A 72,089-nucleotide genomic window follows, 5' to 3' on the forward strand; every position below is an offset into this window, starting at 1 on the left:
CCACTTGCTAACCTTGTATTAGGAAAGCAACACGTCCAGTATACTTGTTCCGTATATTACCTTTCGGTAAACTACCATCCGGTTGTAAAGGAAAGCGTTGAACAAGCAACTGTTAAGGCAATGTCTAATGACATGCATTTGATTATGGTCCAAAAACGTGTCGGATGCAATTACTATCCTTTGTAGGAGAAATAGCAAAGATCACCCTATAATTTTTCGGTCTGGCACAAGGTCCTGTCTTCGACCACGCTATGCAACCACCGTTCTTACGGTTGACACCCTATTTAGTTCAGGTGACCTAGTGAATTTTGATGAATTCTCAGGATTTAACGTTCAATGGTAATGAATGCATTGAAAATAGGTTTTCAGAAAACAAATCGGTTTTAATTTGATCAAAATATTTTCTCGTTCAAGCTCGAGTTTAGATATCATTGAATTCCATGAGTTTTATAATTCTCAATCTTTAAGGTCAATCTCAAGGATTGAGTAATATCAGGCTTAAAAGCTGATTTTTAATCTTTTAGGAGATTATCCTTTCTGGGGGTCTGATTCATTAGTCTTATCAAGCTAATTTGCACGGTGCCCTTCCCATTTTACGAGACAGATCCTGTTTGATGCTGAGGTCCATGGATTTCCAGCTGATTTTCGAGAAAACTTTTCAAAGTTTTTCGTAGACTCTACAACTGGTCTGGATGACAACTTCCTAACCTAAATCAAGAAGTGCATTTTTTTTTCTGAAGACTTTACTTCATTTTAATGATGGAATTGATTCATCGTGTAGATCCATCTTTTCTTTAATTTTTTTTATAAATTAATGGGTAAAACAAATTTATACAGCCCAAAGCAAAAGTACCTGCAATAAACTTCGCACAAACATGTGATAACAGTACATATATATTGACAAATCTCCCCACACTTGGCTATTTTCTTGAATCTTTTTATTCCTGATTTAATCAAATAAATTCATAAATTTAGTAGTTTCTCAGTTTATGTTCTCGTTGAGGTAACAATAATTTTGGTATTAACGCCTAGTTTTATCGTTCATAAACATATTAAACAAGATTTGAATTCATTTAGTTAAAATTTTTTAAATTTTCACAAAATTTAGAAAATAAGCCAAGTGTATAAACCCGAGAGAATTTATAATCCCTCCCCACACTTGAGATCATGCAATGCCCTCATTTGCAATGAAATCAGACAAGCTAAAATTCACGAGGGCAATTAGTATAGAAAGGGAGTTAAAACCTCTTTAATTAAAAAGCTGTAACTTAATACCAGTCTTTGAAAATGCGTCTTTTACCCTTATATAAACTACAAACATATATACATATTTTTGAAGTTTGGTATATTACCCCACATTCATATAATATTTTTGGCATACTTTAGATCAATAATATTAAAATAATGATAATAAAATTTTTCGCCCCGTCTTTGGGTAAAGCAATTTCGGTTCTATGACCTAGTGTTTAACTCACGACGAATTTTAGAAATCATTTTTTTAAACTTAATGAAATAAAGTAAATTTTGTTTTTAAATTCACACAAAACTTAAATTTAAAAAGCATATTAATTTCATACAAAACTTAAAAAAAAATTCAGAATGGAGGGAGAAGACTAGTTCTTTAGTGTCTGCTAGGGAAAGACCAATCGGGCTCCACTCTCGAAATATTTTGAAACGTTTTAAGAAGGCGAGTGGTTAGCTAAAATTACCCTGTATTCATTTGTCCTTAGGGTAGAATGTGATGTCATCTCTTTCAGTGTTGTTGAACCCTTCATAATAGAATTTAAGTCTATGACCATTCACATTAAAAGTACCACCATTCTTATCATATAACTTTACGTATCCAGATGGAAATGCATTTTTTACTTCATACGGTCCCGTCCATCGTGACTTAAGTTTCCCAGGTGAAAACTTAAAACGTGATTGAAAAACTAGAACTTCGTCTCCCGGTTCAAATGCTTTCTTCTCTTTTAAGCGAGCATCGTGCCATTTCTTAGTTTTCTCTTTATAAGATCTCGAGTTTTCATATGCTTGAAGTCTTAGCTCGTCTAATTCATGTAATTGTAAGAATCGATTTTCTCCGGCTTCAACAAGGTCTGTATTACATTCTTTTATTGCCCAATACGCCTTGTGTTCAACCTCGACAGGTAGATGACATGCCTTACCATATATTAATCGGAAAGGAGTAGTACTAATGGGTGTTTTGAATGCGGTTCTAAATGCCCACAGCGCATCATCAAGCTTTCGATGCCAGATTTTTGGATTATTCTTAACCGTTCTTTCTAAAATTCGTTTAAGACCACGATTTGTGTTTTCAACATGGCCACTCGTTTGAGGGTGGTAAGAAGTTGAGAAACGATGATTAACTCCGTACTTTTTCAGCACTTTCTCGAGTAATTGATTTGTAAAATGAGTTCCACGATCACTGATTAATGCTTTTGGAAGCCCAAAACGTGAAAAAAGATTTTTAAGAAAGCTGACAACAACTCGAGCATCGTTAGTGGGTAGGGCTTTTGCTTCAGCCCATTTAGAAACGTAATCGACTGCTACGAGAATGTATTTGCATTTGTTAGAAGCTGGGAATGGACCCATGAAGTCAATACCCTAAATGTCAAATACTTCGCATACTAGGATGCTTTATTGTGGCATTTCATCTCTCTTGGAGATATTTCCAGATCTTTGACAAGCGTCACAGGTTTTTACCATGTTGTAAGAATCTTTGAAAATAGTAGGCCAGTAAAAACCTGAGTCAAAGACCTTCTTAGCTGTATAGCTTGGTCCGAAATGTCCACCAGCCAGTCCTTCATGACAGTGCTCTAGAATTTATTTAGCTTCTTTGCCATATACACATCGACGAATAACTTGATCTGCTCCTATACGAAAGAGATTAGGGCTTTCAAAGAAGTAAAACTTCATATCAGCGAAAAATTTCTTCTTTTGCTGGTAAGTTTGATTTTTAACAAGAATTCCTGTGGCTAGATAGTTGCAAAGTCCGCAAACCATGTAATTTCTTCTTCCGTTTCAATTTTCATTAGGAACTCATCCGGAAAAGTATCGTGAATAACAGATTCGTCGAGTGTTTCTAAGTTAGGATTTTCAAGACGGGACAAGTGATCTGCAGTGAGATTTTCAGCACCCTTTTTATCCTTGATTTCAATGTCGAATTCTTGTAGGAGAAGAATCCAACGAATGAGTCTAGGTTTAGCATCTTGCTTTTTGAATAAGTACTTTAGGGCTGAATGATCGGTATAAACAATTGTTTTAGATAACACTAGGTAAGATCTAAACTTATCGAAAGCAAAAACTACTGCAAGAAGCTCCTTCTCAGTAGTTGTGTAATTCAACTGAGCTCTTGTAAGTGTTTTACTTGCATAGTAGATTGGTTGAAATTTGTTATCTTGACGTTGACCTAAAACATCTCCCAGTGCAAAATCACTAGCATCACACATTAGCTAGAAGGGTTTGGACCAGTTGGGTGATAAAATATTGGGTGCATTCGTAAGTTTCTCTTTCAGAATGGAGAAATCATTTAGACATTTGTCGTTAAAATCGAATGTGTTGGGATTTAACAAGTTTGAGAAGTCTTAAAACCTTTTAAGAATCTTAATAAACGGAAGCATGTAATTATCAAATTTTACTTGTTAAACTTTAAGCTAATTAAAGCTAAATCCCAATAGGATCAAGTTGTGAACATATACTTACAAATAACAAGAGAGGATAAGAAATGTACCTCCTTAAACTAAGTTTAAGGGCTGAAAATGGCTTGAAAAATGATGAGAAAGATGACGAAACAAAGTACCAACACACCCTTGTATTGGCTAGACTTTAATCACCTTGAATCCTATCTTCAAACCCTCTTCTTTCTCACCCTGAAAACTGGACAGCAGCAAGTGAAAGAATGATGATGAATGAAGCTTCAAAACTATGAAACCTCAAGGGATAATACCCCAAACTTATCACCAACACCCTAGCCTTTAGTTAGGATTTCATTAGACACTTGAAATGAACTTGAAAATCAAATTTTGAGCTTCCTTTTGGTGCCCAAAGGGCCACGGGAGCAGGCTGCTGCTAAGGTGGTTTTGTGCAGATTTGTCTTCAAGTTCAAATGTGGAAAAACACTTGAAAAACTCATGGTCAAGTCTTGGTCCAAGTAATGTACCATGCACCTTGAAGTTGTGTATTTTTGGGAGCAACAAAATGAGCATGTGTGCTTGCCTTGAAGACTAAAAAAATTCTGCACACTTCTTCATTTTTATATAATAATGACTTTTACTTATATATATATAAACTTGTTATATATATATATATATAACCATGTAATTGTTATATTACTTCCATATTTTATAAACCTTTTATAAAATATAACACAACATAATTATTTAAACCTATAAATAATTAAATATAAATTATCCAAATAATTTATCTCAAGTGATGATATTTTAGAAAACCAATTTTCTAAAGTTCAAGTGTCATGTATTTATTTAACGACCCAATCGGTAAGATTAAATACTTATAAGGTGTTGGTAAGTTTGTTATTGGGTATGACCCGACTTGGATCAAAACATATTAGCCACATTAATTTAATATGTCTCTCGGGCATACGAAATACCTTCAATCTCCCACTTGCACGAGAAACATAAGAAATTAATGCAAGTGATGGATACCACCTAACTACCGTCCATCACCCCCAATATGTTATGACTTGTGCCATTCAATAACATCATCCCTTTCGAGTCCCATCTCGAATATGAATAGGTGAATCTTTCATAATATCCTTTTGTCCTAGATGTCATGTTAAATCCAAGAGGTATAGAGTGATCACCCTCTTATAGATTTAACTTTATCAGGCCTTAGACATCTGACTCTCAACGAATAAGAGGGACAAATTCCATCTTGACTACATACGTCCTAGACACTACACTTCGTACCATACCTGAAGCCTCCCTTATGAGCTACCTTCTCAGAATAGCGGAGGAAAGAATCAAGGCACGATATTCGGTGAATATCTGAACCCAATATGTATCTCAGGTCAAAGGATACAATGATATTCTCCTTTACTCAAGATTACATGTGATCAACCACAAAGGCTCCATTTAGTAAATCTTGAGAGCGGGTCTTCCAATATTTGTATCCCACAAATATCTATGAACCTTGGTTGCAACCTTGCCCCACATTCATCCCGTGAATGTATACCAATCCAAGTTCATAATAGTCTAAACCTCACACTTGTTCCCACAAATGTGATCGACTACGGAATTTAGAATAATTACTTATTCATTGATAAAATATGCAAAATAGGAACATAACTCAAAATAAATTAAACCATAATTATATTAATGAGTTTGAACCACTTCGTTTCATTACAATACTTAAATAGATCATGACCAATCACTAGAATATCGAAGCCCTAATGCACAAACATGTCCTTCATGTTTTGCTCCATATAAGAGTTTCGTGAGTGGATCCGCTATGTTATGATCTGTGTGAACTTTGCGAATACATATCTTTCCCTTTTCAACTTCATCCCTAATGTAGTTGAATCTCCGCTCAATGTGACGGGTCTTTTGGTGAGCACGAGGTTCCTTGATTTGAGCAATCGCACTTCCTTGTCACAAAAGATCTCAAGAGGGTCTTGAATGGTAGGGACCACTCCTAAGTCGTCGATGAATTTCTTCATCCATGCAGCTTCCTGTGCTGCCAATGATGCGGCAATGTACTCCGATTCTGTAGTGGATAATGCAACAACATCCTGTTTTGAACTCTTCCAAGAGACCGCACCTCCATTTAATGTGAATACATAACCGGATTGTGATCGAGAATCATCTCGATCAGTTTGGAAGCTCGCATCCACGTAACCTTTTACAGCGAGTTCCTCCTCACCAGACCCGTATATAAGAAACATATCCTTAGTCCTTCTAAGGTATTTCAATATACTTTTAACAGCAATCCAATGACTGTTTCCTGGGTTTTTCTGGTATCTACTTGTCAAGCTAAGAGCGCATGACACATCCGGTCTAGTACATATCATTGCATACATGATTGACCCAATAGCAGACGCGTATGGGACATTCTTCATTTTCTCCTGTTCATCTTTTGTGGTGGGGCACTGAGATGAACTGAGAAGTGTTCCTCTTTGAATAGGTACCAAACCTTTCTTAGAGTTCTCCATCTTGAACCTTTTCAAGACCTTTTCAATGTATGCACTTTGATTCAAACCTATCAATTTCTTGGATCTATCCCTGTAGATTCCAATCCCCAAAATGTATTTTGCTTCTCCAATATCCTTAATGGAGAAGCAACTACTTAGCCAAGTCTTAACTCCTTGCATTTGTGGAATATCATTTCCAAATAATAATATATCATCCACATATAGTACAAGGAACATGATAGTGCTCCCACTAGCTTTCTTATATACACAAGCTTCATCACCATTTTTAATGAAGCCAAATTTCTCGGCTTCCTCATTAAAACAATGATTCCACATTCTAGATGCTTGTTTCAATCCGTAGATTGACTTCTTTAACTTGCATACCTTTTTATGATATTTCGGATCGACAAAACCTTCGGGCTGAACCATATAGACATCTTCCTCAAGATATCCGTTTAGGAAAGCAGTTTTGACATCCATTTGCCATATTTCGTAATCATAATGAGCAGCAATGGCAAATAATATCCTGATAGACTTCAGCATTGCCACAGGCGAAAAAGTTTCATCATAATCAACCCCTTGAGTTTGAGTGAAACCTTTTGCAACAAGTCTAGCTTTATATGTATCCAAGTTTTCATGTATGTCGGTTTTCATTTTGAAAAGCCATTTACAATCAACTAGCCTAGAGCCAGGAGGTTGAGCAACAAGTTCCCAAACTTGGTTGTCATACATGGATTGCATCTCAGCGTTCATGGCTTCCTGCCATTTATCTTTATCAATCCTTGATAAAGCATCTTGGTAGTTTGTTGGTTCATCCAAATCAACCGTATAGCAACCATCTATGAGAAACCCATATCTCTCAGGAGGATTGCTAATCCTACCAGATCTACGAATGTCTTGTGTATTTTGATCATCCATTTGATCACTCTCAAAATTTTCATGTTGAGTGCTAGTGTCAACCAATTGTGTATCATCTACTTGATCTTGAACCTCTTCAAGATCTATCTTCCTTTCACTATTTCCTTCCATAAGGAACTTAGTTTCAAGGAATTCCGCCTTCCGAGCAACAAATACATTTTGCTCGGATGGATCATAGAAACAGTATCCCATATCGTCCTTGGGATATCCTATGAAGATACACTTCGTGGATCGAGCATTCAACTTATTAGGGACGTAACGCTTAGGATAAGCTTCACATCCCCACACCTTTAAGTATGATAGAGATGGAGGTTTACCAAACCATATCTCATGAGGTGTTCGTTCCACTTTCTTGGTTGGGGCCATATTTAGAATACGAGCCGCAGAGCATAGATAATAACCCCAAAATGATAGAGGTAACGAGCTTCTTGCCATCATAGATCGAACCATATCCATTAGGGTTCGGTTTCTCCTTTCGGACACTCCATTAAGCTGAGGTGTTCCGGGTGGAGTAAGTTGTGAGATAATCCCACAACTCCTAAGGTGATCTTGGAAAGCATCGCTTAGGTATTCACCTCCTCTATCGGTACGAAGTACCTTGATTGTCTTATTGAGTTAATTTTGTACTTCGTTTTGATATTCTTTGAATGCTTCAAAAGTTTCATCCTTGTGTCTTAATAAGTAGACATATCCGAAACGACTGAAGTCATCAATGAAAGAAACGAAGTATCTTTCACCATTCCTAGTCATGGGCTTAAAAGGTCCACATACATCCGAATGTATTAATCCTAATAAGTCTTTAGCCCTTTCATAGGTCCCTTTGAAAGGTGCTTTAGTCATTTTGCCTTGTAAACAAGATTCACATACATCAAACGAATCCAGCTCACTTGATTTCAAAAGGCCATTCTTTTGAAGTGTATGCATTCGATTCTTGTTTATGTGACCAAGGCGACAATGCCATAAGTAGGAATCACTCAAATCCATTTTGAGTTTCTTGGTGCTTGCTTGGTATATTGAGCTATCGAATGATGTGTTATCATGAACCAATTCATAAATACCATTCAAAGGCGAGGCCTTAAAATAGAATACATCATTCAAAGAAACATGGATATCATCATTAATGAAATTAAGATTAAAACCACATTGTCTTAAACGGGAAACAGAAATAATGTTTCGTGTTAAATCAGGTGCGTACAAAACATTTTTCAATATAAGCTCCAAACCACTTGGCAGCTTTAAAACAAAGTCTCCTTGGGCTTTTACGCGCACCTTTGCACCATTTCCCATGTAGAGACTTGTTGTTCCCGCATTTAGTTTACTTCTTATGAACCCTTGCAATGAATTGCAAATATGAGTTCCACATCCTGTGTCTAATACCCATGTATTAGAAGAAGTAATACTAAGCTCAACGTATATCATGTATACATTACCTGAGGTTTGCCCTGCATCCCTCTTTGCATTCAACTCCTTTAGGTAGACCGGGCAGTTGCGTTTCCAGTGACCTATCACACCGCAACCAAAGCACAGATCTTCCTTGGGGTTTGCTTGTCTGGCAACCTTTTGCCATTTAGTGTTGATGGTTGGGGTAACCATCTTCCCTTTCCCTTTTCCCTTGTAGGTGTGTCCTTTCTTCTTAGCCACCTTTGGTTTAGAAGTGGATTCATCCTTGGATCCACCTTCTTTGATCATTAGCATGGGTGAAGCCCTTTTATCCATGCTTGATTCATCCGTCCTTAGCATGGCATGTAATTCGCCAATGCTCTTATCCCAATCATTCATGCTGTAATTCAACACGCATGTGTCAAACCTTTTTGACAAAGAGTTGAGGATAAGGTCCGTGGTTAATTCATTAGACACGGGACTGTAGAGACGGTGCAATTGATCAATGAGGCTTTTCATCTTTAGTACCTTAGATGACACGGTTTGGGAGTTATATTCCTTTTCGAGGATGGACCTCAATGATAGGTTATTAAAGTTGATTGGTGCGTTTGGAATGTTGTTGTTATTGGCGGCCATCTACAAAATTTAACAAAGTTCGTTTAAGTATTAATTTAATTTAACATTCAATACCCTTTAAATCCAATTGAATTATTAAATTCTAGAATCCAACGGTAAACCAAATTTCGGTTAGGTGACCTTTATCCCGCAATTTGATTTAGCTAGGTAGTCAATAAATGACAATTGCAATCCATTTGCAACTTCTAGAGTATGGGATCATGCAATCCTTTTGCATGGCATATTTATCCCATCAACGCCTATTTGTTCTTCATGCTTCGGTGACCCTAAGTTCATGATTCCCAAATCAAGTCGTCCTACTTGTATAGACTTGTAAATTTAACATACAAGTGGTTAGGTGACCTTTATCCCACAAGCATGCGAAATTTACCTTAATCATATTAGTTTGCTCATAACGGTTAGGTGACCTTTATCCCATCATGAGTTCCCTAATACTTTTAAGTGTCACACAATAGGATGGCGTTAAACTTGTTGCCTTGTTGTAAAAGGGATTTGAGTTTTCATTAATTCTAGTTTGGGAAAACTTTTATGCCATACACTAACATGCATTTAGTGTATGGTTCATTTGAAATCCATTTTCATGTCTATAAACCATTTTATATATATGATCCTAATCATGATCTTAATAACCGTTTATTAATGTCCTTTTAGCCATTTTTAATTTAACCAATTAAATTGCCATTTTGCTTGTTGTTAACTTGTGTGATTAACTTGTAGCATACAAACATACAATCCACAATCATACAATAAACAACCATGCATGCAAAACAAATATGTTCACAATCAAGCCATTTTGGTAGACATTTGTTTAGCCGAAAACAAATGCCACCGGATAAGGGGTAATTACACAAAGTAGGAGATTTCAATTCTCCCACTTAACCTTGCATCCAAATGCTTCTTTATGTGTTCTTCAAGTCTTCATCATTTTACAAAATATATCCTAATACATTTTGTCTAAAAAATGAAATTACAACATAATCTATTTTACATACCAAATATAAAATAAATTACATAACCAAATGAATTATTACATGCCAAATGAATAAATATTATTACAAACCAATTGAATAAATATCAATCAACCATGCATGCAACCAAACACAAGGTCAAGGCTTAGATTGTGAACATCATCAACATAAGTGATAGGCAATACAGAATCACAAGTGATTGGAAACACAGAATCACAAGTGATCTGCAACACAGAATCACAAGTGATTGGCAATACAGAATCACAAGTGATCGGCAACACAGAATCACAAGTGATTGGCAATACAGAATCACAAGTGATCGGCAACACAGAATCACAAGTGATTGGCAGTACAGAATCACAAGTGATTTGCAGTACAGAATCACAAGTGATTGGCAGTACAGAATCACAAGTGATTGGCAGTACAGAATGCAGAATCACAAGTGATTTTGGCCAAAATGACAAACCACCCAAAACCGAAAATTTTACATTCTACTTCATGCATGTTCATAGAATGCAAAATTATAGTGGGTTTAATAACCATCTCGAAGCATATTTCAACAACTTCGGCTCTGATACCATTGTTGGGATTTAACAAGTTTGAGAAGTCTTAAAACCTTTTAAGAATCTTAATAAACGGAAGCATGTAATTATCAAATTTTACTTGTTAAACTTTAAGCCAATTAAAGCTAAATCCCAATAGGATAAAGTTGTGAACATATACTTACAAATAACAAGAGAGGATAAGAAATGTACCTCCTTAAACTAAGTTTAAGGGCTGAAAATGGCTTGAAAAATGATGAGAAAGATGACGAAACAAAGTACCAACACACCCTTGTATTGGCTAGACTTTAATCACCTTGAATCCTAGCTTCAAACCCTCTTCTTTCGTACCCTGAAAACTGGACAGCAGCAAGTGAAAGAATGATGATGAATGAAGCTTCAAAACTATGAAACCTCAAGGGATAATACCCCAAACTTATCACCAACACCCTAGCCTTTAGTTAGGATTTCATTAGACACTTGAAATGAACTTGAAAATCAAATTTTGAGCTTCCTTTTGGTGCCCAAAGGGCCACGGGAGCAGGCTGCTGCTAAGGTGGTTTTGTGCAGATTTTTCTTCAAGTTCAAATGTGGAAAAACACTTGAAAAACTCATGGTCAAGTCTTGGTCCAAGTAATGTACCATGCACCTTGAAGTTGTGTATTTTTGGGAGCAACAAAATGAGCATGTGTGCTTGCCTTGAAGACTAAAAAAATTCTGCACACTTCTTCATTTTTATATAATAATGACTTTTACTTATATATATATAAACTTGTTATATATATATATATATATATATATATATATATATATATATATATATATATATATATATATATATATATAACCATGTAATTGTTATATTACTTCCATATTTTATAAACCTTTTATAAAATATAACACAACATAATTATTTAAACCTATAAATAATTAAATATAAATTATCCAAATAATTTATCTCAAGTGATGATATTTTAGAAAACCAATTTTCTAAAGTTCAAGTGTCATGTATTTATTTAACGACCCAATCGTTAAGATTAAATACTTATAAGGTGTCGGTAAGTTTGTTATTGGGTATGACCCGACTTGGATCAAAACATATTAGCCACATTAATTTAATATGTCTCTCGGGCATACGAAATACCTTCAGAATGTACAGTCTTTCTCAAGAAGTTTAGTCATGGGTCGAGCGATTTTGGAAAAGTCCTTTATGAATCGCCGATAGAATCCCGCATGACCATGGAAACTACGAATTCCCTTAACATTGGTTGGAGGAGGAAGTTTTGAAATAATGTCAATCTTAGCTTTGTCTACTTCCATTCCAGCTCAAGAAATCTTGTGTCCTAAAACAATGCCTTCCTTCACCATGAAGTGACATTTCTCCCAGTTTAAAACATGATTTGATTCTTCACAACGAATTAGCATTCGTTCAAGGTTTGAGAGACATGAGTTGAAGGAGTCTCCAAAAATAGAGAAATCATCCATAAAGACTTCTATACTTTCTTCAATCATGTCATGAAAAATTGCCATCATACACCGTTGGAAGGTACCTGGGGCATTGCATAATCCGAATGGCATTCGTCGGTAGGCAAAAGTACCAAATGGACAAGTAAATGTGGTCTTGTCTTGGTCTTTTGGATCAATTGGAATTTGAAAATAACCGAAGAATCCATCAAGGAAACAATAGTAATCTTTTCCCGCCAAACGTTCTAGCATTTGATCAATAAATGGTAGCGGGAAATGATCTTTCTTTGTAGTGTCGTTTAGACGACGATAGTCTATACAGACTCTCCACCTAGTGACTGTTCTTGTAGGAACGAGTTCATCTTTATCATTTAGAATAACAGTCGTACCTCCTTTCTTAGGTACTACTTGCACATGACTAACCCACGGGCTATCGGATATAAGGTAAATTAACCCAGCATCAAGTAATTTGATGACCTCCTTTTTGAAAACTTCTTTCATGTAGAGGTTTAACCTCCGTTGCCTTTGTACCACGGGTTTAAAATCTTCTTCCATTAGGATTTTTTGAGTACAATAAGCAGGGTTAATCCTAAGAATATCAGTTGTTTTCCAGGCAATTGCTTTCTTGTGGGTTTTTAAAACAGACATTAGCCTACCCTTTTCGTTATCGGAAAGTTTTGATGAAATTATGACGGGTAATTGTGACGTTCCTTGGAGATAAGCATACTCTAAATGTTCCAGGAGTTCTTTAAGCTCCAAGGTGGGTGGTTCTTCCAAGGAAGATTTTATCCGGAACCTATTACCATTGGTAATTTCTTCAAAAGGTTCATCTTCCCTGGGAATTTCTTCTTCTATGTATTCTTCATCAGTGAATACCTTCAACAGCTCATCTAATTCTATATCGACAACAAAATCTTCACCTTCACCAATCGGGGTGAAATTTGAGGTGTCGATATTTAATAGTTCTTGTAGTTCTTCCTCAATACAACAATCAACAATGTCTATTTGGAAACATTCATCATCAGGAGACATAGGGTGTTTCATAGCCTTATCTATGTTCAATATAATTCTATCCTCCCCCACACCTAAGCTGAGATTTTTCTCTTTTACGCGCACAATTGCATCTGCAGTATTTAGAAAGGGACGCCCTAGAATTAGGGGAACCTTACTATCTTCTTCCATTTCAAGAACAACGAAATCAGCAGGAAAGATTAAGTGATTTACTTTAACCGGTAGGTTTTCAGCAATGCCAATAGGATAGTTGTAAGTTCTATCAGCTAATTCTATACACATCCTGGTTGGTTTTAAATCACCTAAATTCAATTTTAAGTAAAAGGAGTGAGGTATAAGGTTAATGCTTGCTCCTAAATCAGCTAATGCATCGTACATTACTGAATCTCCCATCAAACAAGGAATAATGAAAATTCCAGGATCTCTAAGTTTTGGTGGCATATTTCGCTTTTGTAGAATTGCCGAACATTCCTCATTAAGGAATGTGGTTGAAACTTCTGCATATTTTCCTTTGTCAGCTATGAGATCTTTGATAAATCTTCCATAATTCGGCATACCCGCAAGAACATCTACAAGCGGTACATTTATACAAATTTGCTTAATCATGTCAGCAAACTTGTTGTATTGTACTTGTAATTTATCTTTCTTCAAACATTACGGGTATGGAATTGGAGGTTTGTATAACTTCAATGGTGGTTGATTTTGAGTTTTAGGTGCACTTGTGGTTGGCATCGTATTTTCTTCCACCATAGGTTCTTTGTCTTTTGAAACAGGAATAGGAGCATGAGGATTTGGAATATCGGGGTTAATGGTTAACCCACTTTTCGTAGTTATGGAATTAACTTGCGAATAATTACTTGAATTTTGAGTTTCCTTGCCCTTCGGGTTTGGTTGCGTGTTGGATGGTAAAGTTCCCGATTGTCTTTCAGCAAGCAATTGAGATATTCTTCCCATATCTCTTTCAAGGTTTTGAATTGATGCTTGATGATTCCTTTGCACTTGCTCGTTTCCCGTTTGGACTTGATGTAATTGTCTTTTCACTTGCTCATTCGTTTCTGATTGACTTTTGACAAAATTCATCATAACTTCTTCAAAGTTAGATTTCTTCTCTACTGGTTGTGTGTTATGATTTTGTTGTTGATACGGTTGTTGTTGGAAATTTTGTTGAGGTGGAAATGGAGGTTGGTTTCTATTGAAAAAGCTAGGTGGTCCATTTATTTGAAAAACAAAATTCTTCGGGTTTTGATATCCTGGGTTTGTATGTTGATAATTAGAATTCCCTCCTTGAAAATTGCCTTATCTTTGATTGGCCATAAAATTAACTTGTGCTACTGAGTTCATTGGCCAATCATTGATATCACAATCTTTCGTGAAATGTAGCTGTCCACAGATTTCACAGCCTACTTGCAATGCTAAAACTATTGAATTTAGTTTCTCTATTTCTCTTCCAAACTTTTTGAATTGATTCGACAGTGAAGCTATGGTTGTGTTGTTGTCTTCATTTTCTTCAAGGCTTGCCACCGTCCTTCTAGGTTGTTGATCTCTAGACGGTGTCCATTCAAAAGTATGAACTGACATGTCTTCTAACATGTCATACGCTTGATTTGGTGATTTGTACATAAATACTCCTCCAGCGGAGGAATCAAATATACCACGAGTATGTTCATCAATACCACGGTAAAAAGTTTGTACTATTTACCCTTTTTGCAGACCTTGTTGCGGAGAATTTCGTAACATTCTTTTTAATCTTTCCCATGCATCATAAAGAGTTTCATCCGACTTTTGTTTAAAAGTGGTGATTTCAGTTCTAAGTCTTTCGGCTTTTGTCGGTGGGAAAAATCGGGTAATGAATTTATCTCTTAATTCGTTGAAAGTTGTGATAGAATCAGGTTTTGATGATATCAACCATGCTTTTTCGTCTCCGGTTAACGAGTATGGAAAAGTTCTTAACTTAAATGCATCTGAAGAAATATCTTTGTTTTTATACAGTTCACATAAATCTTCAAAAGCTTCTAGATGTTCTTTCGGATTATTATTAAGTCTTCCGTCGAATTGGTTCTCACGTACCATGTGCATAAACTGTCCTTTGACTTCCCAGTTTTCAGCCTCAATTTCGGGTCTTCTTATAGGTGCAAGAGCGAGAGGGGGAGCAGTTTGTCTAGTATTTCACATTGGTAGATCATTTGGATCAGGTGCTACTTCAGCCATTTCTTCTTTAATGACGATGGTTTCAGGTTCAGTTTTGATTTCTAGTTGACCACTAGTGTTTCCTACTTGTTTTTTGATATTTTTCGGTGTTTTCGGTTTACTAGTACTACCTAACGTTTTTTGTTTTTCCTGTTTTAATCTTTTGATCAAGTCTCTTTCAGGTTCTGGATTAAGTGCAACGAGCTTAGGATTTCCTGAACGGGTCATACAATTGGAAAATTGTACAAAGATCTAAAGGATTTATTCATAAACATTGAACTTTCTTGGAATTGAATTTCCACGAGAGGATCGAATAACATAAAAACAATGATAAAAACCTTTAAACAAACAGATTTTTCTTTTGATTTTGCACACGTTTAGAATAGCCAAAAGATGCAGCAGAGGGGCAGGATTCGTTTGGTCCCAATATAATTGGGTACTGTTTGGCTCCAATAACCCAGTCCACGTACAAATCCAACTACTACTACGAATTAGAAAAATTATCTATTTATTTAACTGCCAACTCCCCGGCAGCGGCGCCAGAAAGTTGATGTGCTTGATCGTGTCCTTTTATTTTGAACGGATTTGGATTGAATTTATTACACGAATTGGTTGTGATTATATGGCATTTTTATGATTTCGGATTGATTTCACACATATAGGCAACTAGTCCCATTCGTATAGTAATATTTTATTTGGTAAATCCGGTCCGTTCCACAGGGAAATGAAGTTTTCAAGATTTTTAATTGCTAAAAGTTAAACTAATTAAAAGGGGGGTTTTGGATTAGGCTTTACTACTTAATTGAACGGAATTTAAATTTAACTAAAACGAAATAACTAAATTAACGAAAGTAAAAATACAATTTATATTAATTTGACAAAATAGAAGATATAAGGTTTTTCATGGCAATATAGTAAAATAGTAAAAAGTAATTAAAATTTACTATGTGGTAAAAAGAAATAGGGTAAAAAGTAACTAAAATTTATCTACGTAGTAAAAAGTAAAATTGATGAGATTTAAAATAAAGTAGTGGCTACTAAAATATGTCCCCTCTGGATTATGGATTGTTTTGAAGTCCGATTACGATGTTTTTATATATAACATTATATTTTATCTTTCGATTTTTTTATAAAGTTTTAACTAACTAAAATTAAATCTAACTTTCGTTAGATCTCGTTTTAGCGAATTAAATTATACCCCAACTATTCAAATTGAGATCTAATCCAGTTTTAACTTTCGCTAATACCAAAATTATAACGGTTTTCCCTTTTTATAATTACACGATTATATAAACTATAATATTACCCAAACCACCGGATCACACTTCTAAATTGTTGTCAATAATTTGTTCATATGTCCGTCTAGATCACCGAGGTGTTGAAGCATAATTTACATAAATTTAATTAAGTTTCGCTTATCAATTTAATAAATTATGTGATAGGGGTGAAAATATCAAATTAGATAACAATGGGTCGGTGATTATACTCAATGTTAAAAATAGTCAAAGTTACATCATAATATTATAATATGGTTCAATCCATTTGTCCAGAGGTTCTACATTTTAGTCACCACTATGGGTATTTAGTTGGACATTATAACGGTATAAAAATATAAATTATATAAAGTGGACATGAGTACAATAATAATAATAATAATAAACGATAACAATAATAATAATAAATAACGATAATAACGACAATAAAAATAAATATAAATTACGATAATAATAATATTAATAATAATAATAACAATAATAATAACAATAATAATAATAATAATAGTAATAATAACGATAATAACGATACTTGAAAATAAAGTTGGGACGTGGAGACTTACAGCGAGTTGGAATGGTAAAAAGCGATATTATTAGCGTAGCGTTACACGGACATAGCTTCGACTTAAAACCTGTAAATTAAACATTACAATACCCAAACTAAACTTAACATAAACTTAAAATAATAATTTATAAATATATATTATATATATTATATACAGAGAAAGAGAGATTGAATATCTTGTAAAAGATGGTGTGTTTTATTCAATGCTCTGTGCCTTGCTTTTATAGGCAATATGAAGTCTACTGTCACAACTTAGAATATTTGGTGAATTATTACAAATCAACTTGCTGGTACACGAATTGGCTGCTTTCTATTTGCAATTGTGAGAATTATTATGTATATTATATTATTATTATTATATTATTATTATTATTATTATTATTATTATTATGAATTATTTATATATTATATTATATTCTTGTGCATAGTTGACTTGTAATTTTAGCTCCGTTGACTTGTACGTTGATAGTTGGTTCATGTCTCAGTTTCGAATTTTCGAACGCCTTTTCGTATGCTTAGATATCTTGTACTTTGCGTTCCGCGACTTGTACTCTTGTCAATTTTTAGCCGTTATTTATCGATAAATTAAACCACTTGGAGTGTAACTTGAACGTTTGAGCATTTTGGACGTTTTGGTCTTTCAAATCTTCGTTTTCGTCTTTAAATCTTCATTTTCGAGCGATCTTCGTCTTTCGTCTTCGCACTTATAGATTTAAACGTTTACAATTAAAAATAAGGAAATTACAATTAAAAACATTACATATTGGAATGATATTGCGTCTAAATATACGATCATCTTAAGCAATATCAATTCCTTTTATGCTTGCATGACTTTGCATGGTACATGTAGTTTTAAGGTCTATTATTTCACTCACAATGTAATTATGTATAACGCATATAATTTTGAATCTAATGTCACTTCATTAAACACGCTTTTTTAATCACAAAGATGCGTCGCCAAATGGAGTAACATTTGGCGGCGCATCACCTTTGGTTTCAGATTGTGCTGAAATTCTCTAGATCACCCTAAAATCAAGAATCTTGGAAAGTGTCTTGCCATTCGAGGTCGTCAGGATGCCGAAAAAAGACATTTTACTCATTTTTAATGTTCTCTTTAAACGTTTTCAATTTATATCGTATTATTAGTTTTGTGTACGCATGACTTAGCATGGTATATATAGTTTTAAGGCCTATTATTTCACTCGCAATGTAATTATGTATAACACATATAATTTCGAATCTAATGTCACTTAATTAAACATGCTTTTTAAATCATTAATATGCGCCGCCAGATGGAGTAGCATTTGGCGGCGTATAACTTTCGGTGTCAGATTGTGCTGAAATTCTCAAGATCACCCTAAAACGGCCGAACGAGCAAGACTATCTGAACGTGCTTGCCATTCGAGGTAGTCTAGATTCCAAAAAAGACAACTTTCCTGCCAAATTTGCACCACACACCAAACACCACCGACGGTCCGTGGTGCTTGGTGTTTTGTATCTTTGGCCAAAATGTTAGAACAATCGTATCGTTTGACTCATAGCTCCAATTTAGTCACCGTTTTTTTTTTTCAAATCGTATATTTTTTCGAGATCTATCCGTTGGCAAACTTCCGTAGGCGGTTTGTCCCAAATATTTTTTTGAAACGAGACCTCTAAAGCCATTAATTTTGCCTTTTTGATGTTGTTTTGACCGTTTTCAATTTCTTTCATATTATTCCTTTTGTGTATGCATGACTTTGCATGGTACATATAGTTTTAAGGTCTATTATTTCACTCACAATGTAATGATGTATAACGCATATAATTTTGAATCTAATGTCATTTCATTAAACACACTTTTTAAATCACAAAGATGTGTCGCCAAATTGAGTAACATTTGGCGGCGCATCACCTTTGGTTTCAGATTGTGCTAAAATTCTCCAGATCACCCTAAAAAGACCCTAAAATCAAGAATCTCGGAAAGTGTCTTGCCAATCGAGGTCGGCAGGATGCCGAAAAAAGACATTTTACTCATTTTTAATGTTCTCTTTGAACGTTTTCAATTTATATCGTATTATTAGTTTTGTGTACGCATGACTTAGCATAGTATATATAGTTTTAAGGCCTATTATTTCACTCGCAATGTAATTATGTATAACGCATATAATTTCGAATCTAATATAACTTCATTAAACATTCTTTTTAAATCATTAATATGCGCCGCCAGGTGGAGTAGCATTTGGCGGCGCATAACCTTTTGTTTCAGATTGTGCTAAAATTCTCAAAATCACCCTAAAACAGCCGAACGAGCAAGACTCTCTGAACGTGCTTGCCATTCGAGGTCGTACAGATTCCAAAAAAGACATCTTTCCTGCCAAATTTGCACCACGCACCAAACACGGTGCTTTGATTTTTATGTCTTTGGCCAAAATGTTAGATCGATCGTATTGTTTGACTCGTAGCTCCGACTTTATAACGACCCTCATTTTTCCATTCTATATTTTTTCCTTAATTAAATGCCCAACTATATAATTAAACTTAATGATTAAACTTTAATCAATAATTGTCAAGCGTTAAGAATTATAAAATATAATAATCAACTTTGTGTAATAAACTACAAGTTAATAAAAGATAAAAAAAATAATGAGCTAATAAACTTTTGTGAACAAAATAAATAACCTTAAATCTTGTACACTTAAATAATTAAACTTGGATAATTAAGGAACTATTTAGACTAATTTAAAGTACAAGGTTTTAAAACGAAAAATTTCCAAAACTCTCCCATGCATGTACTAGCCGAATTTTAAAGGGTAAAATTACCCTTTTGCCCCTTAAATTTTCGACCAAGCAACCCCCATCACCTCCTCAATAATCTTGACTTGTTCCCTAAGTAAAACATAACCTAAACCTAATTCTAGAATTCTCTAAACCCTCCTATAAATAGAGACCTGGGCTAACCCATATTCTTGTACCAAATCAAAATCACAAATCTCTCTCAAAACCCTCTCTCCCTCTCCTAGTTTCGGCTAAGAAACAGAAACCACCACCACCATCGAATTCATCATCATCATCTTCAAGATCTTCAAGTGATCTTCAAGTTGTTCGTCGTGTTCTTTGCGTTCTTTGAAGATCTTCAAAGGTGTTCATCAATCTTCAAGTGTTTGATCTTCATCTTCAAGCCATCATCATCTTTTTCTTGTTAATCTTCATAGATCTTCATCAAGATAAAAACCCTAGATCCAAAACTTTTAAATCTTACTTTCAATTCATGTTTTCATAATTACATTCATGCATGATCTTAACATCTATATTGTTTATGTAAAAATATATATATATATACATATACATATACCTACGGTTCTATAAAAAAAAGAATTTTTGTGTTTGATCTTTAAACCCTAGGAGATTGTTAGAAGATTTGTTAATGATTAAAAAAGGTAACAAGATATATACATACTATGAATAGATACACCATGCATATATGTAATATATATATATATATATATATATATATATATATATATATATATATATATATATATATATATATATATATATATATATATATATTATATATATTATATATATACATATACACGATTTATATATACATATACATATTAAATAAATAAAACCCTAATTAAACCTAACCCTAATTATTAAACCCTAAAACAGTAATTAAACCCTAATCATTTATTACTAATATTAAATACTACTTTAATTAACTAAAACCCTAATACTACTATATAATACTAACACTTACACTTATACTATTATTAACACATATACTATACTACTTATATTATAACACCTAAAAAGATATTAGATATTTATAGATCATTTAACTTTCTTGACGAATGGTTTCTACGAAACTCTAGGCGGAAGGATTTGGATTTTCTGATTTAAAGGATCCTGTAGCTCAAACCCCTAGACCTGAAATGGCCATTCGAAGGGAAAGGGTATGATTGGAAGTATATCTAAGATGGACACACTCTTAAAATAGAAACTTTCTAATTATAGAAACCTGCTAAAATAAGAAACTTACTAAAAATGGAAACTTTCTAAAAGTGGAAACTTACTAGGAATGGAAACTTAGTAAAACGAACTATACTTAAAACACTTTCATACTTAAACTTAAACTTGGGCAAAATATTTAACTACTCTTAAATGTCAATAGGTTGACTTTCTGCTTACGTTCATCCAAAATTTCTATTTTGAGAAATAACCATCTCTCTCTACTTACTAAGGTGAATTCTGTAACATCCCGCCTTTTTCCATTTACTTTTCCGTTTAACTATTTATGTTCCGTTATATGTTTATAACACGTCTCGTTGATACGCGTTTCAAATTATCTTGTTTAGGTAATTTAACGCACCCGATTAAAACATGAGGGACTAAACTTGTCAAAGTGTCAAAGAAACCACTAGGTCAAAGTGGTGGTCAACACCCTTTCTATCCACTCATTCACATTTTCATTTCATTTTCCTTTATTTCTCCTACTTTCACATTTTCCTTAAATTTGCTCCATCAAAGAATCATCATCTTAAATCGAGCTAGTGATTATCTTGCCAAACAAATTACGTATTTGAACTCCTCGTGATCTCCTCTTCGATTCCATACCAACCTCATTACATTTGGGTAACTTTCTAAAATCACTAATTTTATGTGTTCTTGAGATTTTTGAGTTAAAAGGTTGTTAATTAGTGTCTATGGCTCAAGTCTAGTTTGTTTATGTGATTTGTATGCTTGTTCTTGCCATTTTGGTGTAACTAGTTCATATGGAAAGTTAACATGCTTAATCTTGAGTTTTAAGTGTTCATATGTTGTTAGATGCTAAGACTTCATGTTTTAATCTTGTTCTTAGTGTTACTAGCTCCATTATGATGTAAAGATTGATCAAGAAACCCCTTAAACTTGATTATGAAATTTGGTGACTTTTGGTTAGGGTTTCACGAACTAGGAATGGATTCTTGATGCATTAAATGACATGAGATGTTAATTGTAAGTGTTAGGTTGTGTTGTATGCTTAATTACCGTCGAAACGGCATATTGTACATGTAATTTGGTTGCCAAATCGTTAAATTGCAATATTGACTTGAATGCATTGATTATGGAACATTAAATGCGGTTTTGTTTGTCATAAGTGCAAGCTTGATTGATGATATGTGTTTAGTTGCATTCCTTGTCAAAATACCTTTCCAACGATGTATGATAGGCGTTATAAGCGTTTGCGGGTCAAGAATTGTGTTAGAATTGGTTTTGGTTCGTGCACATTTAAAAAGCAGAAAAATAGCTGAAGCAGCAGGGTGGCGCGGCGCACCCCTACCCCGCGCGGCGCGCCAAATGGCCTGGCCAGAATTCTGTCCAACTTGGTCAATTTTTGAATAATGTTTGGCATGCTACGCACCTCCGATTAACATGTAACTTGGCCAACATGCTCATATATGATTTCTAAGATTAGAAAAATAGTTCGGAACCCGACCCGAACGTGTTGACTTTCGTTGACTTTGACCGACCAAAGTTTGACTTTTTGTCAAACTTAACCAAATGATTATGCAACCTTCCTAACTTATTTATATACTTGTATCTTGCATGAAACTTGGCAATTTGATTTCACATGCTAAATAATCGAGTCGTAACGAGCCATAGGACTAATTGAACATCTTTGACCTATCGTGTTTACCGTTATTGATACAACCTATTGTTTAGGTCAAGACTAGCATTGTTCTTTGCACACGTTTACTTGTTGAAGTACTTTACTACTCGTGCACTCAAGGTGAGATCATAGTCCCACTTTTACTCTTTTTGAACTTATATTTGGGATGAGAAAACATAAACGATTCTTTTGAACTAAGTGAACACAAGTACAGGAAAACAAACATTCTACATACGAGTTTAGAACAAAATCCTCAATTCGATTATCATTAGTTACACTTGCCGGGTGTAAGCGAGAACTTATGTTGTATGGATCCATATGGGTTTGACAAACCCTCATTCAAACGGTTCGCTACCGTTTACGAATGAAATATATTTTCGAGAAACAGTGTATGTTCTAGCACTAAGTGATGGGGTTCAATGGAAGGAAATGTTAAGCATTGATAATTGGGTGCTCGTGAAACAAACTTTTGGAATGTATTACTATTATTTCATTGATGCAAATCTTGTGGTTCACTTGTACTTACTTACTTAAACCTATGATTTCACCAACGTTTTCGTTGACAGATTTCTATGTTTTTCTCAGGTCCTTGAACGATACATGATACATGCTTCCGCTCATTATTTGATACTTGCATTGGATGTCGGGTATATGTGCATTTCATGGAGCGTCTTTTGACTTTACTTTAAACCGTGTCGCCTAGATTTCATTCGTATTATAACGTTGTAACTTAACTATTGGTTGAACAATTCTTGTAAACTTTGGGAACAAATCTTTATTTTGAAATGAAGGCGACATATTTTGGTCAAACTTTGTCTTAAAGACTTATGACCACGTAACGGGACCTAAGTAGACGGCGCCGTCAAACATGATTTGGTCGGGTCGCTACAGATGGTATCAGAGCGTTGGTTGTAGGGATTTAGAGTTCATTAGTGTCAACCCCGAGTCATAGGGTACATTGGTGAGTCTAGACTACAACCGGCATATAGACTTGAAGTAGGAATTACTTGACTACTTGTGCATTTATACTCGAACGTTTCTACTCATATCTACTCTTAGTTCATCTTAATCTCACGTTGTTTAATTTGATTGACACGCCACCTTGACTATATGAAATGATGTCGAATGCACATATGAATTAGGGTAATATAATTTCCGGGATTATATTACGGTGACTCGTATGAACGTTCCGACATTATGACATAAAGAATTTAAGGCGAGTCGAAAAAAAAAAAAAAAAAAAAAAAAAAAAAAAAAAAAAAAAAACTTCTCTTTATCTTTATTCTATATCACGGTTAGTATTATTGAGAATACTAATCAATGATATTCTTGTGTCTTGAAGGAACAATGGCTCCTCGTCGTGTACGCCGCAATGAAACTCCCGAACAAGCTCTCGAACGGATGATAGCTACCGCCGTAGATGCGGCCATGGCCGGTCACTCATCCAACAACAATAATAATAACAACCACAACAACAACAACAACAACAACAACAATGGAGCCGGAAACTCAAACGAGGGATGCTCCTATAAAGCTTTCATGGGGTGCAAACCTCACACTTTTGATGGAACCGGGGGACCGGTCGTGCTCACCCGATGGTTTGAGCAAACGGAAGCCGTCTTTAGTATAAGCGGTTGTCGGGACCAAGACAAGGTCAAATACTCCACTCACACTTTCTCCGGAATTGCTCTAACATGGTGGAACACCTATGTTCAATCGGTGGGTACCGATGAAGCTCATGCCCTCTCTTGGGCCGATCTAAAGGAAAAGATGATTGTTGAATATTTTCCGCGCGAAGAAACCCGAAAGCTCGAGGAAGAACTAAGAGCTTTGAAAGCGGTCGGAAACGATCTTAAAGCTTATAATCAACGCTTCGCCGAACTATCCTTGATGTGTCCTAATCTTGTTAACCCCGAATCTCAAAGGATTGAGCTCTACATGCTCGGTCTTCCAAAAAGCATCAAACAAGGGGTGATGTCATCCAAACCCACTACTCATCAAGCCGCTATGAACATGGCTCGCCAACTAATCGAAACGGTTGACGAAATCGTAGTTCTGGCACCTAAAGCCGAGGATAAATCGAGCGGCAACAAAAGAAAGTGGGAACCCTCCCAATCAAGCAACAACAACTTTGCTAAGAAGCCTTACACCTCCGACGGCAAGAAAGGTTATGCCGGGAACCTACCTCTTTGCAACAAATGCAACAAACATCACTTTGGCGAATGTAGTAAGATAATTTGCCACCGGTGCCAAGGAGTTGGTCATAAGGCCAACGATTGTAAAAGTGCCACTCCCGTCGCTCGAAAGTGGCCCAATGCACCAAAGACGGGCACTTGTTACGAATGTGGCCAAACGGGTCATTATAGAAATGCATGCCCGAAAAGGAAAGATAACACCAATACGCGCGGCCGAGCTTTCAACATCAACACCGAGGAAGCCCGGGATGACACTGAACTAGTCACGGGTACGTTTCTTCTCAACAATTCTTATGTCTCTTGCTTATTCGATTCGGGTGCCGATAAATGCTTTGTATCCAAGACTTTGACTCATTCTTTTAGCACTCCACCTCTTCCATTAGATACCACTTATACCATTGAAGTGGCTAACGGAAAACTATTAAGTGCCGACACATATTACCGGGGGTGTACGTTAAACATTTTGGGTAGGAAATTTGAAATTGACTTGATACCCATGGAACTAGGAAGTTTTGATGTAATAATCGGTATGAATTGGTTAGTCAAAACGAAATCTCACATTCTTTGTGATCTTAACGCAATCCGAATTCCTATCGAGAATGGTGAACCTTTGATTGTTTATGGCGATAAGAGTTGCACCAGACTCAACCTCGTTTCGTGCCTTAAAGTTAGAAAACTACTCCGTAAGGGTTGTTTTGCGATCCTTGCCCACGTTAAGAAAGTCGAGTCCGATGAGAAGCACATCGATGATGTGCCAATTGTTAGTGACTATTCCGATGTATTTCCCGACGAATTGCCGGGTCTTCCGCCTCATCGACCAGTTGAATTCCAAATCGATCTTATTCCGGGGGCCGCACCCGTAGCACGTGCACCATATAGACTCGCCCCATCCGAAATGCAAGAATTGCAAAGTCAAATCCAAGAACTACTTGATCGTGGTTTTATCCAACCTAGCCATTCACCTTGGGGCGCTCCGATTTTGTTTGTTAAAAAGAAAGACGGATCCCTACGAATGTGCATTGATTATCGTGAACTAAATAAATTGACGGTTAAGAACCGATATCCTCTTCCTCGCATCGATGACCTCTTTGATCAACTACAAGGGTCTTGTGTATATTCGAAAATCGATCTCCGCTCGGGTTATCATCAATTGAGGGTTAAGGGGGAAGATGTCTCCAAAACCGCTTTCCGGACTCGTTATGGTAGTTATGAATTCCTTGTCATGCCATTTGGTCTCACTAACGCACCGGCGGTGTTCATGGATCTTATGAACCGCGTGTGCAAACCGTATCTCGATAAATTCGTTATTGTGTTCATTGATGATATATTGATCTATTCTAAAAATGAAGAAGAGCACGAACAACATCTCCGACTTGTGCTTGAACTCTTGAGACAAGAACGACTTTATGCCAAATTCTCCAAGTGTGAATTTTGGTTAAAGGAAGTTCAATTTCTTGGTCATGTTGTAAGTGACCAAGGTATTAAGGTCGATCCAACGAAAATCGAAGCCATTAGTAAATGGGAGACTCCTACTACTCCTACTCACATTCGTCAATTTTTAGGTCTCGCCGGGTACTATCGTAGATTCATCGAAAATTTCTCTTTGGTTGCACGTCCTCTAACCGCATTGACTCACAAGGGAAAGAAATTCATTTGGGCGACCGAACATGAATCCGCATTCCAAATCTTGAAAACGAAGCTAACCACCGCTCCTATCTTGTCACTTCCCGAAGGCAATGATGACTTTGTTGTATATTGCGATGCCTCAAAACATGGTTTTGGGTGTGTATTGATGCAACGAACGAAAGTCATTGCTTATGCTTCTCGACAACTCAAAATTCATGAACGAAACTATACGACACATGATCTCGAACTCGGAGCCGTTGTCTTTGCACTTAAAATGTGGAGACACTATCTTTATGGAACCAAGAGTACTATCTTTACCGACCACAAAAGCCTCCAACACATTTTCGATCAAAAGCAACTAAACATGAGACAACGAAGGTGGATTGAAACCTTAAACGATTACGATTGCGAGCTTCGTTACCATCCCGGGAAGGCAAATGTAGTAGCCGATGCTTTAAGTCGAAAAGAAAGAGCGGTGCCTCTCCGTGTCCGAGCTTTAAACATCACCATTAACACCAACCTTAATAGCCAAATTCGGGTAGCCCAAGATGAGGCTCTTAAGGATGAAAACATCTCTCTCGAACACTTGAACGTCCTCACCTCTCGATTCGAAGTTAAAGAAACCGGACTCCGATATTTCGCCGGAAGAATTTGGGTGCCTAGTTATGGGGACCTACGAAGCCTTATTTTAGATGAAGCCCATAAGTCACGATACTCGATTCACCCCGGTGCCAATAAGATGTACCACGACCTTAAACAGCTATATTGGTGGCCGAATATCAAAAGGGAAGTAGCTACTTATGTTTCCAAGTGTTTGACATGTTCCAAAGTCAAAGCCGAACACCAAAGACCGTCCGGACTACTTCGACAACCCGAGATCCCGCAATGGAAGTGGGAAGGGATAACGATGGATTTTATCACCAAACTACCAAAAACGACGGGCGGTTATGATACCATTTGGGTTATTGTTGACCGTCTCACCAAATCCGCACACTTCCTTGCCATGAAAGAAACGGACAAAATGGAGAAACTTGCACAACTTTACATTAAGGAGATCGTAGCCCGACACGGTGTACCTTTATCGATTATCTCCGACCGAGATGGCCGTTTCGTTTCTAGATTTTGGCGTACATTGCAAGAAGCGTTGGGAACGCGTTTAGACATGAGCACCGCATATCATCCTCAAACCGATGGACAAAGCGAACGTACAATTCAAACCTTAGAGGACATGTTACGAGCTTGCGTGGTTGACTTCGGAAAAGCTTGGGACAAGCACTTACCTCTCGCCGAGTTCTCTTACAACAATAGTTATCACGCGAGTATTAAAGCCGCACCTTTTGAAGCGCTATACGGCCGCAAATGTCGTTCACCTCTTTGTTGGGCCGAGGTAGGCGACGTGCAAATCACCGGACCCGAACTCATTCACGAAACCACCGAGAAAATCGTTCAAATCCGAGATAGGCTTAGGACGGCCCGAAGTCGTCAAAAGAGCTATACCGATAAACGACGCAACGATCTTGAATTTCAAGTCGGTGACCGAGTAATGTTAAAAGTCGCACCTTGGAAGGGTGTAATCCGTTTGGGGAAACGCGGGAAGCTAAATCCGCGGTATATTGGTCCTTTCGAAATCTTGGAGCGTATTGGAACCGTTGCTTATCGTTTGGATCTTCCGCCTCAATTGAGCTCCGTTCATCCTACTTTCCATGTATCTAACTTGAAAAAGTGTCTTGCCGAACCCGATATCGTCATTTCTCTCGAGGAGCTTACCATTGATGACAAACTTCATTTTGTGGAGGAACCGGTTGAAATTGTGGACACCTCCGTCAAGACATTGAAACAAAGCCGAATCCCGATTGTCAAGGTTCGTTGGAATGCCAAAAGAGGACCCGAGTTTACTTGGGAAAGACAAGATCAAATGCAAAGGAAGTATCCTCATCTATTCGTGAATTCGGAAACGCAAGATTTCGAGGAAGAAACAACGACTACTACGCCTACTTAAATTTCGGGACGAAATTTCTTTTAAGGTGTAGGTAATGTAACATCTCGCCTTTTTCCATTTACTTTTCCGTTTAACTATTTATGTTCCGTTATATGTTTATAACACGTCTCGTTGATACGCGTTTCAAATTATCTTGTTTAGGTAATTTAACGCACCCGATTAAAACATGAGGGACTAAACTTGTCAAAGTGTCAAAGAAACCACTAGGTCAAAGTGGTGGTCAACACCCTTTCTATCCACTCATTCACATTTTCATTTCATTTTCCTTTATTTCTCCTACTTTCACATTTTCCTTAAATTTGCTCCATCAAAGAATCATCATCTTAAATCGAGCTAGTGATTATCTTGCCAAACAAATTACGTATTTGAACTCCTCGTGATCTCCTCTTCGATTCCATACCAACCTCATTACATTTGGGTAACTTTCTAAAATCACTAATTTTATGTGTTCTTGAGATTTTTGAGTTAAAAGGTTGTTAATTAGTGTCTATGGCTCAAGTCTAGTTTGTTTATGTGATTTGTATGCTTGTTCTTGCCATTTTGGTGTAACTAGTTCATATGGAAAGTTAACATGCTTAATCTTGAGTTTTAAGTGTTCATATGTTGTTAGATGCTAAGACTTCATGTTTTAATCTTGTTCTTAGTGTTACTAGCTCCATTATGATGTAAAGATTGATCAAGAAACCCCTTAAACTTGATTATGAAATTTGGTGACTTTTGGTTAGGGTTTCACGAACTAGGAATGGATTCTTGATGCATTAAATGACATGAGATGTTAATTGTAAGTGTTAGGTTGTGTTGTATGCTTAATTACCGTCGAAACGGCATATTGTACATGTAATTTGGTTGCCAAATCGTTAAATTGCAATATTGACTTGAATGCATTGATTATGGAACATTAAATGCGGTTTTGTTTGTCATAAGTGCAAGCTTGATTGATGATATGTGTTTAGTTGCATTCCTTGTCAAAATACCTTTCCAACGATGTATGATAGGCGTTATAAGCGTTTGCGGGTCAAGAATTGTGTTAGAATTGGTTTTGGTTCGTGCACATTTAAAAAGCAGAAAAATAGCTGAAGCAGCAGGGTGGCGCGGCGCGCCCCTACCCCGCGCGGCGCGCCAAATGGCCTGGCCAGAATTCTGTCCAACTTGGTCAATTTTTGAATAATGTTTGGCATGCTACGCACCTCCGATTAACATGTAACTTGGCCAACATGCTCATATATGATTTCTAAGATTAGAAAAATAGTTCGGAACCCGACCCGAACGTGTTGACTTTCGTTGACTTTGACCGACCAAAGTTTGACTTTTTGTCAAACTTAACCAAATGATTATGCAACCTTCCTAACTTATTTATATACTTGTATCTTGCATGAAACTTGGCAATTTGATTTCACATGCTAAATAATCGAGTCGTAACGAGCCATAGGACTAATTGAACATCTTTGACCTATCGTGTTTACCGTTATTGATACAACCTATTGTTTAGGTCAAGACTAGCATTGTTCTTTGCACACGTTTACTTGTTGAAGTACTTTACTACTCCTGCACTCAAGGTGAGATCATAGTCCCACTTTTACTCTTTTTGAACTTATATTTGGGATGAGAAAACATAAACGATTCTTTTGAACTAAGTGAACACAAGTACAGGAAAACAAACATTCTACATACGAGTTTAGAACAAAATCCTCAATTCGATTATCATTAGTTACACTTGCCGGGTGTAAGCGAGAACTTATGTTGTATGGATCCATATGGGTTTGACAAACCCTCATTCAAACGGTTCGCTACCGTTTACGAATGAAATATATTTTCGAGAAACAGTGTATGTTCTAGCACTAAGTGATGGGGTTCAATGGAAGGAAATGTTAAGCATTGATAATTGGGTGCTCGTGAAACAAACTTTTGGAATGTATTACTATTATTTCATTGATGCAAATCTTGTGGTTCACTTGTACTTACTTACTTAAACCTATGATTTCACCAACGTTTTCGTTGACAGATTTCTATGTTTTTCTCAGGTCCTTGAACGATACATGATACATGCTTCCGCTCATTATTTGATACTTGCATTGGATGTCGGGTATATGTGCATTTCATGGAGCGTCTTTTGACTTTACTTTAAACCGTGTCGCCTAGATTTCATTCGTATTATAACGTTGTAACTTAACTATTGGTTGAACAATTCTTGTAAACTTTGGGAACAAATCTTTATTTTGAAATGAAGGCGACATATTTTGGTCAAACTTTGTCTTAAAGACTTATGACCACGTAACGGGACCTAAGTAGACGGCGCCGTCAAACATGATTTGGTCGGGTCGCTACAAATTCATAGCCCCACTCTTTATTGCTAGCAACTTGTTTAACTTTTATTGGGGTGAGACACATGCTACTTCCACTATTAACAATTTAGATACAAGTACCAACTGTTAAACTATGCTATACCCGACTATGTCCGACAAAGTCCCTACAGTGATTTTTTTAATTGCTCGTTAAATGCATGCTTAATTATTGGGGGTAGGCCTATCAGGAGTAACGTCCCCGATACATTTGACCAAGTCATTGTATTACTTAATAATGAAATTAAACCGAAAAGTATAGACACAACTTGTCATTGGGGCAAACTTGAACGTTTGGTCTAAATATCACGAACTGACATAACTTTTTGATCCCTGTGAGATCAACTCTATAAACTAAATCTTGTGGTCTAAAACAATGGTCAAACATATTTGTTAAACCTATGAACTTCACTCAACTTTTTTGGTTGACACTTTAGCATGTTTTGTCTCAGGTGCTGATTGATCAAGCTTACTTACTTACTGCTTATGTGATGCTACTTGGACTTAGGATCAAGAGATATTGCATTTATTATTCTTGCATTTGAAACAATTACTTTATTATAATTTCTATTATTGTAACGACATTTCATTTTCCGCTGCGTACTCAATAAAGTTTGTTTTATCATTTAGTATTATTCTCGTATATTATAATACGTTAGTTTATTTGATATTAAGTCACATTTCGCCCAGACCCTAACTGGGGGTGTGATAGATTGGTATCAGAGCATAACCAGGCTGTTATAGAGAATCAGGATTGCATCTTTATGTGTGTCTTACTTGCTAGCTAGGGTGCCTTAGCAATCTAGGAAACTATAACCTTTCCTGACTTAGACTTAAAGCACTTAGGATTTGCCTTATAAATCTTAACAATTATGCTTTACTAAACTTGACTTAAAGATTCTAATCAAAGTCTCTTTCCTAATGTTAGGATGTCAAGCTCAAGCGTTAATAAGCCAAACAAAGCAACTCTGAACCCTACAACCGAAGTAGGTGTTGGACACTCTGCAACTTCGAGACTAGTTCGAAGCCCTCTCTATAGTCCTGCCTCACCAAATTATAGCCCAAATACTATTCATGATTCACATGGGTCTCCTCAATACTACCCAACTCCGAGAATCAAAGACAAAGGGAAACGTCATGAAGAAATTGGTCCATCTAGGAAGAGAGCCCGATCTCCTTTTTATGATGGTGCTAAGTATGAGATCATGAGCCTGCGAAATGATACCGAGAGGAACATTGGAGGTTTGCTTTGCCACGTGGCGAGAGTGGAAGTTCGAATGGAGAAACTTATGGAAGAGAACGTCAAGCTAAGAAAAGAGTTAATGATGCTAAGGTGTGAAGAAGAACGCAACACCTGTTGGGGGAAGCAATCCCTTGCTTATCTCAAGGAGGATGTTGACTTCCGAATGAAAATGGAGAGGAGTCGAGTTGATAAGCAGCTTGCTTTAAAAGATTACGACACCAATACCATCAACAGTCGTGTTACCAACCTCTATGACAACCTTGAGTACCTCTACGAGAAGCAAAAAGAAAAGAATGGGAGATATGAGAAGTTTATGAAAGAGGCAGAAACGAAGAAATAAACCGCCATTTGTTTTGTTTTGTTTTGTTTCCCATTCCTTTATTTCTCAATTATGTAAACGCTTTTGCCTAGAAACTATTCTTATGTTCAACCCGTGTATTAAAAGGCTTATTTAACGCCTCGTTCCTTAATAATATAAAGTGATTTATTTATATCATGTTGATATCAATATTTATCTTATTCATACTTGCAAATTGCTCAAACTTATAACTTGTTAACTTATCCAACTTATGTTCACTTCTATGTAGCAACATCATGGTTCGTCCAGCTGCACCTACCGTTAACAACATCGTGTTAACCACTGAGCAATTCCAACAGTTGCTTGCTGTCGCCCAAGGCAACATTCAAGCTAATAATGCTAATCCTCAACCGAAACCTTGTTCTTACAAGGACTATACAAACTGCCACCCTCCTGTTTTCAAGGGAAATGAAGAAGCTGTTAAAATAGTTCGCTGGTTCAAGAAGTTAAAGTCCATCTTCTGTATTTGCAACTGCGGGGATAACGATCGAGTCAAATATGCCACTAGCTCATTAGGTGGCAATGCTTTGACTTGGTGGACTGCTCATGCTAACTTCATGGGTATTGACAATGCTAATGCAATTCCATGGGACGAACTCAAAAGCATGATGGTTAATAAATTCTGTCCTAGGAGTCATGTTCAAAAAGGCCGAGTTCTGGGAACTCAAGGTAAAGGGTACTGATATTGAAAACTACACCAACCATTTTCTTGATCTTTCTACTCTATGTCCCGAGATGTTTCCTACCGAAGCTAGAAGGATTGAAAGATATATTGAAGGTCTCCCCGAGGATGTTCAGGGGAATGTTATTGCTGCTGAGAAGGTTACTCTTGATGCTGTGATTCTCATGGCACAAAATCTGATGTTGGCCAAGAGAAGAAGAGCGTCGGCTAATAAGCAGGTTGATACTAAGGGTAATGAAGGTAAAAGGAAGTTTGAGCCATCTCAAGATTCAACTCAGAATGTTAGTAAGAAGTCTGCAGATAGTAGAAGGACGAATTATAAGGGTACCTATTCTTTCTGTGTTCGTTGTGAAAGGCACCACCCGGGGCGGTGCACTGCTACTTGTTCATTATGTAAGAAAGTGGGACACGTTGCTAAGACGTGTAAGACTCCTCCAAAGGATAAAGCTATTGTTCCTACCAAAGCTCCTCCTACTTGCTATACTAGCGGGGAAAAGGGACACATTAGTCTAAATTGCCCTAAGAAGAAAGATAATCCCGCTACTGGAGCCAATACTACTGCTGCAAAGGGGCGTGCATTTGTTATTACTGTTGCTGAAGCACGAGATGAAGATGAGGTCATCACGGGTACGTATCTTGTCAATAATTTTTACGCAACTATTTTATTCGATACTGGTGCCGACAGAAGTTACGTGTATAATGAATTTTGTACCCTATTTACTGAAAAGCCTCAACCCCTAGAAACCAAACGATTAGTAGAAGTAGCCAATGGAAAGATCATGAAAGTCGATAAAATCTATAAAAACTGCAATCTAATCTTAGCCAATAAAGAATTTAAGATAGATCTTTTGTTGGTCGAGCTCGGAAGTTTTGACGTCGTAGTTGAAATGGATTGGTTACGTCCATTAAGAGCTGAAATTATGTGTTACGATAAAACCGTTCATGTTCCGTTGGGAGATGGAGAGACTCTTATTATCCAAGGTGAAAAGAGTTGTTCTAATCTTAACATTATCTCCTGTATTAAGACCCGCAAATACCTTATGAAAGGTTATCCAGCTATTCTAGCCCACGTTAAGATGATTGAATCGAAAGAGAAGTGTATTGAAGATGTACCAGTGGTTAAAGACTTTCCAGATGTGTTTCCCGAAGATCTTCCTGGTCTTCCACCTCCTCGACAAGTTGAGTTCCAAATTGATTTAGCTCCCGGTGCTGCTCCTATTGCTAAAGCACCATACCGTTTAGCACCTTTCGAAATGAAGGAACTTTCTAACCGACTCAAACAACTATTGGATAAAGGTTTCATTCGTCCAAGCTCGTCCCCATGGGGAGCTCCTATTCTGTTTGTTAAAAAGAAGGATGGTACGTTAAGGATGTGCATTGATTACCGGAACTTAACAAGCTTACTATCAAGAACCGTTATCCATTGCTGCGTATTGATGATCTATTTGACCAACTTTAAGGGTCAAGAGTTTATTCAAAGATTGATTTAAGGTCCGGTTATCACCAACTCAAAGTCAAGGAATCCGATATTCCTAAGACTGCTTTTCGCACTCGTTATGGACATTATGAATTCTATGTCATGCCTTTTGGATTGACCAATGCTCCTGCTGTGTTCATGGATCTTATGAATCATGTCTGCAAGCCGTATCTCGACAAATTTGTCATTGTGTTTATTGACGACATCTTAATCTATTCAAAGAGTGAGAAAGAACATGAGCAACATCTGCGCATGATTCTTGAACTCTTACGAAAGGAACAACTTTATGCTAAATTTTCTAAGTGTGAGTTTTGGCTCAAAACCGTTCAATTCCTCGGACATGTTGTTGATAGAAACGGAATACATGTCGATCCAGCTAAGATTACTGCTATTCAAAATTGGGAGATACCAAAGACTGCGAAGCATATTCGCTAATTTTTGGGACTTGCCGGTTATTATCGAAGGTTCATAAAAGATTTTTCCCTCCTTGCTAAACCCCTTATGAAGTTAACTCATAAAGGGAAGAAGTTTGAGTGGTCCGAAGAACGGGAATCTGCTTTCAAGATTCTAAAGGAGAAATTGACCACAGCCCCGATTCTATCTTTACCCGAAGGTACTGACGACTTTGTTGTTTTCTGCGATGCCTCAAAGCAAGGTTTTAGTTATGTTTTAATGCAATGTGAAAAGGTTATTGCCTATGCATCTAGACAGTTGAAGAAATATGAGGAGAACTATACCACACACGACCTTGAGTTAGGTGCCGTGGTATTTGCATTAAAGATATGGAGACATTATCTATATGGTACCCACTTAACGGTGTACACTGACCATAAAAGTCTTCGACACATCTTTGATCAAAAACAGTCAAATATGAGGCAAAGCCAATGGCTCGAGTTATTGGACGATTATCACTGTGAACTGAAGTATCATCCTGGGAAGGCAAATGTGGTTGCCGATGCTCTTAGTCGAAAAGACGATGTTAAACGTGTTCGTACTTTAAACCTGAAAATCAAATCGAATCTTATATCACGAATCTGTGAAGCTCAATTGGAAGCTATTAAACGAACACTTATCGAAGGTGAAGGACCTATTAGTTTTGAGAACCAACTCCAAATGAAAACTAATGGTACACGGTACTTTGGCAACAGAATTTGGGTTCCTCGCTTTGGTAATCTTCGTGAACTAGTCTTGGATGAAGCACATAAGACTAGGTACCCTATTCATCCCTGTTCCAGTAAGATGTATCATGATGTGAAGGAATTCTACTGGTGGCCTAACATGAAAGCTGGCATTACTACTTATGTTAGCAAGTGTCTCACTTGTTTGAAAGTCAAGGCTGAACATCAAAAGCCTTCTGGTCTGTTGACACAACCTGATATCCCGCAGTGGAAGTGGAAATGTATCACTATGGACTTCGTTACTAAGTTACCTATGACTTCGAACGGTAACGATACTATTTGGGTCGCACTTGATCGTCTTACTAAATCTGCCCATTTCATACCGATCAAGGAAACCGACAAGATGGAGAAATTATCACAGCTTTATATTAAAGAAATTGTCTCACGTCATGGGGTTCCTATCTCGATTATTTCTGATCGCGAGAGTCGATTCGTTTACAGATTTTGGAAAACTTTGCAATCTGCCCTTGGAACTCAACTCGACATGAGTACAGCCTATCATCCGCAAACTAATGGTCAAAGTGAAAGAACTATTCAAACCATGAAAGATATGCTACGTGCTTGTGCAATCGATTTTGGCAAAAGTTGGGATAGACATCTATCTTTAGTTGAATTTTTTTACAACAACAGTTATCACTCTAGCATTAAAGCTGCACCTTTTGAAGCTTTATATGGCCGAAAATGTAGATCCCCTTTGTGTTGGGATGAACTCGAGGACAGACATTTAACTGGTCCTGAAATCATTCATGAAACTACCGAAAAGATCGTCCAGATCAAGCAACGATTAGAAAGTGTCCGTAACCGACAAAAGAGCTATGCCGATAAGAAGCGAAAGGATATAAAATACCAAGTTGGAGATAAAGTTATGTTGAAAGTATCCCCTTGAAAAGGCGTCGTCCGCTTCGGTAAGCGAAGTAAACTCAGTCCACGATATGTTGGACCTTTCACAGTCACTCAAAGAGTCAGTCCCGTTGCGTATCTGAAATGTCCCGTTCATATTGATTATAAACGTTCCATATTAATTGATTTCGTTGCGAGGTTTTGACCTATATATGAGACGTTTTTCAAAGACTGCATTCGTTTTTAAAACAAACCATAACCTTTATTTTATCGACAAGGTTTAAAGGACACCACCTAGATTATCAGAAATGATAATCTAAAAATATCACACTTATACACTACCAATACATATTGGTTTACAATATTAATATGTTACAACAAAGTAAATTTCGAATGCAATTTTAAACAATATTATACAAGTATGCTGACTCCAAATCTTGTCCATATATTAGCATGCAACAGCGGAAGCTCTTAATAATCACCTGAGAATAAACATGCTTTAAATGTCAACAAAAATGTTGGTGAGTTATAGGTTTAACCAATATATTTATCAAATCATAATAATAGACCACAAGATTTCATATTTCAATACACATCCCTTACATAGAGATAAAAATCATTCATATGGTGAACACCTGGTAACCGACATTAACAAGATGCATATCAGAATATCCCCTATCATTCTGGGACATCCATCGGACATGATAAAACAACATCTAAGTACTAAAGCATCCGCTACAATGATTGGGGTTTGTTGAGCCCAATAGATCTATCTTTAGGATTCGCGTTAATTAGTAGACTGGTTTACTAATTCTTAGGTTACCAAGTAAAAGGGGCATATTCGGCTTCGATCGTTCAACCATAGAAAGTAGTTTCATGTACTTGTGTCTATTTAGTAAATCATTTATAAAACTGCATGTATTCTCATCCCAAAATATTAGATTTTAAAAGTGGGACTATAACTCACTTTCACAGATTTTTACTTCGTCGGGAAGTAAAACTTGGCCACTGGTTGATTCACGAACCTATAACAAATATGTACATATATATCAAAGTATGTTTAAAATATATTTACAACATTTTTAATACGTTTTAATGTTTTAAGTTTATTAAGTCAGCTGTCCTCGTTAGTAACCTACAACTAGTTGTCCATAGTTAGATGTACAGAAATAAATTGATATATATTATCTTGACCCATTCCACGATCCAGTGTATACACGTCTCAGGCTAAATCACAACTCAAAGTATATATATTTTTGGAATCAACCTCAACCATGTATAGCTAACTCCAACATTACTGCATATAGAGTGTCTATGGTTGTTCCAAATAATATATATAGATGGGTCGATATGATATGTCAAAATATTTGCATATGTGTATACGGTATTCCAAGATTACATAATATATTAGAATACATGTATAATACAATATAAGTTAGCTAGGATATGATTTGTATAGAATTGTTACAATATTTCCCGTAGCTACAACAATCAAAAAATATCGAATTTTGTTTTACCCATAACTTCTTCGTTTTAAATCCGTTTTGAGTGAATCAAATTGCTATGGTTTCATATTGAAGTATATTTTATGAATCTAAATAGAAAAAGTATAGGTTTATAGTTGGAAATATAATTTACAAGTTATTTTTGTAAGAGGTAGTCATTTCAGTCGAAAGAACGACGTCTTGATGACCATTTTGAAAAACATACTTCCACATTGAGTTTAACCATGATTTTTGGATATAGTTTCATGTTCATAAGAAAAATCATTTTCCCATAAGAACAACTTTTAAATCAAAGTTTATCATAGTTTTTAATTATCAAACCCAAAACAGCCCGCGGTGTTACTACGACGGCGTATATCCGGTTTTACGGTGTTTTTGGTGTTTTCAGGTTTTAAATCATTAAGTTAGCATATCATATTGATATATAACATGTGTTTAGTTTATTTTAAAAGTCAAGTTAGAAGGATTAACTTTTGTTTGCGAAAAAGTTTAGAATTAACTAAACTATGTTCTAGTGATTACAAGTTTAAACCTTCGAATAAGGTAGTTTTATATATATGAATCGAATGATGTTATGAACATCATTAATACCTCAGGTTTTATGAATAAACCTACTGGAAATGAGAAAAATAGATCTAGCTTCAAAGGATCCTTGGATGGCTTGAAAGTTCTTGAGGCAAAATCATGACACGAAAACAAGTTCAAGTAAGATTTCCAATCTAAATAAGATTGTTATAGTTATAGAAATTGAATCAAAGTTTAAATATGAGTATTACCTTATATTAGAAAGATATCTTACTATAAATAAGAAAGATTTCTTGAGGTTGGATGATCACTTTACAAGATTGGAAGTAAGCTAGCAAACTTGAAAGTATTCTTGATTTTATGAAACTATAACTTATAGAATTTATGAAGAACACTTAGAACTTGAAGATAGAACTTGAGAGAGATCAATTAGATGAAGAAAATTGAAGAATGAAAGTGTTTGTAGGTGTTTTTGGTCGTTGGTATATGGATTAGATATAAAGGATGTGTAATTTTGTTTACATGTAAATAAGTCTTGAATGATTACTAATATTTTTGTAATTTTATGAGATATTTCATGCTAGTTACCAAATGATGGTTCCCACATGTGTTAGGTGACTCACATGGGCTGCTAAGAGCTGATCATTGGAGTGTATATATCAATAGTACATACATCTAAAAGTTGTGTATTGTACGAGTACGAATACGGGTGCATACGAGTAGAATTGTTGATGAAACTGAACGAGGATGTAATTGTAAGCATTTTTGTTAAGTAGAAGTACTTTGATAAGTGTCTTGAAGTCTTTAAAAAGTGTATGAATACATATTAAAACACTACATGTAAATACATTTTAACTGAGTCGTTAAGTCATCATTAGTCGTTACATGTAAATGTTGTTTTAAAACCTTTAGGTTAACGATCTTGTTAAATGTTGTTAACCCATTATTTATTATATTTAAAGATATGTTAAATTTTTACATTATCATGATATTATGATATATAATGTATCTTAGTATGATATATATACAGTTAAATGTCGTTACAACGATAATCGTTTCGTATATGTCTCGATTCGAAATCATTAAGTTAGTAGTCTATTTTTACATATGTAGTTCATTGTTAATACACTTAATGATATATTTACTTATCATTTAACATAATTAACCAAGTGTATCAATATTTTAATATGATTCATATGTACTTAGTAAGACGTTGTTATAACGATAATCGTTATATATATCGTTTTCGAGTTTCTTAATTCAATAGTCTCATTTTTATGTATATAACTCATTGTTAAAATAGCTAATGAGATACTTACTTATCATAATACCATGTTAACTATATATATAACCATATATATTGAAGGTATTTCGTATGCCCGAGAGACATATTAAATTAATGTGGCTAATGTGTTATGATCCAAGTCGGGTCATACCCAATAACAAGCTTACCGACACCTTAATCGTATTTTGATCTTAGCGAATGGATCGTTGATTAAATACGCAACACTTGAACTTTAAGAAAAATGGTTTTCTTAAATATTACTTGATGTGTGTATATATATATAAATTATGGAATAATTTATATAATATGAATTTAATTATTTATAGGTCAAATAATTAATAAAGTTATGTCACATTTTATAAAATTGGTTTTATAAAATAAACATAATATGGAATTCATAAAATGAGTTTTATGAGTAGGTATGCATAATTTATAAAATACAAGTTTATAAATATGTTTTATAAAATCCTATTTTATAAAAAACATGTTTATAAAATGAGAATGTTTATAAAATATGCCTAGCTTTATAAAACCATTTATTATTATGTGAGTGGCATGGGGAGTGAAGTGGGCATGCTTTGACTAGCCTTTTGAATGGTTGATTCCATATTCAAGGTGGTTAAGTACCAATGCACTCTTGGAGACCATGGAACACATGCATAACACATCAAAACAATAAAAAAAAACTGCATTTTTGCTCTCCCTTTTTTCTGCATTCAGGCCGTGGGGTTTAGGCAAGCAAAAGGGGTTCAAATTTTCTTTGCAAGTTGATTCAAGTGTTACAATAAAATCCTAACCAAAGTACAAGGTGTTGGTTACAAGTTTGGGGTATAATCTCTTGAGGTTTCATCCATTTGAAGCTCCATTCAACATCATCATCTTCATCACTTTCAACTAGCTTGGAATAGGTATAACATCTTATTCTTGCTTGTAGTTTGTAAGCTTATTTCACAACTTGATCCTAATTGGGATTTAACTTTAATTGGTTAAAGATTAACATGTTCTAAAATGGTAATTACATGCTTCCGCTTTTAATTGATTCTTAAATGGTTTTAAGTATAATGGAACTTGTTAAATCCCAACAATGGTATCTAGAGCCGAAGTTGTTGAAATATGCTTCAAGATGGTTATTAAACTCACTATATATTTTGCATTTTATGTACATGCATGAAAGTAAAATGCAAAAATTATAAATTTTGGGTGGGTTTATGGTTAGGCCGAATTCTTGGACACCCAAAATGGGTTTTGGGTTGTTCCATTTTGGTCATATTTGTTGTATGTTAAAGTTCACAATCAAGCCTTGACCTTGTGTTTGAATGGTTGCATGTTTGGTTGAATTAATCTATTCATTTGGTATGTAATATTAATTCATTCATGTGGTTGTAATATTCATGTAATTTGGTTTGTAATAATTGTTCTTTTGGTTATGTAATTTATCTTATATTTGGTATGTAAAATAGATTAGGTTGTATTTTCATTTTCTAGACAAAATGTATTAGGATATATTTTGTAAAATGATGAAGATTATGAAGACTTGAAGAACACAAGAAGAAGCATTTGGATGCAAGATTAAGTGGGAGGTTAAAACCTCCTACTTTGTGTTATTACCCTTAACCGGTGGCATTTGTTTTTGGCTAAACAAATGTCTACCAAAAATGGCTTGATTGTGAACATATGATTTTGCATGCATGGTTGTTTTGTATGATTATGTGGATTGTATGTTTGTATGCTACAAGTTAATCACACAAGTTAACAACACACTAAAATGGCAATTTAAATTGGTTAAAATTGACATTATTAACGACATGCAAAACGTCAATTTAAATGGTTAAATTAAAAACGGCTAAAAGGACATTAATAATCGGTTATTAAGAACATGATAAGGATCATACATATAAAATGGTTTATATCAAAGTAATAAAATTGGCTTTATTACATAACATGAAAATGGATTTCAAATAAACCATACACTAAATGCATGTTGGTGTATGGTGCAAGTTTTCTCAAACTATAATTAACGAAAACTCAAAATCCCTTATTAACAAGGTAAACAAGTTTAACGCCATCCTATTTGTGTGACACTTAGGAATATTAGGGAACTCATGATGGGATAAAGGTCACCTAACCATTATGAGCAAACTAATATGATTAAGGTAAATTTCGCATGCTTGTGGGATAAAGGTCACCTAACCACATGTATGTTAAATTTACAAGTCTATACAAGTAGGACGACTTGATTTGGGAATCATGAACTTAGGGTCACCGAAGCATGAGGAACAAATAGGCGTTGATGGGATAAATATGCCATGCAAAAGGATTGCATGATCCCATACTCTAGAAGTTGCAAATGGATTGCAATTGTCATTTATTGACTACCTAGCTAAATCAAATTACGGGATGAAGGTCACCTAACCGAAATTTGGTTTACCGTTGGATTCTAGAATTTAATAATTCAATTTGATTTAAAGGGTATTGAATGTTAAATTAAAATCGATACTTAAACGAACTTTGTTAATTTTGTAGATGGCCGCCAATAACAACAACAACATTCCAAACGCACCACTTAACCTAAACCACCTATCATTAAGGTCTCTCTTAGAGAAAGACAAACTCAACCATACCAACTTTATGGATTGGTTCCGCAATCTTCGGATTGTCCTCAAACAAGAGGATAAAGCGTATGTACTTGAGGACCCCATTCCCGATCAACCGGATGAGAATGATGTGGAGGCAATGGCCTCTTACGATAAGTATTGCCACGACTCCCTTCAAGTCTCATGCCTAATGCTTGGGACTATGATTCCCGAACTCCAAAAGGATTTCGAGCATCATAGTGCATACGACATGATAACACAATTGAAGGAGATGTTCCTTCAACAAGCGCGTGTCGAGCGCTTCGAAACGGTTCGGGCGCTACATGCTTGTCGTATGGACGATACCCAATCGGTTTCATCTTATGTACTTAAAATGAAAAGCCTTATCGATCGTGCTAACCGTCTTAACCTAAACATATCTAATGAGTTAGCCACCGATCTTATCCTTAACTCCCTATCAAAAAGGTTTGATCAATTTGTAATTAATTACAATATGAATGGGATGGATAAGAGCATAGGTGAGCTTCACGGTATGCTTAGAACGGCCGAAACTAGCATGGGTAAAAGGGCTTTACCCGTGTTAGCAATCGATCAAGGTGGATCCAAAGGTAACGCCTCTAAGCCAAAGGTGGCTAAGAGGAAAGGACCCGCCCATCAAGGCAAAGGGAAGGGGAAGATGGTTACCCCAACCAAGAACAAGGCTAAGAAGCAAAAGGTAGCCGAGAAGGCAAACCCCAAGGAAGACCCATGTTTCGGTTGCGGTGAGATGGGTCATTGGAAACGAAACTGTCCGGTCTACCTTAAGGAGTTGAAGGAGAAGAGGGATGCAGGGCAAACCTCAGGTAATATATATATGGTATATATAGAGCTTAGTATTACTTCTTCTAATACATGGGTATTAGACACTGGATGTGGAACTCACATTTGCAATTCATTGCAGGGGTTCAAAAGAAGTAGCAAGCAAACGGGAACATCGAGTCTCTACATGGGTAATGGAGCCAAAGTGCAAGTGAAGGCTCAAGGAGACTTTGTGTTAAAGCTTCCAAGTGGTTTGGAACTTATTTTGAAAGATGTTTTGTATGCACCCGATTTATGTCGAAACATTATTTCCATTTCCCGTTTGAAACAATGTGGGTTTTATCTTAATTTTGTTAATGATGATATCCATATTTATTTAGATAATGTATTCTATTTCAAGGCTTCACCTTCAAATGGAATTTATGAATTGGTTCATGATGACACATCATCTAGTAGCTCAATGTACCATACAAGCACCAAGAAACTCAAAAGGGATTTGAGTGATTCCTACTTATGGCATTGTCGCCTTGGTCACATAAACAAGAACCGAATACATACACTTCAAAAGAATGGACTTTTGAAATCAAATGAAATGGATTCGTTTGAAGTATGTGAGTCTTGTTTACAAGGCAAGATGACTAAAGCACCTTTCAAAGGGACCTATGAAAGGGCTAAAGATTTATTGGGATTAATACATTCGGATGTATGTGGACCCTTTAAACCCATGACTAGGAATGGTGAAAGATACTTTATTACTTTCATTGATGACTTTAGTCGTTTCGGATATGTCTACTTATTAAGACACAAGGACGAAACGTTTGAAGCATTCAAAGAATATCAAAACGAAGTACAAAATCAACTCAATAGGACAATTAAGGTACTTAGTACCGATAGAGGAGGTGAATACCTAAGCGATGCCTTCCAAGATCATCTTAGGAGTTGTGGGATTATCTCACAACTTACTCCACCCGGAACACCCCAGCTTAATGGAGTTTCCGAAAGGAGGAACCGAACCCTAATGGATATGGTTCGATCTATGATGGCAAGAAGCTCGTTGCCTCTATCATTTTGGGGTTATTGTCTAAGCTCCGCGGCCCGTATTTTAAATATGGCCCCAACCAAGAAAGTGGAACGAACTCCTCACGAGATGTGGTTTGGTAAACCTCCATCTCTGTCATACTTAAAGGTATGGGGATGTGAAGCTTATCCTAAGCGTTACGTCCCTAATAAGTTGAATGCTCGATCCACGAAGTGTATCTTCATAGGATATCCCAAGGATGATATGGGATACTATTTCTATGATCCATCCGAGCAGAATGTATTTGTTGCTCGGAAGGCGGAATTCCTTGAAACTAAGTTCCTAATGGAAGGAAATAGTGAAAGGAAGATAGATCTTGAAGAGGTTCAAGATCAAGTAGATGATACACAATTAGTTGACACTAGCACTCAACATGAAAATGTTGATAGTGATCAAATGGATGATCAAAATACACAAGACGTTCGAAGATCTAGTAGGATTAGTAATCCTCCCGAGAGATATGGGTTTCTTGTAGATGGTTGCTATACGGTTGATTTGGATGAACCGACAAACTACGAAGATGCTTTATCAAGGATTGATAAAGATAAATGGCAGGAATCCATGAACGCCGAGATGCAATCCATGTATGAAAACCAAGTGTGGGAACTTGTTGAGCAACCTCCTAGCTCTAAGCTAGTTGATTGCAAATGGCTTTTCAAGAAGAAAACCGACATACATGGAAACTTGGATACATATAAAGCTAGACTTGTAGCAAAAGGTTTCACTCAAACTCAAGGGGTTGATTATGATGAAACTTTCTCGCCAGTGGCAATGCTAAAGTCTATTAGGATATTATTTGCCATTGCTGCTCACTACGACTATGAAATATGGCAAATGGATGTCAAAACCGCTTTCCTAAATGGATATCTTATGGAAGATGTCTATATGGTCCAGCCTGAAGGTTTTGTTGATCCAAAATATCCTAAAAAGGTATGCAAGTTAAAGAAGTCAATCTACGGGTTGAAACAAGCATCTAGAATGTGGAATCATCGTTTTAATGAGGAAGCCGAGAAATTTGGCTTCATTAAAAATGGTGATGAAGCTTGTGTATATAAGAAAGCTAGTGGGAGCACTATCATGTTCCTTGTACTATATGTGGATGATATATTATTATTTGGGAATGATATTACCACAATGCAAGGAGTCAAAACTTGGCTAAAGAGTTGCTTCTCCATTAAGGATCTTGGAGATGCACAATACATATTGGGGATAGGGATCTATAGGAATAGATCCAAGAGATTGATAGGTTTAAGTCAAAGTACATACATTGATAAAATCTTGAAAAGGTTCAAGATGGAAAACTCTAAGAGAGGTTTGGTACCTATTCAAAAAGGAACCGTTCTCAGTTCATCTCAGTGTCCTACCATGGAAAATGAACAAGAGAGAATGAAGAAAGTCCCATACGCATCTGCTATTGGGTCTATCATGTATGCAATGATATGTACTAGACCGGATGTGTCATGCGCTCTAAGCTTGACAAGTAGATACCAGAACAACCCAGGAAACAGTCATTGGATTGCTGTTAAAAGTATATTGAAATACCTTAGGAGAACTAAGGATATGTTTCTAATATATGGGTCTGGTGAGGAGGAACTCGCCGTAAAAGGTTACGTGGACGCGAGTTTCCAAACTGATCGAGATGACTCTCGATCACAATCCGGTTATGTCTTCATGTTAAATGGTGGTGCGGTCTCTTGGAAGAGTTCAAAACAGGAGGTTGTTGCGTTATCCACTACAGAGTCGGAGTACATTGCCGCCTCATTGGCAGCACAGGAAGCTGCATGGATGAAGAAATTCATCGACGACTTAGGAGTGGTCCCTTCCATTCAGGACCCTCTTGAGATCTTTTGTGACAACGAGGGTGCGATTGCTCAAATCAAGGAACCTCGTGCTCATCAAAAGACTCGTCACATTGAGCGGAGATTAAACTACATCAGGGATGAGGTTGAAAAGGGAAAGATATGTATTCACAAAGTTCACACAGATCAAAATGTTGCGGATCCACTCACGAAGCTTTTACATGGGCCAAAGCATGAGGGACATGTTTGTGCATTAGGGCTTCGATATTCTAGTGATTGGAATTGATCTATTTTATGTATTGTACCGGAACGAAATTATTCAAACTCATTAATATAACTATGGTGTTAATTTATTTGAGTTATGTTCCTATTTTGCATATTTCATCCATGAATAAGCAATTATTCTAAATTTCCGTAGTCGATCACATTTGTGGGAACAAGTGTGAGGTTTAGACTATTATGAACTCGGATTGGTATACATTCGTAGGTTGAATGTGGGGCAAGGTTGCAACCAAGGTTCATAGATATTTGTGGGAAACAAATATTGGAAGACCCGCTCTCAAGAATTACTGTATAGAGCCTTTGTGGTTGATCACATGTAATCTTGAGTAAAGGCGAATATCATTGTATCCTCTGACCTGAGATACATATTGGGTTCGGATATTCACCAAGTATTGTGCCTTGATTCTTCCCTTCGCTATTCTGAAACATGGTAGTACATAAGGAAGAACTCAGGTATATTACAAAGTGTATATCTAGGGCGTATGTAGTCAAGATGGAATTTGTCCCTCTTATTCGTTGAGAGTCAGATGTCTAAGGCCTGAAAAGTTAAATCTATAAGAGAGTGATCACTCTGTATCTCCTAGATTTGACATGACATCTAGGATGAAAGGATATAATGAAAGATTCACCTACATATATCAGTTCGAGCAGGGAGCTCGAAAGGGATGATGTTATTGAATGGCACAAAGTCATAACATATTAGGGGTGATGGACGGTGTGTTAGGCTGTATCCATCACTTGCATTAATTTCTTATGTTTCTCGTGCAAGTGGGAGATTAAAGGTATTTCGTATGCCCGAGAGACATATTAAATTAATGTGGCTAATGTGTTATGATCCAAGTCGGGTCATACCCAATAACAAGCTTACCGACACCTTAATCGTATTTTGATCTTAGCGAATGGATCGTTGATTAAATACGCAACACTTGAACTTTAAGAAAAATGGTTTTCTTAAATATTACTTGATGTGTGTATATATATATAAATTATGGAATAATTTATATAATATGAATTTAATTATTTATAGGTCAAATAATTAATAAAGTTATGTCACATTTTATAAAATTGGTTTTATAAAATAAACATAATATGGAATTCATAAAATGAGTTTTATGAGTAGGTATGCATAATTTATAAAATACAAGTTTATAAATATGTTTTATAAAATCCTATTTTATAAAAAACATGTTTATAAAATGAGAATGTTTATAAAATATGCCTAGCTTTATAAAACCATTTATTATTATGTGAGTGGCATGGGGAGTGAAGTGGGCATGCTTTGACTAGCCTTTTGAATGGTTGATTCCATATTCAAGGTGGTTAAGTACCAATGCACTCTTGGAGACCATGGAACACATGCATAACACATCAAAACAATAAAAAAAAACTGCATTTTTGCTCTCCCTTTTTTCTGCATTCAGGCCGTGGGGTTTAGGCAAGCAAAAGGGGTTCAAATTTTCTTTGCAAGTTGATTCAAGTGTTACAATAAAATCCTAACCAAAGTACAAGGTGTTGGTTACAAGTTTGGGGTATAATCTCTTGAGGTTTCATCCATTTGAAGCTCCATTCAACATCATCATCTTCATCACTTTCAACTAGCTTGGAATAGGTATAACATCTTATTCTTGCTTGTAGTTTGTAAGCTTATTTCACAACTTGATCCTAATTGGGATTTAACTTTAATTGGTTAAAGATTAACATGTTCTAAAATGGTAATTACATGCTTCCGCTTTTAATTGATTCTTAAATGGTTTTAAGTATAATGGAACTTGTTAAATCCCAACATATATGTCATCATATAGTTTTTACAAGTTTTAACGTTCGTGAATCACCGGTCAACTTGGGTGGTCAATTGTCTATATGAAACATGTTTCAATTAATCAAGTCTTAACAAGTTTAATTGCTTAACATGTTGGAAACACTTAATCATGTAAATAACAATTTCATTTAATATATATAAACATGGAAAAGTTCAGGTCACTACAGTACCTACCCGTTAAATAAATTTTGTCCCGAAATTTTAAACAGTTGGAGGTGTTGACGTATCTTCTGGAAATAAGTGCGGGTATTTCTTCTTCATCTGATCTTCTTGTTCCCAGGTGAACTCAGGTCCTCTATGAGCATTCCATTGAACCTTAACAATTGGTATCTTATTTTGCTTAAGTCTTTTAACCTCACGATCCATTATTTTGACGGGTTCTTCGACGAATTGAAGTTTTTCGTTGATTTGGATTTCATCTAACGGAATAGTGAGATCTTCTTTAGCAAACATTTCTTCAAATTTGAGACGTGGAAAGTGTTATGTACAGCCGCGAGTTGTTGTGGGAATTCAAGTCGGTAAGCTACTGGTCCGACACGATCAATAATCTTGAATGGTCCTATATACCTTGGATTTAATTTCCCTCGTTTACCAAATCGAAAATCGCCTTTCCAAGGTGCAACCTTAAGCATGACCATCTCTCCAATTTCAAATTCTATATCTTTTCTTTTAATGTCAGCGTAGCTCTTTTGTCTACTTTGGGCGGTTTTCAACTGTTGTTGAATTTGGATAATCTTCTTGGTAGTTTTTTGTATTATCTCCGAACCCGTAATCTGTCTATCCCCCACTTCACTCCAACAAATCGGAGACCTGCACTTTCTACCATAGAGTGCTTCAAACGGTGCCATCTCAATGCTTGAATGGTAACTATTGTTGTAGGAAAATTCTGCTAACGGAAGGTGTCGATCCCAATTGTTTCCGAAATCAATAACACATGCTCGTAGCATGTCTTCAAGCGTTTGTATCGTCCTTTCGCTCTGCCCATCAGTTTATGGATGATAAGCAGTACTCATGTCTAGACAAGTTCCTAATGCTTGTTGTAATGTCTGCCAGAATCTTGAAATAAATCTGCCATCCCTATCAGAGATAATAGAGATTGGTATTCCATGTCTGGAGACGACTTCCTTCAAATACAATCGTGTTAACTTCTCTATCTTGTCATCTTCTCTTATTGGCAGGATGTATGCTGATTTTGTGAGAAGATCAACTATTACCCAAATAGTATCAAAACCACTTGCAGTCCTTGGCAATTTAGTGATGAAATCCATGGTAATGTTTTCCCATTTCCATTCCGGGATTTCGGGTTGTTGAAGTAGACCTGATGGTTTTTGATGCTCAGCTTTGACCTTAGAACACGTCAAACATTCTCCTACGTATTTAGCAACATCAGCTTTCATACCCGGCCACCAAAAATGTTTCTTGAGATCCTTGTACATCTTCCCCGTTCCAAGATGTATTGAGTATCTGGTTTTATGAGCTTCTCTAAGTACCATTTCTCTCATATCTCCAAATTTTGGTACCCAAATTCTTTCAGCCCAATACCGGGTTCCGTCTTCCCGAATATTAAGATGTTTCTCTGATCCTTTGGGTATTTCATCCTTTAAATTTCCCTCTTTTAAAACTCCTTGTTGCGCCTCCTTTATTTGAGTAGTAAGGTTATTGTGAATCATTATATTCATAGCTTTTACTCGAATGGGTTCTCTGTCCTTTCTGCTCAAGGCGTCGGCAACCACATTTGCCTTCCCCGGGTGGTAACGAATCTCAAAGTCGTAATCATTCAACAATTCAATCCACCTGTGCTGTCACATGTTCAGTTGTTTCTGATTAAATATGTGTTGAAGACTTTTGTGGTCGGTATATATAATACTTTTGACCCCATATAAGTAGTGCCTCCAAGTCTTTAATACAAAAACAACCGCGCCTAATTCCAAATCATGCGTCATATAATTCTGCTCGTGAATCTTCAATTGTCTAGATTCATAAGCAATTACCTTCGTTCGTTGCATTAATACACAACCGAGACCTTGCTTTGAAGTGTCACAATATATCACAAAATCATCATTCCCTTCAGGTAATGATAATATAGGTGCCGTAATTAACTTTTTCTTTAACAATTGAAACGCTTTCTCTTGTTCATCCTTCCATTCAAGTTTCCTCCCTTTATGCGTTAATGCAGTCAAGGGTTTTGCTATTCTAGAAAAATCTTGGATGAACCTTCTATAGTAACCAGCTAGTCCTAAAAATTGGCGTATATGCTTCGGAGTTTTTGGGGTTTCCCATTTTTCAACGATTTCAATCTTTGCTTGATCCACCTGAATACCTTCTTTGTTCACTATGTGACCGAGGAATTGAACTTCTTCCAACCAAAATGCACACTTTGAAAACTTAGCGTACAGTTTTTCCTTCCTTAATAACTCTACCACTTTTCTCAAATGTTCTTCATGCTCTTGGTCATTCTTTGAGTAAATAAGTATGTCATCGATGAAAACAATGACAAACTTGTCAAGGTATGGTCCACACACTCGGTTCATGAGGTCCATGAACACAGCTGGTGCGTTAGTCAACCCAAACGGCATAACCATAAACTTGTAATGACCGTAACGCGTCCTAAAAGCAGTCTTTGGAATATCATCCTCCTTCACCCGCATTTGATGATACCCAGAACGTAAATCAATCTTAGAATAAACCGATGAGCCTTGTAGATGATCAAATAAGTCGTCGATTCTCGGTAGTGGGTAGCGGTTCTTGATGGTAAGTTTGTTCAACTCTCGGTAGTTGATACATAACCTAAATGTACCATCCTTCTTCTTGACAAACAAAACAGGAGCTCCCCATGGTGATGTGCTTGGTCGAATGAAACCACGCTCTAAAAGTTCTTGTAATTGGCTCTGAAGTTCCTTCATTTCGCTGGGTGCGAGTCTGTATGGAGCACGAGCTATTGGTGCAGCTCCCGGTACAAGGTCTATTTGAAATTCAACAGATCGGTGTGGAGGTAGTCCCGGTAATTCTTTCGGAAATACATCGGGAAATTCTTTTGCGACAGGAATATCACTGATGTTCTTTTCTTCGGAATTGACTTTCTCGACGTGTGCTAGCACAGCATAGCAACCTTTTCTTATTAGTTTTTGTGCCTTTAGGTTACTAATAAGATTTAACTTCGCGTTGCTCTTTTCTCCGTACAACATTAAGGGTTTTCCTTTTTCTCGTGTAATGCGAATTGCATTTTTGTAACAAACGATCTCTGCTTTTACTTCTTTCAACCAGTCCATACCGATTATCACATCAAAACTCCCTAACTCTACTGGTATCAAGTCAATCTTAAATGTTTCGCTAACCAGTTTAATTTCTCGATTCCGACATATATTATCTGCTGTAATTAATTTACCATTTGCTAATTCGAGTAAAAATTTATTATCCTTGAACATCGGTGAACAACTTAGTTTAGCACAAAAATCTCTACTCATATAGCTTCTATCCGCACCCGAATCAAATAAAACATAAGCAGATTTATTGTCAATGAGAAACGTACCCGTAACAAGCTCCGGGTCTTCCTGCACTTCTGCGTATTAATATTGAAAACTCTTCCGCGGCCCTGCCCATTAGTATTCCCCTGATTCGGGCAATTTCTACTAAAGTGGCCCGATTTTCCACATCCAAAACAAACTATGGCGGTGTTATTAGTTCCGACATTATTTGTTCCTTTAATTCTGTTATGCATTGGTCCGTAGATTTCGCACTTCTTCGCGCTATGACCATTTCTTTTACACCTGTTGCAAAATGTCGTGCAGAATCCCAGGTGATGCTCTTCACATCTTTGGCATGGCTGTTTTTAGTTTTTATTGCCATTGTTGTTATTGAGATTGTTGTTGGGATTGTTATTGTTGCTGTTACTGTTGTTGTTGTTGTTGTTATTATTGTTGGAACGGTTATTGTAGTTGTTGTTGGGACGTTTGTTGAAGTTGTTGTTGCGGTTATTGGGATAGTTATTGTGATTGTTGTTGTTGTTGTATTGGTGACTCTTGTCATTGGTTTCTTCCCACTTTCTCTTGACTTGTTTCATGTTAGCCTCTTCGATCGCTAGCTCTTTAATCCTTCCTTCGATCTGGTTTACTAATTTGTGAGCCATTCGACTTGCCTTTTGTATGGAGGCTGACTCGTGTGAACTCACATCTTCTTGAATTCTTTTCGGTAACCCTTTTACAAATGCGTCGATCTTCTCTTCTTCGTCTTCGAACGTTCTGGGACACAATAGGCACAATTCTGTGAATTGTCATTCGTACGTGGTGATATCAAAACCTTGCGTTCGTAATCCTCTAAGCTCTACCTTGAGCTTATTGACCTCGTTTCTGGGACGATACTGCTCGTTCATCAATTGCTTGAATGCTGACCATGGTAGTGCGTAAGCAGCATCTTGTCCTACCTGCTCGAGATAGGTATTCCACCATGTTAATGCCGTACCTGTGAAGGTATGCGTAGCGTACTTAACTTTGTCCTCTTCAGTACAATTACTTATGGCAAACACCGATTCGACCTTCTCAGTCCACCATTTCAATCCAATTGGTCCTTCGGTTCCATCAAATTTCAAAGGTTTGCAGGCAGTGAATTCTTTGTAGGGCATCCTACATGATTTCTTGTGAAATTAGTTCCACTGCTTGATCCAGAGTTATTGTTATTTTGCATCGCAGCCTGTACTGCGGCTATGTTTGCTGCAAGGAAAACACGGAAGGCTTCCTCACTCATGTTCAAGTTCTGACGAGTCGCCGGTACCATTTCCTTCAAAAATAGCCAAAAGAATTGAGTTAATCATACAGAATATTAAGAGTAGTCAATAGTATTTCGTAGCATAATATGAACTCATTTATAAAAGCTTTTTCTTCATATTAGCGTTTTATAAGTTTAAATTCGGGTACTACCTACTCGTTAAGTTCATACTTAGTAGCTAATATACAATTCAACTACTACAATTCCATATGAAAAACTGATTATAATAATATATCACATATAAATATTCTTCAAACTTACAACATCGCTATATTACATATAACATGAAATATAGTACACTTTGATACAGGACAGTTTTGAAGATAAATCTAGTTAATACGCAAGTTGTTCAGCAAAGGAAATAAAGACACGTAATTCATAAGTCCAGAAACAAGTCATGCATTCTGGTTTTACTAAGACGACTTCCCATCCTTGATCTTGTGGAAAGTAACCGTTATGACCATTGGCTAGGCAGCATGTTGTAATGTCGTCAAAAGGACGAGGGTTTCGTAATGTCCAATAGCCCCGTAATAATCTAAAAACCTTGTTTCTCACCCCAACTACTGAATTCGTCACTTGTGGGAAGGTTTTATTTAAAAGTTGTAATCCGATGTTCTTTTTCTCACTTAGGTAAGAAGCGAACATCACTAACCCGCAAGTATAACATGCTTCTTTATGTTGCATGTTAGAAGCTCTTTCTAACTCACAAAATCCTATGTTGGGATATGTTGAGTCAAAATAGATTCTTAACCCGTAGCGTAAAATTGCATTTGGGTTCCCCGCATTTAACGCTTTAAAGAAAACACGGCGTAACTTACGGTCTCCCCAATGTGATATACCCCACCTATCAAAGGAAAGCCTTTTATAAACTAAGGCATTTCTGGAAAGTCTTTCAAATGTTTGACAAGTTAATTTCGCCATAACTAAATGTGCTGATGAATTCTGACCGACTCTAGACAAGATTTCCTCAATCATATCCTGTAACAACCCTGATTTTTCCGTTACTTTCGTTAACCTTCCGTTAGTTTATTTAATGGCGATTATATAACTTTTATGTGTTTACGTGTATTAAATGCGTACTTGACCTTTGGAAGGTTTCAACAATTAATATGGGTTGATATTGATTCAAATAAATATTTCGGATAATGAAATACGATAAAAATGATACGATTTTGATAATAGCTTTTTGAGCAACGAAACGCTCGGGTTTATTTTAATAATTAATTTTATTAATTATTAACTTTTTAAAATATTTAATTTATTGGGTTTTTAATAAATTAAGTGATTGGTTACGTTTAACGATCGGATTAGCGTTACGGGCCTCCGATACCACTAAACGGCACTTAAAACGGACCACGAATACACGGGATTACAAAACGAGAGCCCGAGAACCCCCTGAGGGCCCCATTCAGCCGACCCCTCCCCATACCCCCCTTACATTTTAATTTTTGATAAGTTTAGGGGCTTATGTGCTAATTTGTAAAACTAGGGTTTAATATAAATTAATTTGTGAGGATTAAACACTGCCATAATCCCAACCCTATTATTCCAGTTGACTTTTTTTGGCTCCTCCCTCCCATTTGGCCATCGACATCATCACCACCACCATACCGTCAATTTTTTGATTTTTAGATTAAACCTTGAACACGAAAGTTGTAATTCCCGATCTCCTCTACGTGTTGGTGTATTTAATTTAGCGATCAAAGGTATATTTGCATGAACCCTAAATCTTAAAAATCTAATTTTTATAAAGTTTCATAGTTATGTTGTCAATTGCTCAAGTCTATACGCGTACGTGTTAATTGTAATCGTTATTTTGATTGTTTGATGCGCTAGGATTTAAAAACGAATTTGTATTTGTTTGATCAGAAAAATTAAGTTTTTCAAATATTAATTATTATGTTATAATCAGATTCCTTGCAAAAAACTATTGAGTTTAGGCTTTGGATTCGCTTGATTTCGTTTCCGTATGATTAAGTTATGTTGATTTGAATTATCGTTGTGTTTTTGTTGCTTGATCAGAAATATGGTATTGATAGAAAACTAATTGGCATGTCAGACTTATACCAATGGAAAGATAATTTAAAAACACTCAAGTTAGACTAGGATATTCTGTCATTTGCTTATGTATAGCCCCGAGTTATGCTAGAATTAGTGTAAATGAAGTTTTATACAGTACTTGCATGAAAATAACCTTGTATGATAAAATGTCTTAACTTATGTGATTAAAGCTTTGCATATTTGAAAAATAGACAAAAATTAATTCATCTTTCATGTAGATATCATAGGTTAATTGTATCTAGATCTTCGTATAATTGTATGCGAATGTGACTAACGAAATGGGAATTGAATCTATAAATTGAACACGGTTTTGTACTCTGTGAATCTTGTGAATTGTTTGAGTATGTATGCTTCTGGAAAATGAAACTTAATATGATATGTGACTTATTGTTAGTTTATGTCAATCTCTGAAACCTTATGCATTGGGCACAATAGAGCTATACTTTATGTGAATTCTTACTTGAACTGAAAACTGAATGTTCAACTTGCACGAATAAACTGTACAAATTGGCTAAACAAAAGTTGCTAGACTTTTTATATGTGTTACTTTGATTTGTCCTTGAACTATGGCCACTGGTCTTGTATCAATTGCATGTTCCTAACTCCGGATATAGCCAAAATGAAATCAGTGCACGGTCAGAAACTGACTTGGAAAACCCCAAATGTATTCCTTCTGATTCCTGACTTTTAATTGTCGTATGAGTCCCTGGCTGGACTTTTTGGAATTGATTTTGAGTCTAATTATGATCTTTAGTTTGTCATATTTACTTGAATTTTGTATTATGAGATGATGTGCTAAGTATGCTACGTGTTCATAAACTTTGTGCATAACGATAAACTGAAATTGTAAAAATGATCATTCATGACCTAAAACGTATTGTTTGACTTAGGTTTGACATATTGACCAATATTTGACATGAACCTACTGATGTTGACTTTAGTTGACTATTTTGACCAAGTTTGACTTTCGATTTGACTTCGGTTGACTTTGTTTGACTTGCATGATATAGTTGACTTTTACTTTGAAACGCGTCGAGTCGAGCAATAAGACAACGTACACTATGAAACCACACTTATTTAAGATACATATATTGACCAACCTACATACGTATACTTAGGTTACATTACTCGGGTCTAAACTGTACAAGTCATTTGTCTTTCATTCCGAGCTTATTCAAAGGTGAGTCTACAGTCCCGCTTTTTACATATTTTCAGGGATGAGAATACATGCTGTTATATTTACATTTTCAAATACTTTTGTATTGACATGAGTACTACACATATGCATAATGAGTTTGTTCAAAAAGCCTCTAGCTTGAATACTTTTAATACCATCGGTGTAAGCACAATTTAGATGGACGGATCCATTAGGTTGACAACCTCACCCACTATAAAAGCAGTGGTGCATTTACTTTGAACATTAAATACATTTGAACAAGTGTATAACATTTAACGAGGTAAGGTCGGGTGTAGTAGTTTCTATACTCGGGTTAATGCTAGTATTCAGGTGCTCGGTTAATGCAAGCGATAGAATCTCGTGGTCAATGAATTTAAACTATTTTTCTGATAACTGTTTTTCAGATACTGTTACATTACTTTAAACCTGTAGATTCACCAACATTATTTGTTGACCTATTTTTGCGTGTTGTTATTCTCAGGTCCTTAAGAGGTATGCTTCCGCAGTGTTTGCTGCATGACTGGCCGTGGAGTCAGCATTTGATTTTAAAGAACATTATTTACTTTCGCATTTAAAACTTTTATACTGTTTAAATACTGTTGGCTTGTGGTTACGATCACAACAGTGTTTTTATTTTGGGATTTTTAACTTTTGTTTTTGAAAGTTATTATTTTAAATAAAATTAAATGTGATTGCTTTAAACATCTCATATAGAGGGCGTAACTGTTAACTGTGGGACCGGAATTAATACGCCGTCAGATGGTATTTTGGCGGGGTGTTATAGTTGGTATCAGAGCCAGGTTCGTAGGGAAACTAGGACTTGCATTAGTGTGTCTGATTTAGTCATTAGGACGCCTTGATGAGTCTAGACTACGACCGGGACTTAGTCATTACATGAGTACTTTGTGACTAACGTTATTTACTTGACTAATCTGTTTCTTTTGTGTTCTTGTACTATGAGTTAGATGTCACAGGATTCAGGAAGCAGTGACAGCGACTCCAGTGTGGCTGAAGTGAATGCTCCTGCCCCAGCACCTGCTCCGCATCGGATACCTAACCATCCCGTGAACCTTTATGCATTGGATTTGGTTCATACTAACCGTAACAGGGATATTGTTGATCGTGTTAACACCTTGAGGGATATTGCTAGGACATATCCGCACCTCGATGATCTAGAGAGGATGGAGGAAAGAGTCACAGGTATAAATACTTATACGTATGAGGCTGAAGCTAGGTTCGTTGAGATGGCGAGATTGATAGCAGCCCTAACTGCCAGGGTTGCTGCGTTAGAGGCAGAACGTAATAGGCCGAGGAATGATGGACCTGCCTTCCGTACCCGACAGAAGAGGAAGTGAAGGGTCGTTGACCATGAGCTTCTTTTCCTTTTTCATCCGCCATACCTTCTTTAATTGATTATATAAGACTTACTGAAATGTCCCGTTCTTATTGATTAAAAACGTTCCATATTAATTGATTTCGTTGCGAGGTTTTGACCTCTATATGAGACGTTTTTCAAAGACTGCATTCATTTTTAAAACAAACCATAACCTTTATTTTATAAATAAAGGTTTAAAAAGCTTTACGTAGATTATCAAATAATGATAATCTAAAATATCCTGTTTACACACGACCATTACATAATGGTTTACAATACAAATATGTTACATCGAAATCAGTTTCTTGAATGCAGTTTTTACACAATATCATACAAACATGGACTCCAAATCTTGTCCTTATTTAAGTATGCGACAGCGGAAGCTCTTAATAATCACCTGAGAATAAACATGCTTAAAACGTCAACAAAAATGTTGGTGAGTTATAGGTTTAACCTATATATATCAAATCGTAACAATAGACCACAAGATTTCATATTTCAATACACATCCCATACATAGAGATAAAAATTATTCATATGGTGAACACCTGGTAACCGACATTAACAAGATGCATATATAAGAATATCCCTATCATTACGGGACACCCTTCGGATATGATATAAATTTCGAAGTACTAAAGCATCCGGTACTTTGGATGGGGTTTGTTAGGCCCAATAGATCTATCTTTAGGATTCGCGTCAATTAGGGTGTCTGTTCCCTAATTCTTAGATTACCAGACTTAATAAAAAGGGGCATATTCGATTTCGATAATTCAACCATAGAATGTAGTTTCACGTACTTGTGTCTATTTTGTAAATCATTTATAAAACCTGCATGTATTCTCATCCCAAAAATATTAGATTTTAAAAGTGGGACTATAACTCACTTTCACATATTTTTACTTCGTCGGGAAGTAAGACTTGGCCACCGGTTGATTCACGAACCTATAATAATATATACATATATATCAAAGTATGTTCAAAATATATTTACAACACTTTTAATATATTTTAATGTTTTAAGTTTATTAAGTCAGCTGTCCTCGTTAGTAACCTACAACTAGTTGTCCATAGTTAGATGTACAAAAATAAATCGATAAATATTATCTTGAATCAATCCACGACCCAGTGTATACGTATCTCAGTATTGATCACAACTCAAACTATATATATTTTGGAATCAACCTCAACCCTGTATAGCTAACTCCAACATTCACATATAGAGTGTCTATGGTTGTCCCGAAATATATATAGATGTGTCGACATGATAGGTCGAAACATTGTATACGTGTCTATGGTATCTCAAGATTACATAATATACAATACAAGTTGATTAAGTTATGGTTGGAATAGATTTGTTACCAATTTTCACGTAGCGAAAATGAGAAAAATTATCTAATCTTGTTTTACCCATAACTTCTTCATTTTAAATCCGTTTTGAGTGAATCAAATTGCTATGGTTTCATATTGAACTCTATTTTATGAATCTAAACAGAAAAAGTATAGGTTTATAGTCGGAAAAATAAGTTACAAGTCGTTTTTGTAAAGGTAGTCATTTCAGTCGAAAGAACGACGTCTAGATGACCATTTTAGAAAACATACTTCCACTTTGAGTTTAACCATAATTTTTGGATATAGTTTCATGTTCATAATAAAAATCATTTTCTCAGAATAACAACTTTTAAATCAAAGTTTATCATAGTTTTTAATTAACTAACCCAAAACAGCCCGCGGTGTTACTACGACGGCGTAAATCCGGTTTTACGGTATTTTTCGTGTTTCCAGGTTTTAAATCATTAAGTTAGCATATCATATAGATATAGAACATGTGTTTAGTTAATTTTAAAAGTCAAGTTAGAAGGATTAACTTTTGTTTGCGAACAAGTTTAGAATTAACTAAATTATGTTCTAGTGATTACGAGTTTAAACCTTCGAATAAGGTAGTTTTATATATACGAATTGAACGATGTTATGAACATTATTACTACCTCAAGTTTAGTAGGTAAACCTACTGGAAGTGACAAGAAATGATCTAGCTTCAAAGGATCTTGGATGGCTTGAAAGTTCTTGAAGTAGGATCATGACACAAAAACAAGTTCAAGTAAGATTTTTACTCGAATTAAGATAGTTTATAGTTATAGAAATTGAATCAAAGTTTGAATATGAATATTACCTTGAATAAGAAAGATAACCTACTGTATATAACAAAGGTTTCTTGATCTTAGATGATTACTTGGAATGGATTAGAAAGCTTGGAAGTAAATTAGTAAACTTGAAGGGATTTTTGAAGTGTTCTTGAAGTGTTCTTCCTATGATGATTATAGCTTGATTCTTGAAGTAATTTTTGATGAAGATGATGATTAACTACTGGAAAAATACGTTCATAATAGTGTGGGTGTGTTGAGAGAGAATTAGAAAGAGAATTGGAAGTGAAATGGAGTGAATGATGAGTGGTAATTGGTGAGTGGTGAGTGGGGTTAAAAGGAGTTCTAGTTAGTTGACTAGCTCATGGTAGAAGTTAAAATTGATTAGTCATACATGACATAATCAAGAGTGGAATCCCATGCTAGTTCCTATTGGTATATACACATAGTAAGTACGTTTTGAAGCTGTGTATAATACGGGTAAGAATACGACTAGAATTCTTGATGAAAGAAAAGAATGGGAAAGTAACTGTAACCATTTTTGTTAAGTATGAGTGTTTTGATATATGTCTTGAAGTCTTCCAAAAGTATTTTAATGCATCTAAATACACTACATGTATATACATTTTAACTGAGTCGTTAAGTCATCGTTAGTCGTTACATGTAAGTGTTGTTTTGAAACCTTTAAGTTAACGATCTCAATTAATGTTGTTAACCCATTGTTTATTATATCTAATGAGATGTTAAATTATTATATTATCATGATATTATGATATATTAATATATATTAATATGATATATATACATTTAAATGTCGTTACAACGATAATCGTTACATATATGTCTCGTTTCGAAATCCTTAAGTTAGTAGTCTTGTTTATATGTATATAACTCATTGTTAATATACTTATGGAGATACTTACTTATCATAATCTCATGTTAACCATATGTATATCCATATATATATCGTCATGTCGTTTTTACAAGTTTTAACGTTCGTGAATCGCCGGTCAACTTGGGTGGTCAATTGTCTATATGAAACATATTTCAATTAATCAAGTCTTAACAAGTTTGATTGCTTAACATTTTGGAAACATTTAATCATGTAAATATCAATCTCAATTAATATATATAAACATGGAAAAGTTCGGGTCACTACAGTACCTACCCGTTAAATAAATTTCGTCCCGAAATTTTAAGCTGTTGAAGGTGTTGACGAATCTTCTGGAAATAGATGCGGGTATTTCTTCTTCATCTGATCTTCACGCTCCCAGGTGAACTCGGGTCCTCTACGAGCATTCCATCGAACCTTAACAATTGGTATCTTGTTTTGCTTAAGTCTTTTAACCTCACGATCCATTATTTCGACGGGTTCTTCGATGAATTGAAGTTTTTCGTTAATTTGGATTTAATCTAACGGAATAGTGAGATCTTCTTTAGCAAAACATTTCATCAAATTCGAGATGTGGAAAGTGTTATGTACAGCCGCGAGTTGTTGAGGTAACTCAAGTCGGTAAGCTACTGGTCCGACACGATCAATAATCTTGAATGGTCCAATATACCTTGGATTTAATTTCCCTCGTTTACCAAATCGAACAACGCCTTTCCAAGGTGCAACTTTAAGCATGACCATCTCTCCAATTTCAAATTCTATATCTTTTCTTTTAATGTCAGCGTAGCTCTTTTGTCGACTTTGGGCGGTTTTCAACCGTTGTTGAATTTGGATGATCTTCTCGGTAGTTTCTTGTATAATCTCCGGACCCGTAATCTGTCTATCCCCCACTTCACTCCAACAAATCGGAGACCTGCACTTTCTACCATAAAGTGCTTCAAACGGCGCCATCTCAATGCTTGAATGGTAGCTGTTGTTGTAGGAAAATTCTGCTAACGGTAGATGTCGATCCCAACTGTTTCCGAAATCAATAACACATGCTCGTAGCATGTCTTCAAGCGTTTGTATCATCCTTTCGCTCTGCAAATTAGTTTGTGGATGATAGGAAGTACTCATGTCTAGACGAGTTCCTAATGCTTGCTGTAATGTCTGCCAGAATCTTGAAATAAATCTGCCATCCCTATCAGAGATAATAGAGATTGGTATTCCATGTCTGGAGACGACTTCCTTCAAATACAGTCGTGCTAACTTCTCCATCTTGTCATCTTCTCTTATTGGTAGGAAGTGTGCTGATTTGGTGAGACGATCAACTATTACCCAAATAGTATCAAAACCACTTGCAGTCCTTGGCAATTTAGTGATGAAATCCATGGTAATGTTTTCCCATTTCCATTCCGGGATTTCGGGTTGTTGAAGTAGACCTGATGGTTTCTGATGCTCAGCTTTAACCTTAGAACACGTCAAACATTCTCCTACGTATTTAGCAACATCGGCTTTCATACCCGGCCACCAAAAATGTTTCTTGAGATCCTTGTACATCTTCCCCGTTCCAGGATGTATTGAGTATCTGGTTTTATGAGCTTCTCTAAGTACCATTTCTCTCATATCTCCAAATTTTGGTACCCAAATCCTTTCAGCCCTATACCGGGTTCCGTCTTCCCGAATATTAAGATGCTTCCCCGATCCTTTGGGTATTTCATCCTTTAAATTTCCCTCTTTTAAAACTCCTTGTTGCGCCTCCTTTATTTGAGTAGTAAGGTTATTATGAATCATTATATTCATAGATTTTACTCGAATGGGTTCTCTGTCCTTCCTACTCAAGGCATCAACTACCACATTTGCCTTCCCCGGGTGGTAACGAATCTCAAAGTCGTAATCATTCAACAATTCAATCCACCTACGCTGCCTCATATTCAGTTGTTTCTGATTAAATATGTGTTGAAGACTTTTGTGGTCGGTATATATAATACTTTTGACTCCATATAAGTAGTGCCTCCAAGTCTTTAATGCAAAAACAACCGCGCCTAATTCCAAATCATGCGTCGTATAATTTTGCTCGTGAATCTTCAATTGTCTAGACGCATAAGCAATCACCTTCGTTCGTTGCATTAATACACAACCGAGACCTTGCTTTGATGCATCACAATAAATCACAAAATCATCATTCCCTTCAGGCAATGACAATATAGGTGCCGTAGTTAGCTTTTTCTTCAATAACTGAAATGCTTTCTCTTGTTCATCATTCCATTCAAATTTCTTCCCTTTATGCGTTAATGCAGTCAAGGGTTTTGTTATTCTGGAAAAGTCTTGGATGAACCTTCTGTAGTAACCAGCTAGTCCTAAAAACTAGCGTATGTGTTTCGGAGTTTTCGGGGTTTCCCACTTTTCAACAGTTTCTATCTTTGTCGGATCCACCTTAATACCTTTTTTGTTCACTATGTGACCGAGGAATTGAACTTCTTCCAACCAAAATGCACACTTTGAAAACTTAGCGTACAATTCTTCCTTCCTCAATACTTCTAACACCTTTCTCAAATGTTCACCGTGTTCTTGGTCATTCTTTGAGTAAATAAGTATGTCATCAATGAAAACAATGACAAACTTGTCAAGGTATGGTCCACACACTCGGTTCATAAGGTCTATGAACACAGCTGGTGCATTAGTTAAACCAAACGGCATGACCATAAACTCGTAATGACCGTAACGTGTTCTGAAAGCAGTCTTTGGAATATCATCTTCTTTCACCCGCATTTGATGATACCCGGAACGTAAGTCAATCTTTGAATAAACAGACGAGCCTTGTAGTTGATAAAATAAGTCGTCGATTCTCGGTAGTGGGTAGCGGTTCTTGATGGTAAGTTTGTTCAACTCTCGGTAGTCGATACACAACCTGAATGTACCATCTTTCTTCTTGACAAACAAAACAGGAGCTCCCCACGGTGATGTGCTTGGTCGAATGAAACCACGCTCTAAAAGTTCTTGTAATTGGCTTTACAGTTCTTTCATCTCACTGGGCGCGAGTCTGTAAGGAGCACGAGCTATTGGTGCAGCTCCTGGGACAAGATCTATTTGAAATTCAACGGATCGATGTGGGGGTAATCCCGGTAATTCTTTCGGAAATACATCGGGAAATTCTTTTGCAATGAGAACATCATTGATGCTCTTTTCTTCAGTTTGTACTTTCTCGACGTGTGCTAGAACAGCATAGCAACCTTTTCTTATTAGTTTTTGTGCCTTCAAATTACTAATAAGATGTAGCTTCGTGTTGCCCTTTTCTCCGTACACCATTAAGGGTTTTCCTTTTTCTCGTATAATGCGAATTGCATTTTTGTAACAAACGATCTCTGCTTTCACTTCTTTCAACCAGTCCATACCGATTATCACATCAAAACTCCCTAACTCTACTGGTATCAAATCAATCTTAAATGTTTCGCTAACTAGTTTAATTTCTCGATTCCGACATATATTATCTGCTGAAATTAATTTACCATTTGCTAATTCGAGTAAAAATTTACTATCCAAAGGCGTCAATGGACAACTTAATTTAGCACAAAAATCTCTACTCATATAGCTTCTATCCGCACCCGAATCAAATAAAACGTAAGCAGATTTATTGTCAATAAGAAACGTACCCGTAACAAGCTCTGGGTCTTCCTGTGCCTCTGCCGCATTAATATTGAAAACTCTTCCGCGACCTTGTCCATTCGTGTTCTCCTGGTTCGGGCAATTTCTAATAATGTGGCCCGGTTTTTCACATTTATAACAAACTACATTGGCATAACTTGCTCCGACACTACTTTCTCCGCCATTACTCGTTCCGACACCATTTGTTCCTTTCGTTCTATTAACCCCTGGTCCGTAGACCTCACACTTCGCCGCGCTATGACCATTTCTTTTACACTTGTTGCAAAATTTGGTGCAGAACCCCGAGTGATACTTTTCACACCTTTGGCATAGCTGCTTCTGATTGTTGTTATTGTTGCGGTTATTATTGTTGTTGGGATGATTGTTGTAGTTGCTGTTGTTGTTGTTGTTGTTGTTGTTATTGTTGTTGTTGTTGGGCCGTTTGTTGTAGTTGCGATTGATGTTGCGATTGTTGGGATAATTATTGCGATTATTGTTGTAATTGCTGCTGTTGTTGTATTGGTGATTCTTATCACCATTTTCCTCCCACTTTCTTTTGACTTGCTTCACATTGGCCTCTTCAGCAGTCTGTTCTTTAATTCTTTCTTCAATCTGGTTCACTAGTTTGTGAGCCATTCTACATGCCTGTTGTATGGAGGCGGGCTCGTGTGAACTTATATCTTCTTGGATTCTTTCTGGTAATCCTTTCACAAACGCATCGATCTTCTCTTCCTCATCTTCGAATGCTCCCGGACACAATAGGCACAATTCTGTGAATCATCTTTCGTACGTGGTAATATCAAATCCTTGGGTTCGTAACCCTCTAAGTTCTGTCTTGAGCTTATTGACCTCAGTTCTGGGATGGTACTTCTCGTTCATCAAGTGCTTGAATGCTGACCACGGTAGTGCATACGCATCGTCTTGTCCCACTTGCTCTAGATAGGTATTCCACCATGTTAACGCAGAACCTGTAAAGGTATGCGTAGCGTACTTCACTTTGTCCTCATCAGTACACTTACTTATGGCAAACACCGATTCGACCTTCTCGGTCCACCGTTTCAATCCGATCGGTCCTTCGGTTCTATCAAATTCCAAAGGTTTGCAGGCAGTGAATTCTTTGTAGGTGCATCCTACACTATTTCCTGTACTGCTAGATCCAAGGTTATTGTTGGTATGTAGCGCAGCTTGTACTGCGGCTATGTTTGAAGCTAGAAAAGTATGGAATTCCCCTTCATTCATATTCACGGTGTGTCGAGTAGTCGGTGCCATTTCCTTCAAAATAGTCAAATGGAACAAGTTAATCATACAGAATATTAAGAGTAGTTAATAGTATTTCGTAGCATAATATGAACTCATTTATAAAAGCTTTTTCTTCATATTAGCATTTTATAAGTTTAAATTCGGGTAGTACCTACCCGTTAAGTTCATACTTAGTAGCTAATATACAATTCAACTACTACAATTCTATATGAAAAACTGATTATAATAATATTTCGCGTTCAAACTTTTATACAATATTTTACAAACTTACAATACCGCTTATTTTACATAAAGCATGAAATATAGCACACAATAACTTTGATACAAGATAGTTGTGAAGATAATTCTAGCTAGTACACAAGTCGTTCAGCAAAGGCAATAAAGACACGTAATTCATACGTCCAGAAACAAGTCATGCATTCTGGTTTTACTAGGACTACTTCCCATCCTTGGTCTTGTGGAACATAACCGTTATGGCCGTTGATAAGACAGCGTGTTGTAACGTCATCAAAGGGATGAGGGTTACGTAATGTCCAACAGTCCCGTAACAATCTAAAAACCTCATTTCTTACCCCAATTACCGACTCCGTCACTTGTGGGAACATTTTGTTTAATAGTTGTAGCCCGATGTTGCATGCTTCTTTATGTTGCATGTTAGCCGCTTTTTCTAAATCACGAAGTCCAATATTCGGATATATTGAGTCAAAATAATTTCTTAACCCATTGCGTAAAATAGCATTTGGGTTCCCCGCAATATATGCGTCAAAGTAAACACATCGTAACTTATGGATTTCCCAATGTGATATCCCCCATCTTTCGAACGAAAGCCTTTTATAAACCAAGGCATTCTTAGAACGTTCTTCGAATGTCTTACAAACTGATCTCGCCTTAAATAGTTGTGCCGAAGAATTCTGACCGACTCTAGACAAGATTTCATCAATCATGTCTCCGGGTAGGTCTCTTAAAATATTGGGTTGTCTATCCATTTTGTGTTTTAATACTGTAAAATAGACAAGAGTTAGATTCATAAAAAAAAATACTTATTAATACAAGCAATTTTTACATATATCATAAAGCATAAGTACACTATATTACATATATTACACCACACGAATACAACTATCTTATTCCGACTCGCTTGTTTCTTCTTTTTCGGTTTTGGTTCGTTTTGCCAAGTTTCTAGGGATATATGATGTTCCCCTAATACGAGCCGTCGTTTTCCACATTGGTTTAGAAAAACCTGGTGGTTTAGAGGTTCCCGGGTCATTGTTACAACTTAAGGACTTCGGGGGTTGACGATACATATAAAGTTCATCGGGGTTGGAATTAGATTTCTCTATTTTTATGCCCTTTCCCTTATTATTTTCTTTTGCCTTTTTAAATTCAGTTGGGGTAATTTCTATAACATCATCGGAATTCTCGTCGGAATCCGATTCATCGGAGAATTGGTAATCCTCCAAATATTTTGCTTCCTTGGCGGAAACACCATTGACCATAATTAACCTTGGTCGGTTGGTTGAGGATTTTCTTTTACTTAACCGTTTTATTATTTCCCCCACCGGTTCTATTTCTTCATCCGGTTCCGATTCTTCTTCCGGTTCCGATTCTTCTTCCGGTTCCGACTCTTCTTCCGGTTCCTCTTCGGGAACTTGTGAATCAGTCCACGAATCATTCCAATTTACATTTGGCTCTTCATTATTATTAGGTGAGTCAATGGGACTTGTTCTAGAGGTAGACATCTATCACATAATATCAAACGCGTTAAGAGATTAATATATCACATAATATTCACATGTTAAAAATATATAGTTTCCAACAAAATTTGTTAAGCAATCATTTTTCAAGTAAACACGGTCGAAGTCCAGACTCACTAATGCATCCTAACAAACTCGATAAGACACACTAATGCAAAATTCTGGTTCTCTAAGACCAACGCTCTGATACCAACTGAAATGTCCCGTTCTTATTGATTAAAAACGTTCCATATTAATTGATTTTGTTGCGAGGTTCTGACCTCTATATGAGACGTTTTTCAAAGACTGCATTCATTTTTAAAACAAACCATAACCTTTATTTCATAAATAAAGGTTTAAAAAGCTTTACGTAGATTATCAAATAATGATAATCTAAAATATCCTGTTTACACACGACCATTACATAATGGTTTACAATACAAATATGTTACAACAAAATAAGTTTCTTGAATGCAGTTTTTACACAATATCATACAAGCATGGACTCCAAATCTCATCCTTATTTAAGTATGCGATAGCGGAAGCTCTTAATAATCACCTGAGAATAAACATGCTTAAAACGTCAACAAAAATGTTGGTGAGTTATAGGTTTAACCTATATATATCAAATCGTAACAATAGACCACAAGATTTCATATTTCAATACACATCCCATACATAGAGATAAAAATCATTCATATGGTGAACACCTGGTAACCGACATTAACAAGATGCATATATATAAGAATCTCCCCATCATTCCGGGACACCCTTCGGATATGATATAAATTTCGAAGTACTAAAGCATCCGGTACTTTGGATGGGGTTTGTTAGGCCCAATAGATCTATCTTTAGGATTCGCGTCAATTAGGGTGTCTGTTCCCTAATTCTTAGATTACCAGACTTAATAAAAAGGGGCATATTCGATTTCGATAATTCAACCATAGAATGTAGTTTCACGTACTTGTGTCTATTTTGTAAATCATTTATAAAACCTGCATGTATTCTCATCCCAAAAATATTAGATTTTAAAAGTGGGACTATAACTCACTTTCACAGATTTTTACTTCGTCGGGAAGTAAGACTTGGCCACTGGTTGATTCACGAACCTATAACAATATATACATATATATCAAAGTATGTTCAAAATATATTTACAACACTTTTAATATATTTTGATGTTTTAAGTTTATTAAGTCAGCTGTCCTCGTTAGTAACCTACAACTAGTTGTCCACAGTTAGATGTACAGAAATAAATCGATAAATATTATCTTGAATCAATCCACGACCCAGTGTATACGTATCTCAGTATTGATCACAACTCAAACTATATATATTTTGGAATCAACCTCAACCCTGTATAGCTAACTCCAACATTCACATATAGAGTGTCTATGGTTGTTCCGAAATATATATAGATGTGTCGACATGATAGGTCGAAACATTGTATACGTGTCTATGGTATCTCAAGATTACATAATATACAATACAAGTTGATTAAGTTATGGTTGGAATAGATTTGTTACCAATTTTCACGTAGCTAAAATGAGAAAAATTATCCAATCTTGTTTTACCCATAACTTCTTCATTTTAAATCCGTTTTGAGTGAATCAAATTGCTATGGTTTCATATTGAACTCTATTTTATGAATCTAAACAGAAAAAGTGTAGGTTTATAGTCGGAAAAATAAGTTACAAGTCGTTTTTGTAAAGGTTGTCATTTCAGTCGAAAGAACGACGTCTAGATGACAATTTTAGAAAACATACTTCCACTTTGAGTTTAACCATAATTTTTGGATATAGTTTCATGTTCATAATAAAAATCATTTTCTCAGAATAACAACTTTTAAATCAAAGTTTATCATAGTTTTTAATTAACTAACCCAAAACAGCCCGCGGTGTTACTACGACGGCGTAAATCCGGTTTTACGGTGTTTTTCGTGTTTCCAGGTTTTAAATCATTAAGTTAGCATATCATATAGATATAGAACATGTGTTTAGTTAATTTTAAAAGTCAACTTAGAAGGATTAACTTTTGTTTGTGAACAAGTTTAGAATTAACTAAACTATGTTCTAGTGATTACGAGTTTAAACCTTCGAATAAGATAGTTTTATATATACGAATCGAATGATGTTATGAACATCATTACTACCTCAAGTTTAGTAGGTAAACCTACTGGAAGTGACAAGAAATGATCTAGCTTCAAAGGATCTTGGATGGCTTGAAAGTTCTTGAAGTAGGATCATGACACAAAAACAAGTTCAAGTAAGATTTTTACTCGAATTAAGATAGTTTATAGTTATAGAAATTGAATCAAAGTTTGAATATGAATATTACCTTGAATAAGAAAGATAACCTACTGTATATAACAAAGGTTTCTTGATCTTAGATGATTACTTGGAATGGATTAGAAAGCTTGGAAGTAAATTAGTAAACTTGAAGGGATTTTTGAAGTGTTCTTGAAGTGTTCTTCCTATGATGATTATAGCTTGATTATTGAAGTGATTTTTGATGAAGATGATGATTAACTACTGGAAAAATATGTTCATAATAGTGTGGGTGTGTTGAGAGAGAATTAGAAAGAGAATTGGAAGTGAAATGGAGTGAATGATGAGTGGTAATTGGTGAGTGGTGAGTGGGGTTAAAAGGAGTTCTAGTTAGTTGACTAGCTCATGGTAGAAGTTAAAATTGATTAGTCATACACGACATAATCAAGAGTGGAATCCCATACTAGTTCCTATTGGTATATACCCATAATAAGTACGTTTTGAAGCTGTGTATAATACGGGTAAGAATACGACTAGAATTCTTGATGAAAGAAAAGAATGGGAAAGTAACTGTAACCATTTTCGTTAAGTATGAGTGTTTTGATATATGTATTGAAGTCTTCCAAAATTATTTTAATACATCTAAATACACTACATGTATATACATTTTAACTGAGTCGTTAAGTCATCGTTAGTCGTTACATGTAAGTGTTGTTTTGAAACCTTTAAGTTAACGATCTCAATTAATGTTGTTAACCCATTCTTTATTATATCTAATGAGATGTTAAATTATTATATTATCATGATATTATGATATATTAATATATCTTAATATGATATATATACATTTAAATGTCGTTACAACGATAATCGTTACATATATGTCTCGTTTCGAAATCCTTAAGTTAGTAGTCTTGTTTATATGTATATAACTCATTGTTAATATACTTATGGAGATACTTACTTATCATAATCTCATGTTAACCATATGTATATCCATATATATATCGTCATGTCGTTTTTACAAGTTTTAACGTTCGTGAATCGCCGGTCAACTTGGGTGGTCAATTGTCTATATGAAACATATTTCAATTAATCAAGTCTTAACAAGTTTGATTGCTTAACATGTTGGAAACATTTAATCATGTAAATATCAATCTCAATTAATATATATAAACATGGAAAAGTTCGGGTCACTACACTTACCGGGTGTTATAAACCGGGATATTAGCACATTATGTTTATTGTTTGGTTTACTACTTTGGAATTTGGTTTATCACTTTCGGATTTTATTTATATTAATAGTGGATTATGCTATTAGTAACTATTATCTTTTATTGCATGCGGTAATATTCTGTATTTAGTAACTTGTATGATCATAATACTTGTGTTATGTTATACTACTACTATTGCCATTAATGTTACTACTTAGTGTTACTACTATCACTACTATCACTACCTAACACTAGCACCACTACTACTACCACTAGTGTTACTACTAACACTACTAACACTACTATCACTACTTCTCACTACTAGCAAATATTGTCGTACTATTATTTACTAGTCTTCAACACTCGTTGCTAGTATATTTTCATATATAGCGTTGTTTTGACACTGACCTGGTGTGTTTTTCTGTGTTGAAGATGCCTCCAAAGGAATCAACCGCCGCCCAAATCAGGAGAATGATCGCCGAAGGAATCGCGGCTGAAAGAGCTGAACTACTGAGAGAATTCAACAACGCTCGAAATAGTAATGATCGTGGTGGCTCGAGCAACATCAATGGAAACGGCACACAAGGCCGTAATGGATGTTCCTACAAAACGTTCACTAGTTGCAACCCACATTCTTTCAATGGAACTGAGGGGCCAGTTGGTCTCATTAGGTGGTTTGAGAAGCTCGAATCAGTTTTCCGCATTAGTGGTTGTAATGACAACGACATGGTAGGCTTTGCAACGGGCACACTGGCAGACAGTGTGCTCACCTGGTGGAACAACTACACTCAATCCCTAGGTCGTGATCAGGCTTATGCCCTACCTTGGGACACTCTGAAGCAAAGAATGATCGAGGAGTATCATTCGAGGAACGAGGTTAAGAAAATGGAACGCGAGTACCGAGAGCTGAAGTTAGTAGGAAACGATCTCATCGCCTATAACAAGAGGTTCTCTGAGCTGGCGTTAATGTGTCCTGAAATGGTTACTCCGGAAAGGCGTAAGGTAGAACTGTACATTGAAGGTCTGAGTGAGAACATTCAAGGCGGGGTCACTACTTCAAAACCCGCAAATGTGCAGGAAGCTATTGACATGGCTAGTTTGCTGTTGGATCAGATTGCCCAGAGAGGGAAGGGCACTACAGTGAATGAGAATAAGTCAAACGATGGTAAAAGGAAGTGGAACGGTGGTCAGGATAAGAATTTCAATCAACAGCCGTTCAAAAAGCAAGATT

The 72,089-nt window shown here is 36.0% G+C and overlaps 1 protein-coding gene and 1 non-coding gene across 2 annotated transcripts; one reads left to right on the forward strand and one right to left on the reverse strand.

Annotated features, from left to right (window-relative positions):
* Positions 1-1,716: 1,716 nt before the first annotated feature.
* On the reverse strand, positions 1,717-14,147 carry LOC139848773 (uncharacterized). Its single transcript, XM_071838488.1, has 4 exons — positions 13,787-14,147; positions 13,281-13,636; positions 12,480-12,713; positions 1,717-2,160 (listed from the first exon to the last, which is right to left on the reverse strand). The coding sequence occupies exons 1-4, from the start codon at positions 14,145-14,147 to the stop codon at positions 1,717-1,719; spliced, it is 1,395 nt and encodes a 464-aa protein (XP_071694589.1).
* Positions 14,148-14,775: 628 nt separating this feature from the next.
* Positions 14,776-14,882, forward strand: LOC139886700 (small nucleolar RNA R71). The gene has a single exon (XR_011772573.1). It is a non-coding gene; the product is annotated as a small nucleolar RNA R71 (small nucleolar RNA).
* Positions 14,883-72,089: the final 57,207 nt, after the last annotated feature.

The sequence above is a fragment of the Rutidosis leptorrhynchoides genome, chromosome 1 (genome assembly GCF_046630445.1).
Source record: "Rutidosis leptorrhynchoides isolate AG116_Rl617_1_P2 chromosome 1, CSIRO_AGI_Rlap_v1, whole genome shotgun sequence".
Classification (NCBI taxonomy): domain Eukaryota; kingdom Viridiplantae; phylum Streptophyta; class Magnoliopsida; order Asterales; family Asteraceae; genus Rutidosis; species Rutidosis leptorrhynchoides.

Bases quoted from the DNA above. Each gene is read 5' to 3' on its own strand.
- LOC139848773 (XM_071838488.1), bottom strand. From the start codon at position 14,147: ATGAATTTTGTCAAAAGTCAATCAGAAACGAATGAGCAAGTGAAAAGA. The intron at 12,714-13,280 runs GTAAATCACTTA...GATAACGAAAAG, and splicing joins CTGAAAACCTACCGGTTAAA to GGTAGGCTAATGTCTGTTTT. The intron at 2,161-12,479 runs GTTAGTCATGTG...ATATATGGTAAG, and splicing joins TTATATCCGATAGCCCGTGG to GCATGTCATCTACCTGTCGA.